This window comes from Triticum aestivum, chromosome 6A, assembly GCF_018294505.1.
Source record: "Triticum aestivum cultivar Chinese Spring chromosome 6A, IWGSC CS RefSeq v2.1, whole genome shotgun sequence".
Classification (NCBI taxonomy): Eukaryota; Viridiplantae; Streptophyta; class Magnoliopsida; order Poales; family Poaceae; genus Triticum; species Triticum aestivum.
The window spans coordinates 500,811,201-500,883,289 of record NC_057809.1 but is presented as its reverse complement, the minus strand read 5'-3'; the positions used below and the strand labels follow the sequence as shown (position 1 = coordinate 500,883,289).

Below are 72,089 nucleotides of genomic sequence, written 5' to 3'. Positions count from 1 at the left end.
AGTCCCTAGGATATGATTTATTACTTCTCCGCTAAATACTTCCCTGCTCATAAAAAACAAGCTGCTTTAAGAGAAATATATAATTTTGTGCAAATTGAAGAAGAGAGTCTCCCACAAGCTTGGGGAGGCTTCTCCAATTACTTAATGCTTTTCCTGATCATCCTCTTAAGAAAAATGAAATACTTGATATCTTTTATAATGGACTAACCGATGCTTTCAGAGACCACCTGGATAGTTGTGCTGATTGTGTTTTCAAGGAAAGAACACCAGATTAAGCTGAAATTTTATTGAATAATATGTTGACCAATGAAAATAATTGGAAACTTCCTGAGCCAACCCCTAAGCCAACTCCGAAGAAAAGGGGTGTTCTATTTCTCGGTCCTGAAGATATGCAAGAGACAAAGAAATCTATGAAAGAAAAAGGCATTAAAGCTGAAGATGTTAAGAATTTACCTCCTATTGAAGAGATACATGGTCTTAATTTACCGCCTGTTGAAGAAGTACATGGTCTTGATAACCCGACATAGGTAGTAAAAGGGCTGTTATTGATTGCACCAAAGGTAATGTCACTTTTCATGTTAATGGTAATGAGCATACGGTACACTTTCCGAGGAAACAACCTCAAGTCCACAGTATCAGTTCTATTGGAAAAATTCCAACTATTACTATTAGAGGTTTTGAATTTCCTCTTCCTACTGTCAAGAAGAAATATGATATCCTTATTGTTGGGGACATGCATATCCCCGTTGAGGTAACCTAGTGTTATTCAAAAATTCTCTGGTTCCATGTTATTCGGAATGAGTTTGTTAACAAGACCTGATCAACCTTATTAGTGGATTCCTTTTGATGAGCATGAGATGGATGAATTTAGAAAACACAACTCTCTGTATCCTCTTTTTACTTTCTGTTATTTATATTAAATAAAGCAAAAATAGTAATTTATGTCTGTTTTTTGAATTATCCATGCAATAAAGAATACCCAAAAAATAAAAGTTCTCCAAATGCCCTAAAATTTAAATATGTTTTTTCTGGAATATTTGAGAATATCTGGCACTGAGAACACATCAGGGGGAGCAAGCACCTGGCCATGAGGGTCCAGGGCGCGCCCTACCACCTGGGCGCGCCCCCTGCCTCGTGGGCCCATGGTGACTCCCCTCCACTTAATCCAGCTACCACACACTCCTTCCTCCCACAAACATCACTAGTCAGCTCAAACCCGAGCCCAAGCTCATCTTGCTGCCATTTTCGATCTCCTTGCTCAAAGCTCCATTCACAAAACTGCTTTGGGGGATTGTTCTTTGGTATGTGACTCCTCCAATGGTCCAATTAGTTTTTTTCTAGTGCTTTATTCATTGCATATTTTTGCTGCTTAGGTGACCCTGTTCTTGAGCTTGCATGTCAAATTTATGTGGTCAAAAGTAGTTTTAATGCATGATATATCCTCTAGGCACTTGTAGGAGTAGTTGCTATCAATTTTGTTGAGTTTGGTTCACTTTTATTTTGAAGTTACTAAAAATTTCAGAAATTTTCAAAAAAAGATGAAGAGATTTTTGAGGGGCTCATCGAGCCGAAGCTCGAAGGATAAACAAAGTGAAGAGAACAAGAAGCCCAAGTATAATCTCCCTCGCACCATGGAGGTCCGGCCATGTGAATGGCCTTGTGATGATTTCTTGAGAGCAGCCGGGATTTATGATGATTTCTATGAATTGGCTGAGAATGCAGGCCTCACCGCCTTCCTCCACGACCAACGCGAACATTATCTCTTACTCACCAATATCTTTGTGCAAAACTTCCATTTCCATGCTAGAAGCTCACCACCTACGGTGGAATTTTATTTATATGATGAGCATAAGGAGATGTCACTTTGTGATTTTTGTCGGGTTTGTTTGATCCCTTTTGAGGGCAGCGTAGAGGAACCACATCGTGACGATGTGGAAGGGTTTATTGATACAATTGCTGTAGGAGAAACGAGGAAAGTTTTCGATGCAAGAATTACTAGCATACATTTTCCTATTTTACGTTACTTTGCAATATTTGCTAGTAGATGCTTAATTGGTCGCAGAAACTGTGGCAACCTTAGTGCCCCTGATATTGTTATTTTGTGCCATGCCTTGTTCCGTGATGACACATTTAGTATGTGCGCTATTGTTGCAAAGCGGTTAAATCTTAACTGTACTAAGGGCCCCGTCCTTGGAGGCATCTTCGCCTCGCGCCTCGCTGCACACTTTAACATACATATTAGGCATTATGAGAAAGAAGAAAAATTGTTGCCTCCTGTTTATCTAGATTATAAGAGTATGGTAGAACATGATTTTATTGTTAAGAATAGGGAAAAGATGCTTAAGTACAAATTAATATTTGGTAAAAATCATCCTTAGACTATTACCTTGCATGCTCCTTCCTTGTTTGATTTATCTGCAGGCAAGTACCTTGTTCTGTTGGAGGCCATTCACGCCTACCGGAACCCTACATCAGCTACAGAGCCAGAGCCGGAACCACAATCTAATCCTCCACGATAGTCTGATTACCAGTGGGATCCGGAGGTGATTGCCAACCAGTGGCAATCCGAGGCTTCTTCTTAGTACGACCCCAACTATTACTTTGGATATCTGTCAGGCCAGCTGTGGCCATAGACCAACTTAGGCCAAAAGCCTAAGCTTGGGGGAGTACGTATTTCTCACCGACATTACATTCATGGTCACACACCCATTGCTAGTTATCGGTGCTCATACTTTTTCACTGTATCATCCATGCTAGTTTATTTTCATTTTTGTGCTTTCTTCTTGTGTGTTTAATAAACCTTAAGAAAAATAAAAAAAATTAGTTGTAGCTTTTGATTAGTTTACTTTCCATGCTTGTAGTAGTAACTAAAAAGAAAACCCAAAAAGATTTCCCGTTCTTCTTTTGCTTGTTGGGAGCTTTTCCGTGTAAATAGTTTTATTTCTTTTCTTGTTCTCTGGGGGGTCGGGAGGAGAAGACCATAATTAAAATGTTAAAGTGGCTCTTATATGCATTATCGTTGATCTGACAAAGAGCCCACATTACCTTGTCTTCTCTCTTGAATTGAATGCTTGCAAATTCCAGCTTAGTCCAATGCACGTGCACTATTATTATTATCCACACTATTCAGTCGTGCAAGTGAAACGCAATTATGATGGTATATGATGGACTCATTGAGATGAGAGAAGCTGGTATGAACTCGACCTCTCTTGTTTTTGTAAATATGATTAGTTCATCGTTCCTGATTCAGCCTATTATGAATAAACATGTTTGCAATGACAATTAGAGATTATAGTTGCTTATGCCATGCTTAATTAGCTAGGAGATTATAATGGTTTACCTTGCGTGCCAACATGCTATTAAAATGGTTGTGATGTGGTATGATAGGGTGGTATCCTCTTTTGAACGATTCGAGTGGCTTGACTTGGCACATGTTCACGCATGTAGTCGAAACAAAATCAACATAGCCTCTATGATATTTATGTTCATGGTGCATTATATCCTACTCATGCTTGCATTCGGTGTTGATTAATTTTAATGCATGTTCATGACTGTTGTCGCTCTCTAGCTGGTCGCTTCCCAATCTTTTGCTAGCCTTCACCTGTACTAAGCGGGAATACTGCTTGTGCATCCAATTCCATAAACCCCAAAGTTGTTCCATATGAGTCCACCATACCTACCTATATACGGTATCTACCTGCCGTTCCAAGTAAATTTGCATGTGCCAAACTCTAAACCTTCAAATAAACATTCTGTTTTGTACGCTCGAATAGCTCATGTATCAACTAGGGTTGTCTGTATCTTCCATATTAGGCGGGTTATTCTCAAGAGGAGTGGGCTCCGCTCATCACTCACAAGAAAATGGCTGGTCACCGGGATGCCCAGTCCCATGCTTTATGCAAATCAAATCAAAATAATTGCAAACAAAACTCCCCCGGGACTGTTGTTAGTTGGAGGCACTCGTTCGATCAAGCATGGATTGATGCTTGTTGGTGGAGGGGGAGTATAAACTTTACCATTTTGTTTGGGAACCGCCTATAATGTGTGTAGCATGGAAGATATCGCCATCTCTCGGTTGTTATGTTGACAATGAAAGTATACCGCTCAAAATATTATTCATATCTATTTCAAAATCGACCTCTGGCACCTCTACAAATCCCTGCTTCCCTCTATGAAGGGCCTATCCATTTACTTTTATGTTGAGTCATCATCCTCTTATTAAAAAGCACCAGTTGGAGAGCACCGCTGTCATTTGCATCCATTATTGTTAGTTTACATTGAGTATGACTTGACTGGATCTCTTTTACCATGAATTACAATGTCTAGTCAGTCCTTGATCTTTAAAGGTGCTCTGCATTTATGTTTTGCGGTCTCAAAAAGGGCTAGCGAGATACCATCCCGTTAAATCATATCATGATTGTTTTGAGAAAGTGTTGTCATCCGAGATTTATAATTATTGCTCGCTAGTTGATTATGCCATTGATATGAGTAAACATGAGACCTAAATGTTATTGTGAATATGGTTAGTTCATAATCTTTGTTGAAAACTTGAATGATGGCTTTAAATATTTACAACAACAAGAGAAAACAGAGTTTGTAAAAGTTTTTCTTTATCACTTTCAGTTTATCAACTGAATTGCTTGAGGACAAGCAAAGGTTTGAGCTTGGGGGAGTTGATACGTCTCCGTCGTATCTACTTCTCCAAACACTTTTGCCCTTGTTTTGGACTCTAACTTGCATGATTTGAATGGAACTAACCCAGACTGAGGTTGTTTTCAGCAGAATTGCCATGGTGTTATTTTTGTGCGGAAATAAAAGTTCTCGGAATGACCTGAAAATCAACAGAGAATTATTTTGGAATATATAAAAAATACTGGAAGGAAGATCCACGTCAGGGGGGCCTCCACCTGTCCACGAGGGTGGGGGCGTGCCCTACCCCCTGGGCCCCCTGACGCTCCACCGACCTCAACCCTGACTCCATATATTTGTGTTCGGGGAGAAAAAATCAGAGATAATGATTCATCGCGTTTTACGATACGGAGCCGCCGTCAAGCCCTAAACTCTCTCGGGAGGGATGATCTAGAGGTCGTTCGGGGCTCCAGAGAGGGGAATCCGTCGCCATCATCATCATCATCAACCTTCCTCCATCACCAATTTCATGATGCTCACCGCCGTGCGTGAGTAATACCATCATAGGCTTACTGGACGGTGATGGGTTGGATGAGACTTATCATGTAATCGAGTTAGTTTTGTTAGGGTTTGATCCCTAGTATCCACTATGTTCTGAGATTGATGTTGCTATGACTTTGCTATGCTTAATGCTTGTCACTAGGGCCCGAGTGCCATGATTTCAGATCTGAACCTATTATGTTTGCATCAATATATGAGAGTTCTTGATCCTATCTTGCAAGTCAATAGTCACCTACTATGTGTTATGATCCGGCAACCACTCCCGATGATGACCGTAGTTTGAGGAGTTCATGTATTCACAGTGTGTTAATGCTTTGGTCTGGTACACTATTAAAAGGAGGCCTTGATATCCCTTAGTTTCCGCTAGGACCCCGCTGCCATTGGAGGGTAGGACAAAAGATGTCATGCAAGTTCTTTCCATAAGCACGTATGACTATATTCGGAATACATGCCTACATTACATTGATGAACTGGAGCTAGTTTTGTGTCACCCTAGGTTTTGACTGTTACATGATTGATCGCATCCGGCATAATTTTCTATCACCGATCCATTGCCTACGAGCTTTCCATATATTGTTCTTCGCTTATTTACTTTTCCATTGCTATTGTTATCATCAGTATAAAACACCAAAAATATTACTTTTGCTACCATTACCTTTTACCACCGTTACCACTACTATCATATTACTTTGCTACTAAACACTTTGCTGCAGATACTAAGTTTCCAGGTGTGGTTGAATTGACAACTCAGCTGCTAATACTTGAGAATATTCTTTGGCTCCCCTTGTGTCGAATCAATAAATTTGGGTTGAATACTCTACCCTCGAAAACTGTTGCGATCCCCTATACTTGTGGGTTATCAGTCCTGTAGTAGCAGCGACAATGCCCCACCTATGGCCTGGCTCATGCCTAAACAACAACCTGCACGATCAACTATACTGCAAGGGTGTCGGGGCAATGACAATGTCATGAGGTGGCATGGCATCTGAAGGAAATATGCCCTAGAGGCAATAATAAAGTTATTATTATTTCCTCATATCATGATAAATGTTTATTATTCATGCTAGAATTGTATTAACCGGAAACATAATACATGTGTGAATACATAGACAAACATAGTGTCACTAGTATGCCTCTACTTGACTAGCTCGTTGATCAAAGATGGTTGAGTTTCCTAGCCATAGACGTGAGTTGTCATTTGATCAACGGGATCACATCATTAGGAGAATGATGTGATTGACTTGACCCATTCCGTTAGCTTAGCACTTGATTGTTTAGTTTACTGCTATTGCTTTCTTCATGACTTATACATGTTCCTATGACTATGAGATTATGCAACTCCCGAATACCGGAGGAACACTTTGTGTGCTACCAAACGTCACAACGTAACTAGGTGATTATAAAGGTGCTCTATAGGTGTCTCCGATAGTGTTTGTGGAGTTGGCATAGATCAAGAATAGGATTTGTCACTCCGATTATCGGAGAGGTGTCTCCGGGCCCTCTCGGTAATGCACATCACTATAAGCCTTGCAAGCAATGTGACTAATGAGTTAGTTGCAGGATGATGCATCACAGAACGAGTAAAGAGACTTCCCGGTAACGAGATTGAGCTAGGTATTGAGATACCGATGATCAAATCTCGAGCAAGTAACATATCGATGACAAAGGGAACAACGTATGTTGTTATGCAGTTTGGCCGATAAAGATCTTCGTAGAATATGTAGGAACCAATATGAGCATCTAGGTTCCGCTATTGGTTATTGACTGGAGACATGTCTCGGTTATGTCTACATAGTTCTCGAACCCGTAGGGTCCGCATGCTTAAAGTTCTGTGACGATCAATATTATGAGTTTATATGTTTCGATGTACAGAAGGTAGTTCGGAGTCCCGGATATGATCACGGACATGACGAGGAGTCTCAAAATGGTCGAGACATAAAGATTGATATATTGGAAGCCTACATTTGGACATCGGAAGAGTTCCAGGTGAAATCAGGATTTTACCGGAGTGCGAGAGGGGTTACCGGAACCCCCCGGGGGTTAATGGGCCTTGTTGGGCCCTAGTTGAGAGAGAGAGGGGCTGGCCAGGGTAGGCCGCGCGCGCCCCTCCCCTCTGGTCCGAATTGGACTAGGAAGGGGGGGGGGCGGCGCACCCCTTTCCTTTCCCCTCCTAGTAGGAGTAGGAAAGAGGGGAGTCCTGCTCCTACTAGGAGGAGGACTCCTCCTCCTGGCACGCCCTACAGGGCCGGCCGGCCTCCCCCCTTTGCTCCTTTATATACGGGGGCAGGGGGCACCCTAGAACACACAAGTTGATCATTGATCTCTCCCAGCCGTGTGCGGTGCCCCCCTCCATCATAATCCACCTCGCTCATACCGTAGCGGTGCTTCGGCGAAGCCCTCCGACAGTAGCTTCATCAACATCGTCACCACGCCGTCGTGCTGACGAAACTCTTCCTCGAGCTCTACTGGATCGTGAGTTCGCGGGACGTCACCGAGCTGAACATGTGCTGAACGCGGAGGTGTCGTACGTTCAGTACTGAGGATCAGTCGATCGTGAAGACGTACGACTACATCAAACACGTTGTCATAACGCTTCCGCTTAACGGTCTACGAGGGTACATGGACGACACTCTCCCCTCTCGCTGCTATGCATCACCATGATCTTGCGTGTGTGTAGGATTTTTTTTGAAATTACTACGTTCCCCAACAGTGGCATCTGAGCCAGGTTTATGCATAGATGTTATATGCACGAGTAGAACACAAGTGAGTTGTGGGCGATACAAGTCATACTGCTTACCAGCATGTCATACTTTGGTTCGGTAGTATTGTTGGATGAAGCGGCCCGGACCGACATTACGCGTACGCTTACAGAGACTGGTTCTACCGACGTGCTTTGCACACAGGTGGCTGGCGGGTGTCAGGTGACTGCCCGGTACTTGCGAAAGTTAAAACATCACTAACTTGACGAACTATCATTGTGGTTTTGATGCGTAGGTAAGAACGGTTCTTGCTCAGCCCATAGCAGCCACGTAAAACTTGCAACAATAAAGTAGAGGACGTCTAACTTGTTTTGCAGGGCATGTTGTGATGTGATATGGTCAAGGCATGATGCTATATTTATTGTATGAGATGATCGTGTTTTGTGAAGGAGTTATCGGCAACTGGCAGGAGCCATATGGTTGTCGCTTTATTGTATGCAATGCAATCGCCCTGTAATTGCTTTACTTTATCACTAAGCGGTAGCGATAGTAGTAGAAGCAATAGTTGGCGAGACGACAGCTATGCTACGATGGAGATCAAGGTGTCGCGCCGGTGACGATGGTGATCATAATGGTGCTTTGAAGATGGAGATCAAAGGCACAAAAGGGATGATGACCATATCATATCACTTATATTGATTGCATGTGATGTTTATCCTTTATGCATCTTATTCTGCTTTGTTTGACGGTAGCATTATACGATGATCTCTCACTAAATTTCAAGGTAAAAGTGTTCTCCCTGAGTATGCTCTGCTGCCAAAGTTCATCGTGCCGAGACACCACGTGATGATCGGGTGTGATAAGCTCAATGTTCATCTACAACATGTGTAAGACAGTTTTACACACGCAGAATACTCGGGTTAAACTGGACGAGCCTAGCATATGCAGATATGGCCTCAGAACACTGAGACCAAAAGGTCGAGCGTGAATCATATAGTAGATATGATCAACATAGGGATGTTCACCATTGAAAACTACTCCATCTCACGTGATGATCAGTTATGGTTTAGTTGATATGGATCACGTGATCACTTAGATGATTAGAGGGATATCTATCTAAGTGGGAGTTCTTAAGTAATATGATTAATTGAACTTAAATTATCATGAACTTAGTACCTAATAGTATTTTGCTTATCTATGTTGTTGTAGATAGATGGCATGTGCTGTTGTTCCATTGAATTTTAATGCGTTCCTTGACAAAGCAAAGTTGAAAGATGATGGTAGCAATTACACGGACTGGGTCTGTAACTTGAGGATTATCCTCATTGCTGCACAGAAGAATTACGTCTTGGAAGCACTGCTAGGTGCTAGTCCTGCTGCAGATGCTGTTGATGATGTTAAGAACGTCTGGCAGAGTAAAGCTGATGACTACTCGATAGTTCAGTGTGCCATGCTTTACGGCTTAGAACCGGGACTTCAACGACGTGTTGAACGTCGTGGAGCATATGATATGTTCCAGGAGTTGAAGTTAATATTTCAAGAAAATGCCCGGATTGATAGATATGAAGTCTCCAATAAGTTCTACAGCTGCAAGATGGAGAAGAATAATTTTCTCAGTGAACATATACTCAGAATGTCTGGGTATCATAACCACTTGACTCAACTGGGAGTTAATCTTCCTGTTGATAGTGTCATTGACAGAGTTCTTCAATCACTGCCACCAAGCTACAAGAGCTTCGTGATGAACTATAATATGCAAGGGATGAATAAGACAATTCCCGAGCTCTTCTCAATGCTAAAGGCAGCAGAGGTAGAAATCAAGAAGGAGCATCAAGTGTTGATGGTCAACAAGACCACCAGTTTCAAGAAAAAGGGTAAAGGGAAGAAGAAGGGGAACTTCAAAAAAGAATGGCAAACAAGTTGTTTGTCAGGAGAAGAAACCCAAGTCCGGACCTAAGCTTGAGACTGAGGGCTTCTACTACAAATAGACTGGTCACTGGAAGTGGAACTGCCCTAAGTATTTGGCGGATAAGAAGGATGGCAAGGTGAACAAAGGTATATGTGATATACATGTTATTGATGTGTACCTTACTAGAGCTCGCAATAGCACCTGGGTATTTGATACTGGTTCTGTTGCTAATATTGGCAACTCGAAACATGGACTATGGATTAAGCGAAGACTAGCTAAGGATGAGGTGACGATGCACGTGGGAAATGGTTCCAAAGTTGATGTGATCGCCGTCGGCACGCTACCTCTACATCTACCCATGGGATTAATTTTAGACCAGAATAATTGTTATTTGGTGCCAGCGTTAAGCATGAACATTATATCTGGATCTTGTTTGATGCGAGACAGTTATTCATTTAAATCTGAGAATAATGGTTGTTCTATTTATATGAGTAATATCTTTTATGGTCATGCACCCTTGAAGAGTGGTCTATTTGTGATGAATCTCGATAGTAATGATACATATATTCATAATGTTGAAGCCAAAAGATACAGAGTTGATAATGATAGTGCAACTTATTTGTGGCACTGCCGTTTGGGTCATATTGGTGTAAAGTGCATGAAGAAACTTCATACTGATGGACTTCTGGAATCACTTGATTATGAATCACTTGGTACTTGCGAACCATGCCTCATGGGCAAGATGACTAAAACGCCGTTCTCTGGAACAATGGAGCGAGCAACGGATTTGTTGGAAATCATACATACTGATGTATGTGGTCTGATGAATATTGAGGCTCGCGGCAGGTATCGTTATTTTCTCACATTCACAGATGATTTGAGCAGATATGGGTATATCTACTTAATGAAACATAAGTCTGAAACATTTGAAAAGTTCAAAGAATTTCAGAGTGAAGTGGAAAATCATCGTAACAAGAAAATAAAGTTTCTATGATCTGATCGTGGAGGAGAATATTTGAGTTACGAGTTTGGTCTACATTTGAAACAATGCGGAATAGTTTTGCAACTCACGCCACCCGGAACACCACAACGTAATGGTGTCCCCAAACGTCGCAATCGTACTCTACTAGATATGGTGCGATCTATGATGTCTCTTAATGATTTACCACTATCGTTTTGGGGTTATACTTTAGAGACGGCTGCAATCACGTTAAATAGGGCACCATCTAAATTCGTTGAGACGACGCCTTATGAACTGTGGTTTGGCAAGAAATCAAAGTTGTCATTTCTTAAAGTTTGGGGTTGCGATGCTTATGTGAAAAAACTTCAACCTGATAAGCTCGAACTCAAATCGGAGAAATGTGTCTTCATAGGTACCCAAAGGAGACTGTTGGGTACACCTTCCATGACATATCCGAAGGCAAGACATTCGTTGCTAAGAATGGATCCTTTCTAGAGAAGGAGTTTCTCTCAAAAGAAGTGAGTGGGAGGAAAGTAGAACTTGATGAGGGAATTGTACCTACTCCCTTATTGGAAAGTAGTTCATCACAGAAACCGGTTCCTGTGACACCTACACCAATTAGTGAGGAAGCTAATGATAATGATCATGAAACTTCAGATCAAGTTACTACCGAACCTCGTAGGTCAACCAGAGTAAGATCCGCACCAGAGTGGTACGGTAAGCCTGTTCTGGAAGTCATGTTACTTGACCATGATGAACCTACGAACTATGAAGAAGCGATGGTGAGCCCAGATTCCGCAAAATGGCTTGAGGCCATGAAATCTGAGATGGGATCCATGTATGAGAACAAAGTATGGACTTTGGTTGACTTTCCCGATGATTGGCAAGCCATCGAGAATAAATGGATCTTCAAGAAGAATACTGACGCTGACGATAATGTTACTGTCTACAAAGCTCGACTTGTTGCAAAAGGTTTTCGACAAGTTCAAGGAGTTGACTACGATGAGACTTTCTCACCCGTAGCGATGCTTAAGTCTGTCCGAATCATGTTAGCAATTGCCGCATTTTATGATTATGAAATTTGGAAATGGATGTCAAAACTGCATTCCTGAATGGATTTCTGGAAGAAGAGTTGTATATGATGCAACCAGAAGGTTTTGTCGATCCAAAGGGAGCTAACAAAGTGTGCAAGCTCCATTGATCCATTTATGGACTAGTGCAAGCCTCTCGGAGTTGGAATAAACGTTTTGATAGTGTGATCAAAGCATATGGTTTTATACAGACTTTTGGAGAAGCCTGTATTTACAAGAAAGTGAGTGGGAGCTCTGTAGCATTTCTAATATTATATGTGGATGACATATTGCTGATTGGAAATGACATAGAATTTCTGGATAGCATAAAAGGATACTTGAATAAGAGTTTTTCAATGAAATACCTCGGAGAAGCTGCTTATATATTGGGCATCAAGATCTATAGAGATAGATCAAGACGCTTAATTGGACTTTCACAAAGCACATACCCTGATAAAGTTTTGAAGAAGTTCAAAATGGATCAAGCAAAGAAAGGGTTCTTGCCTGTGTTACAAGGTGTGACGTTGAGTAAGACTCAATGCTCGACCACTGCAGAAGATAGAGAGAAAATGAAAAGTGTTCCCTATGCTTCAGCCATAGGCTCTATCATGTATGCAATGCTGTGTACCAGACCTGATGTGTGCCTTGCTATTAGTTTAGCAGGGAGGTACCAAAGTAATCCAGGAGTGGATCACTGGACAACGGTCAAGAACATCCTGAAATACCTGAAAAGGATTAAGGATATGTTTCTCGTTTATGAGGTGACAAAGAGCTCGTCGTAAATGGTTACGTCGATGCAAGCTTTGACACTAATCCGGACGATTCTAAATCGCAAACCGGATACGTGTTTATATTGAACGGTGGAGCTGTAAGTTGGAGCAGTTCTGAACAAAGTGTCGTGGCGGGATCTACATGTGAAGCGGAGTGCATAGCTGCTTCAGAAGCAACAAATGAAGGAGTCTGGATGAAGGAGTTCATATCCGATCTAGGTGTCATACCTAGTACATCAGGATCAATGAAAATCTTTTGTGACAATACTGGTGCAATTGCTTTGGCAAAGGAATCCAGATTTCACAAGAGAACCAAGCACATCAAGAGACGCTTCAATTCCATCCGGAATCAAGTCTAGGTGGGAGACATAGAGATTTTCAAGATACATACGGATCTGAATGTTGCAGATCCATTGACTGAGCCTCTTCCACGAGCAAAACATGATCATCACCAAGACTCCATGGGTGTTAGAATCATTACTGTGTAATCTAGATTATTGAGTCTAGTGCAAGTGGGAGACTTAAGGAAATATGCCCTAGAGGCAATAATAAAGTTATTATTTATTTCCTCATATCATGATAAATGTTTATTATTCATGCTAGAATTGTATTAACCGAAAACATAATACATGTGTGAATACATAGACAAACATAGTGTCACTAGTATGCCTCTACTTGACTAGCTCGTTGATCAAAGATGGTTGAGTTTCCTAGCCATAGACATGAGTTGTCATTTGATCAACGGGGTCACCTCATTAGGAGAATGATGTGATTGACTTGACCCATTTCGTTAGCTTAGCACTTGATCGTTTAGTTTACTGCTATTGCTTTCTTCATGACTTATACATGTTACTATGACTATGAGATTATGCAACTCCCGAATACCGGAGGAACACTTTGTGTGCTACCAAACATCACAACGTAATTGGGTGATTATAAAGGTGCTCTACAGGTGTCTCCGATGGTGTTCGTGGAGTTGGCATAGATCAAGAATAGGATTTGTCACTCCGATTGTCAAAGAGGTATATCTGGGCCCTCTCGGTAATGCACATCACTATAATCCTTGCAAGCAATGTGACTAATGAGTTAGTTGCGGGATGATGCATTACAGAACGAGTAAAGAGACTTGCCGGTAATGAGATTGAGCTAGGTATTGAGATACTGACGATCAAATCTCGAGCAAGTAACATACCGATGACAAAGGGAACAACGTATGTTGTTATGCAGTTTGACCGATAAAGATCTTAGTAGAATATGTAGGAACCAATATGAGCATCTAGGTTCCACTATTGGTTATTGACCGGAGACATGTCTCGGACATGTCTACATAGTTCTCGAACCCGTAGGGTCCGCACGCTTAAAGTTCTGTGACGATCAGTATTATGAGTTTATATGTTTTGATGTACCGAAGGTAGTTCGGACTCCCGGATATGATCACGGACATGACGAGGAGTCTCGAAATGGTCGAGACATAAAGTTTGATATATTGAAAGCCTACATTTGAACATCAGAAGAGTTCCGGGTGAAACCAGGATTTTACCAGAGTGCCGGAGGGGTTAACGAAACCCCCTGGGGGTTAATGGGCCTTGTTGGGCCCTAGTGGAGAGAGAGGGGGCCGGCCATGGCAGGCCGTGCACCCCCTCCCCCTCTGGTCCGAATTGGACTAGGAAGGGGGGCTTTCCTTCTCCTTCTCCCCCTTCCTTTCCCCCTCCTAGTAGGAGTAGGAAAGAGGGGAGTCCTACTCCTACTAGGAGGAGGACTCCTCCTCCCGGCGCGCCCTATAGGGCCGGTCAGCCTCCCCCTTTGCTCCTTTATATACGGGGGCAGGGGGCACCCTAGAACACACAAGTTGATTGTTGATCTCTCCCAGCCGTGTGCGGTGCCCCCCTCCACCATAACCCACCCCGGTCATACCATAGCGGTGCTTAGGCGAAGGCCTGCGACGGTAGCTTCATCAACATCGTCACCATGCCGTCATGCTGACGAAACTCTCCCTCGAGCCCTACTGGATCGTTGTAACGCCCTCGATGCGGCTATATCTCCTACGTGTCGAAGCACGACTTAGAGGCATAACCACATTGAAAGCAATGGCGCAAGTAAGGTAATCTTCACAACAACCCATGTAAATAGATAATAGGGAAAAAGGTACATAGTTGGCTTACACTCGCCACATCACACAAATACCTGAATAACATTGCAACCATCCAATACACTCATGGTCCGACTATGGTACCAAAATAAAAGATCAACCCCAACATGCGACACGGACCCGATCGCCCTTACTGGGCACCACTACTGATCATGAGGGAAAGACACATAGTAACGGCGCGAGTCTTCGTCGAACTCCCACTTGAGCTCAAGAGCATCATCTGGAACGGAATCATCGGTCCCTACATCTGGTTTAGGAAGTAAACTGTGAGCCACGGGGACTCAGCAACCTCGCAGCCTCGCGGTCAAGACTATTTAAGCTTATAGGTAAGGCCAGGTAATATGTGGAGCTGCAGCAAGCGACTAGCATATATGGTGGCTAACCTGTTCGCAAAAGAGAGCGAGAAGAGAAGGCAAAGCACGAACGAAGTGTTGGGAAACGTAGTAATTTCAAAAATTTCCTACGCACACGCAAGATCATGGTGATGCATAGCAACGAGAGGGGAGAGTGTTGTCTACGTACCCACACAGACCGACTGCCGAAGCGATCACACAACGTAGAGGAAGTAGTCGTACGTCTTCCCGATCCGACCGATCCAAGCACCGTTACTCCGGCACCTCCGAGTTCTTAGCACACGTACAGCTCGATGACGATCCCCGGGCTCCGATCCAGCAAAGCGTCGGGGAAGAGTTCCGTCAGCACAACGGCGTGGTGACGATCTTGATGTTCTACCGACGCAGGGCTTCGCCTAAGCACTACACAATATGATCGAGGTGGAATATGGTGGCAAGGGGCACCGCACACGGCTAAGGAACGATCACCAAGGATCAACTTGTGTGTCTAGAGGTGCCCCCTGCCCCCGTATATAAAGGATCCAAGGGGGAGGGCTGGCCGGCCAAGGAGGAGGGCGCAGGAGAGTCCTACTCCCTCTAGGAGTAGGATGCCCCCCCCCAATCCTAGTTGGAATAGGATTCCTCGGGGGGGGGGAGAGAGAGGGGGGCCGGCCACCTCTCCTAGTCCTAATAGGACTAGGGGAGGGGGGAGGCGCGCAGCCCACCTTGGGCTGCCCCTTTCACCTTTCCACTAAAGCCCACTAAGGCCCATATAGCTCCCGGGGGGTTCCGGTAACCTCCCGGTACTCCGGTAAAATCCCGATTTCACCCGGAACACTTCCGATATCCAAATATAGGCTTCCAATATATCAATCTTTATGTCTCGACCATTTCGAGACTCCTCGTCATGTCCGTGATCACATCCGGGACTCCGAACTAACTTCGGTACATCAAAATGCATAAACTCATAATAACTGTCATCGTAACGTTAAGCGTGCGGACCCTACGGTTCGAGAACAATGTAGACATGACCGAGACACGTCTCCGGTCAATAACCAATAGCGGGACCTGGATGCCCATATTGGCTCCTACATATTCTACGAAGATCTTTATCGGTCAGACCGCATAACAACATACGTTGTTCCCTTTGTCATCGGTATGTTACTTGCCCGAGATTCGATCGTCGGTATCCAATACCTAGTTCAATCTCGTTACCGGCAAGTCTCTTTACTCGTTCCGTAATACATCATCTCACAACTAACATATTAGTTGTAATGCTTGCAAAGCTTATGTGATGTGCATTACCGAGAGGGCCCAGAGATACCTCTCCGACAATCGGAGTGACAAATCCTAATCTCGAAATACGCCAACCCAACATCTACCTTTGGAGACACCTGTAGTACTCCTTTATAATCACCCAGTTACGTTGTGACGTTTGGTAGCACCCAAAGTGTTCCTCCGGCAAACGGGAGTTGCATAATCTCATAGTCATAGGAACATGTATAAGTCATGAAGAAAAGCAATAGCAACATACTAAATGATCGGGTGCTAAGCTGATGGAATGGGTCATGTCAATCAGATCATTCAACTAATGATGTGATCCTGTTAATCAAATAACAACTCTTTGTCTATGGTTAGAAAACATAACCATCTTTGATTAACGAGCTAGTCAAGTAGAGGCATACTAGTGACACTCTGTTTGTCTATGTATTCACACATGTATTATGTTTCCGGTTAATACAATTCTAGCATGAATAATAAACATTTATCATGATATAAGGAAATAAATAATAACTTTATTATTGCCTCTAGGGCATATTTCCTTCAGTCTCCCACTTGCACTAGAGTCAATAATCTAGTTCACATCGCTATGTGATTAACACCAATAGTTCACATCTTTATGTGATTGGTTCACATCTCCATGTGACTAACACCCAAAGGGTTTACTAGATTCAATAATCTAGTTCACATCGCTATGTGATTAACACCCAAAGAGTGATCATGTTTTGCTTGTGAGAGAAATTTAGTCAACGGGCCTGCCAAATTCAGATCCGTATGTATTTTGCAAAATTCTATGTCTACAATGCTCTGCACGGAGCTACTCTAGCTAATTGCTCCCACTTTCAATATGTATCCAGATTGAGACTTAGAATCATCTGGATCAGTGTCAAAAACTTGCATCGACGTAACCCTTTACGACGAACCTTTTTGTCACGTCCATAATCGAGAAACATATCCTTATTTCACTAAGGATAATTCTGACCGCTGTCCAGTGATCTACTCCTAGATCACTATTGTACTCCCTTGCCAAATCAGTGCAGGGTATACAATAGATCTGGTATACAGCATGACATACTTTATAGAACCTATGGCCAAGGCATAGGGAATGACTTTCATTCTCTTTCTATCTTCTGCCGTGGTCGGGCTTTGAGTCTTACTCAACTTCACACCTTGTAATACAGGCAAGAACTCTTTCTTTGACTGCTCCATTTTGAACTACTTCAAAATCTTGTCAAGGTATGTACTCATTGAAAAAACTTATCAAGCGTCTTGATCTATCTCTATAGATCTTGGAGCTCAATATGTAAGCAGCTTCACCGAAGTCTTTCTTTGAAAAACTCCTTTCAAACACTCCTTTATGCTTTACAGAATAATTCTACATTATTTCCGATCAACAATATGTCATTCACATATACTTATCAGAAATGTTGTAGTGCTCCCACTCACTTTCTTGTAAATACAGGCTTCACCGCAAGTCTGTATAAAACTATATGCTTTGATCAACTCATCAAAGCGTATATTCCAACTCCGAGATGCTTGCACCAGTCCACAGATGGATCGCTGGAGCTTGCACATTTTGTTAGCACCTTTCGGATTGACAAAACCTTCTGTTGCATCATATACAACTCTTCTTTAATAAATCCATTAAGGAATGCAGTTTTGTTTATCCATTTGCCAGATTTCATAAAATGCGGCAATTACTAACATGATTCGGACAGACTCAAGCATAGATACGAGTGAGAAGCTCTCATCGTAGTCAACACCTTGAACTTGTCGAAAACCTTTTGCGACAATTCTAGCTTTGTAGATAGTAACACTACTATCAGCGTCCGTCTTCCTCTTGAAGATCCATTTATTCTCAATTGCTTGCCGATCATCGGGCAAGTCAACCAAAGTCCAAACTTTGTTCTCATACATGGATCATATCTCAGATTTCATGGCCTCAAACCATTTCGCGGAATCTGGGCTCATCATCGCTTCCTCATAGTTCGTAGGTTCGTCATGGTCAAGTAACATGACCTCCAGAACAGGATTACCGTACCACTCTGGTGCGGATCTCACTCTGGTTTACCTACAAGATTCGGTAGTAATTTGATCTGAAGTTACATGATCATCATCATTAGCTTCCTCACTAATTGGTGTAGTAGTCACAAGAACAGATTTTTGTGATGAACTACTTTCCAATAAGGTAGAAGGTACAATTACCTTATCAAGTTTTCTACTTTCCTCTCACTCACTTCTTTCGAGAGAAACTCCTTCTCTAGAAAGGATCCATTATAAGCAACGAATGTCTTGCCTTAGGATCTGTGATAGAAGGTGTACCCAACAGTCTCCTTTGGGTATCCTATGAAGACATATTTCTCCGATTTGGGTTTGAGCTTATCAGGATGAATTTTTTTTCTCATAAGCATCGCAACCCCAAACTTCAAGAAACGACAACTTTGGTTTCTTGCCAAACCATAGTTCATAAGGCATCGTCTCGACGGATATAGATGGTGCCCCTTTTTTAACGTGAATGCAGCTGTCTCTAATGCATGACCCCAAAAACGATAGTGGTAAATCGGTAAGAAACATCATAGATTGCACTATATCCAATAAAGTACGGTTATGACGTTCGGACACACCATTATGCTGTGGTGTTCTAGGTGGCGTGAGTAGTGAAACTATTTCACATTGTTTTAACTGAAGACCAAACTCGTAACTCAAATACTCTTTTCCACGATCAGATCGTAGAAACTTTATTTTCTTGTTACGATGATTTTCCACTTCACTCTGAAATTATATGAACTTTTCAAATGTATCAGACTTCTATTTCATTAAGTAGATGTACCCATATCTGCTCAAATCATCTGTGAAGGTCAGAAAATAATGATACCCGCTGCAAGCCTTAAATATTCATCGGACCACATACATCAGTATGTACGATTTCCAACAAATCTGTTGCTTGCTCCATTGTTCCGGAGAACGGCGTTTTAGTCATCTTGCCCAAAAGGCATGGTTCGCAAGCATCAAGTGATTCATAATCAAGTGATTCCGAAAGCCCATCAGTATGGAGTTTCTTCATGCGCTTTATACCAATATGACCTAAACGGCAGTGCCACAAATAAGTTGCACTATCATTATTAACTTTGCATCTTTTGGTTTCAATATTATGAATATGTGTATCACTACGATCGAGATCCAACGAACTTGTTTCATTGGGTGTATGACCATCGAAGGTTTTATTCATGTAAACAGAACAACAATTATTCTCTGACTTTAATGAATAACCGTATTGCAATAAACATGATCAAATCATATTCATGCTCAACGCGAAAACAAAATAACACTTATTTAGGTTCAACACTAATCCCGAAAGTATAGGGGAGTGTGCGATGATGATCATATCAATCTTGGAACTACTTCCAACACACATCGTCACTTCACCCTTAACTAGTCTCTGTTTATTCTGAAACTCCTGTTTCGAGTTACTACTCTTAGCAACTGAACCAGTATCAAATACTGAGGGGTTGCTATAAACACTAGTAAAGCACACATCAATAACATGTATATCAAATATACTTTTGTTCACTTTGCCATCCTTCTTATCCGCCAAATACTTGGGGCAGTTCCGCTTCCAGTGACCAGTCCCTTTGCAGTAGAAGCACTTAGTCTCAGGCTTAGGACCAGACTTGGGCTTCTTCACTTGAGCAGCAACTTGCTTGCCGTTCTTCTTGAAGTTCCCCTTCTTCCCTTTTGCCCTTTTCTTGAAACTAGTGGTCTTGTCAACCATCAACACTTGATGTTCTTTCTTGATTTCTACCTTCGTCAATTTCAGTATCACGAAGAGCTCGGGACTTTACTTTCGTCATCCCTTGCATATTATAGTTCATCACGAAGTTCTACTAACTTGGTGATGGTGACTAGAGAATTCTGTCAATCACTATCTTATCTGGAAGATTAACTCCCACTTGATTCAAGCGATTGTAGTACCCAGACAATCTGAGCACATGCTCACTAGTTGAGCGATTCTCCTCCATCTTTTAGCTATAGAACTTGTTGGAGACTTCATATCTCTCAACTCGGGTATTTGCTTGAAATATTAACTTCAACTCCTGGAACATCTCATATGGTCCATGACGTTCAAAACGTCTTTGAAGTCCCGATTCTAAGCCGTTAAGCATGGTGCACTAAACTATCAAGTAGTCATCATATTGAGCTAGCCAAACGTTCATAACGTCTGCATCTGCTCCTGCAATAGGTCTGTCACCTAGCGGTGCATCAAGGACATAATTCTTCTGTGCAGCAATGAGGATAAACCTCAGATCACGGATCCAATCCGCATCATTGCTACTAACATCTTTCAACACAATTTTCTCTAGGAACATATCAAAATAAACATATGAAAGCAACAACGCCAGTTATTGATCTACAACATAGATATGCTAATACTACCAGGACTAAGTTCATGATAAATTAAAGTTCAATTAATCATATTACTTAAGAACTCCCACTTAGATAGACATCCCTCTAATCCTCTAAGTGATCACGTGATCCAAATCAACTAAACCATATCCGATCATCACGTGAGATGGAGTAGTTTCATTGGTGAACATCATTATGTTGATCATATCTACTATATGATTCACGCTCGACCTTTCGGTCTCCGTGTTCCGAGGCCATATCTGCATATGCTAGGCTCGTCAAGTTTAACCTCAGTATTCTGCGTGTGCAAAACTGGCTTGCACCCGTTGTAGATGGACGTAGAGCTTATCACACCCGATCATCACGTGGTGTCTGGGCACGACGAACTTTGGCAACGGTGCATACTCAGGGAGAACACTTCTTGATAATTTAGTGAGAGATCATCTTATAATGCTACCGTCAATCAAAGCAAGATAAGATGCATAAAAGGATAAACATCACATGCAATCAATATAAGTGATATGATATGGCCATCATCATCTTGTGCTTGTGATCTCCATCTCCGAAGCACCGTCATGATCACCATCGTCACCGGCGCGACACCTTGATCTCCATCGTAGCATCGTTGTCGTCTCGCCAATCTTATGCTTCCACGACTATCACTACCGTTTAGTAATAAAGTAAAGCATTACATCGCGATTGCATTGCATACAATAAAGCGACAACCATATGGCTCCTGCCAGTTGCCGATAACTCGGTTACAAAACATGATCATCTCATACAATAAAATTCAGCATCATGCCTTGACCATATCATATCATAACATGCCCTGCAAAAACAAGTTAGACGCCCTCTACTTTGTTGTTGCAAGTTTTACGTGGATGCCACGGGCTTAAGCAAGAACCAATCTCACCTACGCATCAAAACCACAACGATAGTTTGTCAAATAGACTCCGTTTTAACCTTCTCAAGGACCGGGCGTAGCCACACTCGGTTCAACCAAAGTTGGAGAGACAGTCGCCCGCAAGCCATCTATGTGCAAAGCACGTCGAGGGAACCGGTCTCGCGTAAGCGTATGCGTAATGTTGGTCCGGGTCGTCTCGTCCAACAGTACCACTGAACCAAAGTATGACATGGTGGTAGGCAGTATGACTTATATCGCCCACAACTCACTTGTGTTCTACTCGTGCATATAACATCAAACCATAAAACCTAGGCTCGGATGCCACTGTTGTGGAACGTAGTAATTTCAAAATTTTCCTGCACACACGCAAGATCATGGTGATGCATAGCAATGAGAGGGGAGAGTGTTGTCTACGTACCCACACATACCAACTGCGGAAGCGATCACACAACGTAGAGGAAGTAGTCGTACGTCTTCCCGATCTGACCGATCCAAGCACCGTTACTCCGGCACCTCCGAGTTCTTAGCACACGTACAACTCGATGACGATCCCCGAGCTCCGATCCAGCAAAGCGTCAGGGAAGAGTTCCGTCAGCACAACGGCGTGGTGACGATCTTGATGTTCTACCGACGCAGGGCTTCGCCTAAGCACTACAACGATATGATCGAGGTGGAATATGGTGGCAGGGGGCACCGCACACGGCTAAGGAACGATCACCAAGGATCAACTTGTGTGTCTAGAGGTGCCCCCTGCCCCCGTATATAAAGGATCCAAGGGGGAGGGCTGGCCGGCCAAGGAGGAGGGCGCAGGAGAGTCCTACTCCCTCTAGGAGTAGGATGCCCCCCCCCAATCCTAGTTGGAATAGGATTCCTCGGGGGGGGAGAGAGAGGGGGGCCGGCCACCTCTCCTAGTCCTAATAGGACTAGGGGAGGGGGGAGGCGCGCAGCCCACCTTGGGCTGCCCCCTTCACCTTTCCACTAAAGCCCACTAAGGCCCATATAGCTCCCGGGGGGTTCCGGTAACCTCCCGGTACTCCGGTAAAATCCCGATTTCACCCGGAACACTTCCGATATCCAAATATAGGCTTCCAATATATCAATATTTATGTCTCGACCATTTCGAGACTCCTCGTCATGTCCGTGATCACATCCGGGACTCCGAACAACCTTCGGTACATCAAAATGCATAAACTCATAATAACTGTCATCGTAACGTTAAGCGTGCGGACCCTACGGTTCGAGAACAATGTAGACATGACCGAGACACGTCTCCGGTCAATAACCAATAGCGGGACCTGGATGCCCATATTGGCTCCTACACATTCTACGAAGATCTTTATCGGTCAGACCGCATAACAACATACGTTGTTCCCTTTGTCATCGGTATGTTACTTGCCCGAGATTCGATCGTCGGTATCCAATACCTAGTTCAATCTCGTTACCGGCAAGTCTCTTTACTCGTTCCGTAATACATCATCTCGCAACTAACTCATTAGTTGCAATGCTTGCAAGGCTTATGTGATGTGCATTACCGAGAGGGCCCAGAGATACCTCTCCGACAATCGGAGTGACAAATCCTAATCTCGAAATACGCCAACCCAACATCTACCTTTGGAGACACCTGTAGTACTCCTTTATAATCACCCAGTTACGTTGTGACGTTTGGTAGCACCCAAAGTGTTCCTCCGGCAAACGGGAGTTGCATAATCTCATAGTCATAGGAACATGTATAAGTCATGAAGAAAGCAATAGCAACATACTAAACGATCGGGTGCTAAGCTAATGGAATGGGTCATGTCAATCAGATCATTCAACTAATGATGTGATCCCGTTAATCAAATAACAACTCTTTGTCTATGGTTAGAAAACATAACCATCTTTGATTAACGAGCTAGTCAAGTAGAGGCATACTAGTGACACTCTGCTTGTCTATGTATTCACACATGTATTATGTTTCCGGTTAATACAATTCTAGCATGAATAATAAACATTTATCATGATATAAGGAAATAAATAATAACTTTATTATTGCCTCTAGGGCATATTTCCTTCAGTCTCCCACTTGCACTAGAGTCAATAATCTAGTTCACATCGCTATGTGATTAACACCAATAGTTCACATCTTTATGTGATTGGTTCACATCTCCATGTGACTAACACCCAAAGGGTTTACTAGATTCAATAATCTAGTTCATATCGCTATGTGATTAACACCCAAAGAGTGATCATGTTTTGCTTGTGAGAGAAATTTAGTCAACGGGCCTGTCAAATTCAGATCCGTATGTATTTTGCAAAATTCTATGTCTACAATGCTCTGCACGGAGCTACTCTAGCTAATTGCTCCCACTTTCAATATGTATCCAGATTGAGACTTAGAATCATCTGGATCAGTGTCAAAAACTTGCATCGACGTAACCCTTTACGACGAACCTTTTTGTCACGTCCATAATCGAGAAACATATCCTTATTTCACTAAGGATAATTCTGACTGATGTCTAGTAATCTACTCCTAGATCACTATTGTACTCCCTTGCCAAATCAGTGCAGGGTATACAATAGATGTGGTATACAGCATGACATACTTTATAGAACCTATGGCCAAGGCATAGGGAATGACTTTCATTCTCTTTCTATCTTCTGCCGTGGTCGGGCTTTGAGTCTTACTCAACTTCACACCTTGTAATACAGGCAAGAACTCTTTCTTTGACTGCTCCATTTTGAACTACTTCAAAATCTTGTCAAGGTATGTACTCATTGAAAAAACTTATCAAGCGTCTTGATCTATCTCTATAGATCTTGGAGCTCAATATGTAAGCAGCTTTACCGAAGTCTTTCTTTGAAAAACTCCTTTCAAACACTCCTTTATGCTTTACAGAATAATTCTACATTATTTCCGATCAACAATATGTCATTCACATATACTTATCAAAAATGTTGTAGTGCTCCCACTCACTTTCTTGTAAATATAGGCTTCACCGCAAGTCTGTATAAAACTATATGCTTTGATCAACTCATCAAAGCGTATATTCCAACTCCGAGATGCTTGCACCAGTCCATAGATGGATCGCTGGAGCTTGCACATTTTGTTAGCACCTTTCGGATTGACAAAACCTTCTGTTGCATCATATACAACTCTTCTTTAATAAATCCGTTAAGGAATGCAATTTTGTTTATCCATTTGCCAGATTTCATAAAATGCGGCAATTACTAACATGATTCGGACAGACTCAAGCATAGATACGAGTGAGAAGCTCTCATCGTAGTCAACACCTTGAACTTGTCGAAAACCTTTTGCGACAATTCTAGCTTTGTAGATAGTAACACTACTATCAGCGTCCGTCTTCCTCTTGAAGATCCATTTATTCTCAATTGCTTGCCGATCATCGGGCAAGTCAACCAAAGTCCAAACTTTGTTCTCATACATGGATCATATCTCAGATTTCATGGCCTCAAACCATTTCGCGGAATCTGGGCTCATCATCGCTTCCTCATAGTTCATAGGTTCATCATGGTCAAGTAACATGACCTCCAGAACAGGATTACCGTACCACTCTAGTGCGGATCTCACTCTGGTTTACCTACGAGATTCGGTAGTAACTTGATCTGAAGTTACATGATCATCATCATTAGCTTCCTCACTAATTGGTGTAGTAGTCACAAGAACAGATTTTTGTGATGAACTACTTTCCAATAAGGTAGAAGGTACAATTACCTTATCAAGTTTTCTACTTTCCTCCCACTCACTTCTTTCGAGAGAAACTCCTTCTCTAGAAAGGATCCATTATAAGCAACGAATGTCTTGCCTTAGGATCTGTGATAGAAGGTGTACCCAACAGTCTCCTTTGGGTATCCTATGAAGACATATTTCTCCGATTTGGGTTTGAGCTTATCAGGATGAAACTTTTGCTCATAAGCATCGCAACCCCAAACTTCAAGAAACGACAACTTTGGTTTCTTGCCAAACCATAGTTCATAAGGCGTCGTCTCGACGGATATAGATGGTGCCCCTTTTTTAACGTGAATGCAGCTGTCTCTAATGCATGACCCCAAAAACGATAGTGGTAAATCGGTAAGAAACATCATAGATTGCACTATATCCAATAAAGTACGGTTATGACGTTCGGACACACCATTACGCTGTGGTGTTCTAGGTGGCATGAGTAGTGAAACTATTTCACATTGTTTTAACTGAAGACCAAACTCGTAACTCAAATACTCTTTTCCACGATCAGATCGTAGAAACTTTATTTTCTTGTTACGATGATTTTCCACTTCACTCTGAAATTATATGAACTTTTCAAATGTATCAGACTTTTATTTCATTAATTAGATGTACCCATATCTGCTCAAATCATCTGTGAAGGTCAGAAAATAATGATACCCGCTGCAAGCCTTAAATATTCATCGGACCACATACATCAGTATGTATGATTTCCAACAAATCTGTTGCTTGCTCCATTGTTCCGGAGAACGGCGTTTTAGTCATCTTGCCCAAAAGGCATGGTTCGCAAGCATCAAGTGATTCATAATCAAGTGATTCTGAAAGCCCATCAGCATGGAGTTTCTTCATGCGCTTTATACCAATATGACCTAAACGGCAGTGCCACAAATAAGGTGCACTATCATTATTAACTTTGCATCTTTTGGTTTCAATATTATGAATATGTGTATCACTACGATCGAGATCCAACGAACTTGTTTTATTGGGTGTATGACCATCGAAGGTTTTATTCATGTAAACAGAACAACAATTATTCTCTGACTTTAATGAATAACCGTATTGCAATAAACATGATCAAATCATATTCATGCTCAACGCAAAAACCAAATAACACTTATTTAGGTTCAACACTAATCCCGAAAGTATAGGGGAGTGTGTGATGATGATCATATCAATCTTGGAACTACTTCCAACACACATCGTCACTTCACCCTTAACTAGTCTCTGTTTATTCTGCAACTCCTGTTTCGAGTTACTACTCTTAGCAACTGAACCAGTATCAAATACTGAGGGGTTGCTATAAACACTAGTAAAGCACACATCAATAACATGTATATCAAATATACTTTTGTTCACTTTGCCATCCTTCTTATCCGCCAAATACTTGGGGCAGTTCCGCTTCCAGTGACCAGTCCCTTTGCAGTAGAAGCACTTAGTCTCAGGCTTAGGACCAGACTTGGGCTTCTTCACTTGAGCAGCAACTTGCTTGCCATTTTTTTTGAAGTTCCCCTTCTTCCCTTTTTCCTTTTTCTTGAAACTAGTGGTCTTGTCAACCATCAACACTTGATGTTCTTTCTTGATTTCTACCTTCGTCAATTTCAGTATCGCGAAGAGCTCGGGACTTTACTTTCGTCATCCCTTGCATATTATAGTCCATCACGAAGTTCTACTAACTTGGTGATGGTGACTAGAGAATTCTGTCAATCACTATCTTATCTGGAAGATTAACTCCCACTTGATTCAAGTGATTGTAGTACCCAGACAATCTGAGCACATGCTCACTAGTTGAGCGATTCCCCTCCATCTTTTAGCTATAGAACTTGTTGGAGACTTCATATCTCTCAACTCGGGTATTTGCTTGAAATATTAACTTCAACTCCTGGAACATCTCATATGGTCCATGACGTTCAAAACGTCTTTGAAGTCCCGATTCTAAGCCGTTAAGCATGGTGCACTAAACTATCAAGTAGTCATCATATTGAGCTAGCCAAACGTTCATAACGTCTGCATCTGCTCCTGCAATAGGTCTGTCACCTAGCGGTGCATCAAGGACATAATTCTTCTGTGCAGCAATGAGGATAAACCTCAGATCACGGATCCAATCCGCATCATTGCTACTAACATCTTTCAACACAATTTTCTCTAGGAACATATCAAAATAAACATATGAAAGCAACAACGCGAGCTGTTGATCTACAACATAGATATGCTAATACTACCAGGACTAAGTTCATGATAAATTAAAGTTCAATTAATCATATTACTTAAGAACTCCCACTTAGATAGACATCCCTCTAATCCTCTAAGTGATCACGTGATCCAAATCAACTAAACCATGTCCGATCATCACGTGAGATGGAGTAGTTTCATTGGGGAACATCAATATGTTGATCATATCTACTATATGATTCACGCTCGACCTTTCGGTCTCCGTGTTCCGAGGCCATATCTGCATATGCTAGGCTCGTCAAGTTTAACCTGAGTATTCTGCGTGTGCAAAACTGGCTTGCACCCGTTGTAGATGGACGTAGAGCTTATCACACCCGATCATCACGTGGTGTCTGGGCACGACGAACTTTGGCAACGGTGCATACTCAGGGAGAACACTTCTTGATAATTTAGTGAGAGATCATCTTATAATGCTACCGTCAATCAAAGCAAGATAAGATGCATAAAAGGATAAGAGGCATACTAGTGACACTCTGTTTGTCTATGTATTCACACATGTATTATGTTTCCGGTTAATACAATTCTAGCATGAATAATAAACATTTATCATGATATAAGGAAATAAATAATAACTTTATTATTGCCTCTAGGGCATATTTCCTTCACAAAGAACTAAAGAACAACCTACGACAAACATTACTCCAACACCGTGTTCACTTCCCGGTCTCCGCCGAGAAGAGACCATCACGGTTACACACGCAGTTGATTCATTTTGATTAAGTTAAGGTTCATGTTATCTACAACCAGACATTAACAAATTCCCATCTGCCCATAACCGCGGGCACGGCTTTCGAAAGTTCAAATCCCTGTAGGGGAGTCCCAACTTAGCCCATCACAAGATCTCACGGTCAACGAAGGATATTCCTTCTCCCGGGACATTCCGATCAGACTCGGCATCCCGGTTCTACAAGACATCCTCGACAAGGGTAAAACTAAACCAGCAACACCACCTAGATGTGCCGACAAATCCTGATAGGAGCTGCACATATCTCGTTCTCAGGGCACACCAGATGAGCAAGACGTCGGGTAGGCCAGCCCAGAGTTGCCCCTGGTAGCCCCGGACATCTCGGTTGGACCAACACTTAGAGAAGCACTGGCCCGAGGGGGGGGGGTAAAATAAAGATGACCCTTGAGTCCGCGAAACCCAAGGGAAAAAGGCTAGGTGGCAAATGGTAAAACCAAAGTTGGGCATTGCTGGAAAAGTTTTATTCAAGGCGAACTGTCAAGGGGTTCCCATTATAACCCAACCGCGTAAGGAACGCAAAATCCGGGAACATAACACCGATATGACGGAAACTAGGGCGGCAAGAGTGGAACAAAACACTAGGCAAAAGGCCGAGTCTTCCATCCTTTACCAAGTATATAGATGCATTAAGATAATAAGATAATATGGTGATATCCCAACAATAAACAAATGTTCCAACAAGGAACGATCTCCAATCTTCACCTGCAACTAGCAACGCTATAAGAGGGGCTGAGCAAAGCGGTAACATAGTCAAACAACGGTTTGCTAGGAGATGATGGGTTAGAGGTTTGACATGGAAATTTGGGAGGCATGATAAGCAAGTGGTAGGCATCGTAGCATAGGCATAGCAAAAAAGCGAGCATCTAGCAAGCAAAGATAGAAGTGATTTCGAGGGTATGATCATCTTGCCTGCAAAGTTGTCAGAGTTGACTTGATCCTCGTAAGCAAACTCAACGGGCTCCTCGTTAGCGAACTCGTCTCCCGGCTCTACCCAAACAAGACAAACAAGCAAAAGGAACACAATCAACCACGTGCAATGCTCCAACAACATGATGCAAACATGGTATGCTATGCGGGATGCGATATGTGATGCATATGCGAGATTTGACAAGAAATGATTGAACCTGGCCTCAACTTGTAAATCCAAGAGTGCCACTGGAAAGGTGAGGTGATTTCGGTTGAAATCGATATAAAGATCACCGGAATCGGAGGCACGGTTTGAAAATGGCAAGCAAAACAAATATGGCACCGGTCTGCGATAAACAGCAAGTAGCCATCTAAATGCATCAAGATAATGGTTCTACAGCACTCAAAAATGGTAACAAAATGCATGGCAAGGATCCACTCATGATGCTTGACAAAAGATGAACACTGAGCTACGGCCAATTCATCCATTAACAGGTTCAAACAAGCATGGCAAAAATGCAAATGATAAACAGGTTTCAGACTTAGTGAAATTAACACAAGTCTGGAATTTAATATCAGGTAGCACACTTTGGAGCAAGAAAACTATATGCTACAGGAACTTAACATGGCAAAGAAAAGCATGACATGAAGCTACTCAAAGCACTTAACAAAAGTCCCTTAGTGACCTTGGGCCAAAATGGATCAAAAAATACAATTGCAAGCATGCGAACATGGAAAAAACATAATCAGATTACAGACTTAGTGAAAAACTGGAGCATGCAAATCTGTTAACGAGTAGGCATGTTCACGACCTCGATGCACTCACTACGGAGCAAGGCATGACAAACTAAGCATACACCCATCAAGAATACATATTATAAAAGCTAGACATGGCAAGAACAGCAACATAGCATGCACGGATCAACAACAACATCCTCGGCAAAATCGCTAACAAGTAAACAATATTCCAGGATTCACGAAATAGCAAAAGTAGAGCTCGATTTACACAAGCTAGGGTGCTCCATAATTGCAAACAAGGACATGGATGGATAGAGCATCACAATATTAACAAATCATCCTTACTGATCATCCTCAAAAGAGGCACGGATCACTAGGAAACAACATGAACATATGGCATATTGATAAGATCAGATCAAAGACTTAATAAATTCTAAGTCCCTGAAATCAGCATTAACGAATGCACCACTTTGCAAGCTTGTGCTAGTCACCACACATATCACAAAAATACATGGAAAGCACCTCTGTAAAGATGGCATGGCATATAACAAAACTCATGTAGAACTCAGGAGCATATCATGCACACATTAATCATGGCAAAAATGACAAATAGCTATCTGATGCAGCAGATCTGACAATTATCTCAAATAGCTCTCTTCCAACAGCATTTCGGGCATCAAGATGAGCTCAAATGAAAATGATGCAATGAGATGAAATGATGTACTCTCAGAGACGAACATTTTGATATGCTACATGCTCAAAACGGAGCTACGGATGCGGAGTTACGGCATGATGAAGTTGCAACAAAAAATTAGAGTTTTGGGGAAAGTCAACCTTTCGGGATCCAGATCCAGATCCGGATCACTGTAGCTGCACGGTCGCCGAGGTTCGCCGGAGTGTCGCCGGACTTGGCGCGGAGCTCGCCGGAGGAAGAAAGCCGAGGGTAGGAGAGGCCGGGGCGGCGCCGGCATGGCGCAGGAGCTCCGGCGGCGAGGTTAGCATGGCGGGGCGGCGAGGAGGCAAGGTCCAGCGAGGGCGGCGCTCGCCGGCGCGGTGGCGGAGCGGGTCGCCGCCGGAGCCGAAGGCGGCGGAGGGAGAGCACCCGGGCTGCGCGGGCGTGGAACGGCGGCGGCGGACGACGGGCTCGCGGGGGCCCGATTTGGGCCTCCCGGGCCGGAGCGGCGGCGGCGGGGTACGGTGCCACGTGGCGGCTCGCTAGTGGTTGCGGGGCGGCGGCACGAGACGTCCGGCGCGGTCCGGACGTGTCCGGCGCGCGGATGGAGCGGGGCTAGGGTTTGGGATTGGATTGGATCCGGGATTTTCGGGGGAGATGTCTATTTATACATGGGAGGAGCTAGGAGAGTCCAAATGAGGTGCGGTTTTCGGCCACGCGATCGTGATCGAACGACCGAGACAATGGAGAGGGTTTAGGTGGGTTTTGGGCCAAATTGGAAGGGTGTTAGACTGCAACGCACACGAGGCCTTCTCGGTCCCTCGGTTAACCGTTGGAGTATCAAACGAAGTCCAAATGGCATGAAACTTGACAGAAGGTCTACCGGTAGTAAACCAAGGCCGCATGACAAGTCTCGGTCCAATCCGGAAATGTTTAACCCCCACACACGAAAAGAGGTAGAAAGGACCACTAGAGGAGATAGGAGCGCCGGAATGCAAAACGGACAACGGGGAAAATGCTCGGATGCATGAGACGAACACGTATGAAAATGCAATGCACATGATGACATGATATGAGATGCATGACAAAGGCAACAACACACGAAGGCAAAACCCGAACCCGAGGAAATAAAATAACTTAGCGCCGAAAACGGCAAGAGTTGAGATACATATAAGGTAAATTACATCCGGGGTGTTACAATCGTGAGTTCGCGGGACGTCACCGAGCTGAACGTGTGCTGAACGCGGAGGTGTCGTATGTTCGGCACTGAGGATCGGTCGATCGTGAATACGTACGACTACATCAACTGCGTTGTCATAACACTTCCGCTTAACGATCTATGAGGGTACGTGGACGAGACTCTCCCCTCTCACTGCTATGCATCACCATAATATTGCGTGTGCGTAGGATTTTTTTTGAAATTAGTACATTCCTCAACAGCGTCTTCCATCCCGATTGGCTCGGGGTCTCCCCGGCGACTGAGCCAAGGGAGAGGGTTGTCGTCCTCCATGCATACTGCCAGTCTCGGGACCTGAGATGAACTTACATAGATTTGGGACCCAAAACTGCAGTTTTGAAATTATAGGACTAGACTAACACACCTCCAATATTTTTGCGGCCCAAAGCTACAGTTTTAAAGTTATACGACTGAATTGACACACCTCGAAATAGGTTTTCACCCCGTTTTACAAATAAGCACAACTCAAGAAGTACACGGCCAAACATACAAGGTGGTGAGGTAACCCTCTTACAAAGCCGATGCTGAGAAATCCGGCACACATAGAACGCACACAACTATGGTACCAACAAAGAGCATCGGACGGACTAAACACCCTCATGCTATGACCTAGCATGCCTAAGTTCCACGGCAACACCCTCAAAAGGGAGAACGGCGCTAAGCGTCACCGCTTCCGAGTCCACACGAGACAAGGGTCTTCATCCGGAGCCCTGACACAGAAAGAAGAACCACACCGACGTCTTCAAGAAAAGTGCAACACCCATGGGTGTCGTCGGCTCGGTGCCGGAGCACGAAGCTTTCGCTTGGCAACTCACCCGTGCCACTAGGAGGAACGCGACGATGTCAGACCTCCAGATCTGGATCAGGACGCCCCCGCCCCCCGAGAGAGGGCATGTCCGAGCTACTCGACGCAACACCTCATATTGCCCACACAATCCGGGAGGAGAGCTACCACCACCACAATGATGCCCGCCGAAGAGCAACCATGCAGAGTGCCATCCGAGGTCGCTGCCCCGGCATCCTTGTCACGAGATACCGCCGGTTGCACACATCACACCGCACCCAACCATGGTAGGAAGAGCGACGTCAATCCGCCAGCCCGGCATCAGTCCCTGAGTCTGGGTAGGCGCCTCCACAGTAGGACACACCCACACCTGCGTCCCCAGCCAATACCCGGTGGACTGGGGGACACGACTCTGAAACTGTCAACGACCACCGCTGAGCCAGCCCCGAGCCCAAGGCCAAGCGAGCTCACACGATGCCATGTCCGTGGATACTGACGGCAATCTGCACACGGACAACGATATCACGACCACCACCCTCGAGCACCGTACCCGCGAAGGGAACACAAGCACCATTCGCGAGCATATCCCAGACCAAGCCTGACCACTCCTACTCGAAGCACCAACTCCGGTCCGCCCCGGGGCCCAATTTGGCCCGCCCGAGCGCGAACCCTAGATCTACGCCGACCCCATAGCGCGTGTGGCTGGTACCAACGGCACCCGCCCAGCCCCGCGCTCGTAGGCATATCTCCAGGAACAGGAGGCCGCCACCACCACTCCACGCTACCCACTGAACCCCGGCCGCCGCACCGCCGAAGCTAGCAAAGGCATGCACTGCCGCCTATCTCGGCCAGGGCCATGGACCAGCCCGAGGTAGCATCGGGCACTCCTGCTGCCAGCACCCTCTGCTGCCAGGAGGCGGAGAAGCCACCGGCCAAAGCCGCCACGGCCTGCGCAGTCTGCCGGCCGAGAACGACCGCCGCGGCCGAGACGCGCACCCCCGCCACCGCAGCCCTTCACGTCGCCGCCACGCCCGCGTCGGAGAATGCCGGTGCGCCCCCGCGCCACGTTGCCCCGAGCCCAGGCTCGAGGAGGTCGGCCCACACCACCCAACGCGCGAGGGAGAAGACGAGCCCTGCCGCCGCTGCCGGTCGGGCTTGGCCCGGCCGCGCCCTTTGGCTGCGGCGAGGGCGGAGGAGGGAGGAGGAGGGGCTCTGGCGGCGGAGGTCAGGAGGCCCTCCCCGACGCCCCGCGGGTGGCGGCAGGGGAGGGGATAGGGTTCGCGGGGGATGGGATTACAAAGTGCCAAACTGACACGCCTTTAATAGTTTTATAGGACTTATAATGTATTTTACTCATAAAATTTGGGACTGTCTATTTGACATTTGACTGTTTTTTAATTTGAAAACAGTCAAATTTCCCGACCAATCAATAGACTACACCTGTATGAGTAGAAAAATCACCAAAGAGCAAAAAGAATGTCTAAACAGACCGGGTAAACATCTGACCCGATTCTTCCTGGACAACGAACCTTCCTTCTGATCAGGGACCACATAGCACATGCCAACAAGTTGGGTGCAAACGTCTGCAGTCCCATAATTACACTGAAAATAGACAAAATTACACTGACAAAATTGGACTTAATTATACTGAAAATAGACAAAATTATTGTGCAAACTGAGTGCAAAAACAGGCTAAAAATACACTGACAAAACCATTCAAAATCCTATAACAAATCACACTGGAATTATTGAATACACTACACTGTAATGTTGGGATAAATTAAATTGTAAGTACATTCAAATTACACTATAAAACCACTAAAATACACTGGAATTGATGGGTAAATTACACTTAAAAGTCTGTAATGCTGGGATGAACTACACCGTAATTACAATCAAAATGGCACTGTAAAATGCACTCGAAATCACACTAGAAAAAAGGTAAATTACACTGTAAATTTGGGACAAATTATACTGTAAGACTAGGACAAATTATACTGCAATAGTGAGATAAAATGTAGATTATACTGTAAGACTAGGACAAATTACACATCAATACTAAGATAAAATGTAATGGAATTAATGGGTAAATTACACTTAAAAGTATGTAATGCTGGGATGAACTATACTGTAAATACAATCAAATAACAGTGTAAAATTCACTCAAATCACACTGGAAAAGTTAATTACACTGTAAATCTGGTACAAACTACACTGCAATATTGAGATAAAATTACACTGTAAGTCTGGGTAAATTACACTTAAAAGTCTGTAACGCTGGAATAAACCACACTAAAATTACAATAAAAAAACACTCTAAAACTCAGGTTAGTTACACTATAAAACTGAGAGAAATTATACTGTAAGACTAGGACAATTTACACTACAATACTGATATTACACTGTAAGTTGGGACAAATTACACTATAAGTCTGACATAAATTATAGTGTAAATAAAACACTGAGAATCCAATCAAAACGACTGACAACACTTGACAACATTGAAAAGGCTGAGACAAGATTACACTGAAATTAAACTCAAAATTCATGCCTGATAGACGTAAACAAACATTGTACAAGGGGAACTAAACACCAATAGCTCGCAACAACAAATCAGGAGTCGAATTCATGGACTACAAAAAGCTTGACATGAGCAGGTAGTATCATGACATGAGCAGGAGAACACGCAGAAGCATCAGGTAGCATCAGGGACATCAGCAGGAAAGAGCTAGGCATCTACATGAACCTCACCTACAAGACCATGAGCAGAACATCTATAGAAATCCCGCATGCTACATCTACAGAATCTAGCACCTACAGGTACATCTACAGAAATCCGCCATGCTACATCTACAGAGACAAAGGGAAAACAACCGCTACATCTACAAACTACAACAGGAGCGTGTGGGGGACGACCACAACAACCACAGAGGACCTAGCAATCACACCTACCAACGGCTGCACCAGATGGCGAGAGGGCGACATGAACTGACGTAGATCTGGAACAAACACAAGCAACAAACACAAGCAAAAGAACCAACTGCGACACCGGGGAGCGAGGAGAAAGGGAAGATAAATCAAGCTCGTGTGGTGGAAGATCTTGAAATCGCCATGAAAAAATAAAACTAGATCAGAAAAATACTTACACTATTCACATAGAAATTGTAAAGTGCTTTATCAAACTCTGCATCATCAGCAGAGAAATCCTGAAAAAAAGAAAAATTCAGACAATAAGCACAACACTTAAGAAAATGAAAAATAGAAAAAACATAATGAAAATGAAAAGAAGACAAAGATAACTACCAAATACATAACATTCTCATCAGCGAAATCATTAGGCACGAAAGGATCTTTTGAAGAATCAAGACTCTCAACAGAAGAAACTTGCGGAACATCCTTGGCTGAGACTTTCCGTAGTCTGCCCATTGAGATACTAGCTGAAAAACAAGAGAGAAAATGGGCTCAGAGAGACTCTAAGTGCAAAACTGTGTAAATTTACAGTAATAATCTAAGAGAAATTTACACTGTAAGAGAATAAACTACACAGTAATTGTGAATAAAATTACACTGTAAAAAGGCTACAGGTTGCAGTGTAGAACGTCATCGATTCAGTGTAAAGTACATAAATTATGGGTATAATTACACTGTAAAAAAAGCATCAGGTTGCCCTTTTTACACTATAACTACATTGTACAATTACCCATAATTACAATGTAACTATTAAAATACAAAGTACAAAGTAATTACACCGTACAATTACCCATAATTACACTGTAATTATGGGTACATAAATTACACTGTAACTATAAAAATACAAAGTACAAAGTAATTACGGGTAAAATTACACTGTAAAAGGGCAACGGGTTATTGTGTAAAACGCCATCGGATTAATTATGGGTACAATTACACTGTAAAAGGGCATAGGATTGCAGTGTAAAAACAGTGCAACTTACACGGTAATTATGCATACAAATTATACCAGAAAATGGGCATTCCAAATTGCAGTGAAATTACAGTACAAACTACACAGTAATTATGGGTAAAATAACGCTGTAAAATAATCATCAGGTTACAGTGCAACTACAGAGTAACTATGCGGTAGTTAACGGTAAAGTTACACACCGTGATAACGCATCAGAGTACACTATAACACAGAGACAATCTATGCAGTAATTATACGCATCGGATTACATTGAAAAATCAAGACAAAATACACAGGAAAATAAACTGTAATTAAGAGAAAATTACACTCCAACATGCATACATGGGATTACAGTGTAATTAAGAGAAAATTACATGAACAAATACAATGTAAGTATACACGGGATTACAATGTAGAAAATACATTACAATATACACAGGAGATAAGATGAACAAAACACCTTGGCACCTTCAGAAAAAAAAAGGATGGGAATGTGACCAAAAGGATAGAAAGTGACAAAATTAAGGGAAAACAGGCATAACTAAAGAACAAGTTAGCCACACAGAAAATTAGGAGGGCAAGTTTCACAGTACTTTACTGCAAGACACAAAATGGGAAATAGGGCAAAAATAGGGGGTACAAATATAACTACAGCACAACTACATAGGGCGCATAAGATAGCAGTGAAGCTCTACATTACAAGTTGCACTGAACATATAGCGCAACTAACAGAGTTAAAAATTGAACATCGGAACTCACGCACATACCTCTGCAAGACCTTGGTCTAACACCCATGAAATTCAAGAGGGTACACAAAACCTTGGTCTAACAAGCTGCAGAGAAGTCCATTAACCATCAGAATGAACAACATCGTGGGACAAAACGTAAACAAACATGAAGAAATTCAGGGACTATAACCACACCTCCACCTTCAGAGACAAGTTACCGGATCCACAACTAGGAACTAAAGCCTACTAAGCTACCTCCACATCGACAGCAGCAGAACTTATTCTCTACACCTACGTACAAATCAACAACGAGAACACAATCGGCCCGGAATTTGGTCTGCGCCCCACAACAATAACAGAAGACTACACAAGGCGCACTGCAGGCTCCTCCCAAAACTCACACGAACAACCATGGCACCATGGCGGACTAGAACACCACGACATCGACATGCACATCCCGCGGACCACAAAAATCACATGCCGCGGATCCATGAAGCCAAAAAAATCACCAGATCTGGAACTACACGGCCACAAAAAAGCATGGGCAAAGCGCGAGAGACAAGGAAAAGGAACCAGAGCAGCCCGCGGACGAGGAGAAGAAGAGGGAGAAATCAGTATCCTACGGTGGATGAGCTCGAAATCACCATGAACGCAAGCAATCGCCTCCCCCTCTTCCTCTGCTCGACGTCTCTCTCTCTCTGCCTTATCCAAATGCGAAGGGATGAGAAAGGGGAACGACCAGACAGGTAGACACCCCGCTCCCAAATTCAAAAAAGACAAAAAACCAACAGTGCCCGGCCGGGACGGGGCGGGCCCAGGAAAATGGGCGGAAGAAGAAAACCGCGCCCGATAACAAAAACCAACGCAAAAACAGCAGACCGAGCGTGAATCTCAGAGCAAAGATCGAACAGACAGAGATTTGATTGACAACGAATTGAAAAACAGTCGACTATAAAATAGCAAATCCGTAAAATTTCTTATGTGAGAAATCGTTTATAAGTTTTTTATATAGGAACTAATCCTACAAATCAGACAACCCACATATGATTTATTTATTTTGGTTAGGATTCTAATCCTCTAAAATTACCAGGGAAATTCTTTACGACAAGTGGTTGACTGTTCAAAAACTTTTGCACATCATAACCAAGGGCAGATAACCAAACGCCACCTAAAAAATGTCAAAACTGGCGGGCCTAAAGTCTGACAGTTCATGCCATGAAACCAAACCTGCCCCGATATCATAACGGTGTGGCGTGCGCGTCTCGCGCAGTGCGGCACGCAACCAAGCAGCCCGCATGCATGAGATCGTAGAGCCTCTCGAGAAGACAACAATGTCGCTCCCACTACACCACGGACGTCAATAGGAGGCACTTTAAAATGCCTCAAAAGGCCCATATAATGCCAGCCTAGAGAATAGAAGGCATTTTTAAAATATGCTAGAGATGGTCACGAAGGGAAATGTCTTTGAAGGCACTTTTCCAGAACGCCTCAAAAGGCCTGCACAGGGGCATTTTTAAAATGCCAGCAACCTCAATGTGAGGCATTTTTCCAGAATGCCTCAAAAGAAACACAGAGGCATTTTTCAAAACGCCAGCAAACTCAATTTGAGGCATCTTTAGGAATGCCTCCAAAGACTATTTGTAGCATTTCTCATACTGCCTCTAATTTTATTGTCTGGCATAAGTCATACTGCCTTCAAAACATTTTTGTGGTATTTCTTAAGATCGCCTCTAAAACCTTTTTGTGGCGTCTTTCGACTTGCCTTCAAAATGTTTCTGAGGCACATAAGAACGCCACAAACTTTACAGACATGTAAGATTATAATTAAAAACACTGTTGCAGCAAGCTCACTAATTTGCAACCACTGTACAAACACATATATACAACAGTAGAACAAGATTGAGAGGCTTGCATTGGCTAGAAGTATCATTGTGCAAGCGAATAACGTAAAGCATCAGAACATCTTCACAAATTCGAAAACGACATTAAAGTATCAATCACCAACACAGGACCAACAATGTAACACACAGGTAGACTACCTACTGTTGCGACAACAATGTAACACACAGGTAAACTGCCTACTGTTGAAACAATGTTGTAAAGAGTGTTCCAACTTGATGCAATCAATTCGAAGTACACAAACCAATCAGCCGTGTGTCACCATCAACTTCGACTTTCGGATGACATCTACAAGAGCAAAGACTGTTCTTAGCACTGTAACAGGGTTAAGGAGGCAGGCATGTAAAATAATGTAAATAATAAAACTTAAACATATTTTTGTTTGTGCCATTAAACTTAATCTATCATTCAAACATCAACAGCATGCACGAGTAGGTAAAAAAACATCACTGTAAAATGTAAAATAGGTAAATGATAAAGATCATTAAGGGGTGATAGGTATTGCTTTAAATCTGGACCATTGGTCATTGCCTCCTTAGACTGAATCACTGAATAGATGATCAAGTTGGTACTAGCAAAAAAAGGATAAACTGAAACCTATGCCTGTTATTCCATCTGATCCAGCTTGCGCGTGAACCATATGACAAGAGTTGTCATTTCGGAGAAGCACCGCTGGCCATTAGAATGTCCAGATTCCACATGACACTAAGACACCGAGCAATATTTTTAAGAACTGAAACATGGAGCCATCAATTCAAGGTGCAACAACTGTACAAACTTTACACAGGTGCACTACCTACTGTTGTTGAATACTGTACAGCAATGAAACATATCTTCACAAATTCAGAAATGACCAAAACCTCTGCCTATTATCACAACTTAAATGAGCATCTTTGATCACCAATACACATGTACACCTGTTGTCAAAACCTATTGTCACAACAACTCCAGATTATTGTCAAGGATTGCAGAGAAGAGGATATTAGATGAGCTGATTACTATGTTCAGGTTAGGAAATTATATATCCACAGAAAACAGAGTTTGGAGTTAAGTAGCACCAGTACATATTATTTCATGTTAGTGCAACTCACCTATGACCTTGTTGTCTCACATATCTTCTATCTCTTCAACGTATTCCTCACAGCACATTCTGAGGTAATGCAACGAGCCTGATGCTTGGTCACCTGACTTCCTGTAGTTTAAGAGCTTACCATAGTGAAGCGTTTTAATTTATCCCTGTTTGAAGCTTCTGTTTTTGCTTGATAACATTGATGCATTCCATTTGTGGTGGATTAACTTCTCTGACTCTATAATTCAGCCCATTCAATCTCCGTTCATGGTCAGACACATGGGACTGATTAAATGCATCAGATCTTGATCTCAAAGTCATCATTTTTTCCTGGCGTGTACAATTCAAAACTCGGTTAGAAAAAACAAGATCAAAACTAAGATAAAAACACCAATGATGACTACTATCCATTCGACATTTAGTTCAAAAACAATCAATAGCTCTCACCTGATCCATATCAAAGAAGTCTCTTGCAGGTGGACATCATCATGCCCATCAATTCTAGCGTCCATATCAAAGAAGTCTCTTGCAGGTGGATGAACCACAACGTACCAATCCTTCTCTATAGAATCTTGTACATAATAGACTTGGGTAGCTTGAGTTGCGAGGATAAATGGCTCATCAAATATGTTGCTACCGCTGCTTAGCAAATGGTTAAAATTCACCTCAGTTATTCCATAATAAATATTTGAAAGTGAGCAGAAGCAAAGAGAAATTCCTAGAAACAATATCAATTGACTACTAGCAAAAATTCCACAGGTTAAGAATCTATATAGTACTAATATACAAGACTTAATCAGTTCAGTGCTACTCCAATGGTAACTAAACTGCATAGAACTCTGTAGATAATCAGTTCAGTGTTGTCATGTTATTAGTTTACTGATTTAAGAAAAGATCATGTATGTCAGGGATGTTCTATATAGAAGACCTCAAGTGTAGCAAGAAAACAGGTTAACTGAAACCTGATGCAGCAAGAATAGAAGTATATCTACATAGCTTACTAGATAACATGTAGGGATGTTCCATATAGAAATGGCAAATGCGCCTGCAGTTTGATTATCAGTATATCTACATAGCTTACTCCTTGTGTGCACTTTTCTAACATGAACAGAAGGCCACCATGCACGCAAGGCCACAACGAACAAAGCTCAAATTTCAACAGGACAAGTTGACACACTCCATGTATAATTACAAAAAGAACATCCAACACAGTACAAGTTGATTCTAGATGTCATAGCATAATGATTCTTCCTACAGGACTTCTAGCACAAACAAAAACTGGAAGAAAAAGAAGTACAAAATTTAAGAGACATTACCTCGAACACCTTCTGTGCACCAGGGCGTCGGATCAACTGCAACCAGCAATATTCGTGTCTGGCGTGGGGAGGATCGCCGCTGATTCGTTCATTTCCTGGACCACCTTGCCCCTCCTCCTCTCCGAGCCTCGATCTCCCCTCTCCTTCACCGCGCCCACTGCAATCCCACCCCGAGATTGGGGATGAGAGAAGAAGAGGCACAGCGTGGAGATGGCGGTGCAGGTCGTCGCGGACGCGGCTGCCGCGACGGCTGCGGAGGATCCGGTGTGGAGCACCGGTGGCGGAGGAGGCTCCGGCGGCGACGACGAGGCGCCCACGGAGGAGCAACGGCGATGGTGAGCAGCGACGCGCCGGCCGCGATGTTATGTGTTTTTTATTTTCACACACTTTGAAAGGCAGCAGGTGGGAGGGTTGTTTCCTTAAAAAAGTGAACATCTATAGGTAATGTAGACAAAGCATTCGAGGCATTTTACGCCAAAACGCCGGCTAAACTCCGCGGCACTTTTGAGAACGCCTTGCTTTCCCCCTGTTTTGCAGGCAATTTTCCAAATTGCCCTTGAAGGCTGTGAGCTTCGGAGGCATTTTTAGAAAGTGCCTTCAATGGCATGATTTTGAGGCGTTTAGCAAAAACGCTGGCAAAAAAATGCCTCCTAATGCCATACGTGTTGTAGTGTCCGGTGCATTATTAGCTAGCTCCCCGGGCCGATAAAATATCGGGGCCCGATCCTGAGCTCCAGGACGGTCTGATGTGCACCGGTGAATCCCCACCTCGCCGATCGCTCGCGAACAAAGCACGCGGCATCAAGATGTGTACAGCCCCCTTCGTCGCGTCGTCGTTACGTTAGGTGATCCAGATATGTAGTACTAGCGCACTAGCGCACGCAGATATTGTCGAGCGTCGCCGTCGCCGCGGCTGCCGTCTCACCGGCTTCTGCCTACCCCTTCCTTAGTTCCTTATCCCCACCTTTACCTCCGCAGGCCAAGATAAATGGTTTTGGACTTTGGACTCCAGATTCACGTGCTCCCGCAAAATTACCACAGCCAGTTAATCTCACCCGGATTCAGGATATTATGTGCCCCGATCTGAGTTCCGGGGCGCTTAAAATGGTAGGGTCGTGAGTGATTGAGTGGAAGCAATGGCAATCCACGAGCGACCCGTCCATTTGATCTTCCGCTGGTCCGTGACCGTGAGGGAGACGACGACGCCGATGTTGCCCCCGGGCCCCGGCCATGCCACCCTCGCCACTCCCTTCAGATGCGATCAAACTGGCTACAGTTGCCTATCGACCTCAAAGCCTCTTTTCTTTTCTTTTTGCGGTCCAATTTAAGGCGCTTAAAATGGCTCTGTATCGATCATTGCCGGTCGACTGCATTATTTCTGGACTGGAGGAGCACGCACGCTCTGATCGTTCAAGACATGATACTCATTTGTTGCATCGGACCGACGAAATCAGTTGCGTCTGGCTTCAATCTCTGTGATGATACTGATTGGTTGCATCAGACATGCGCGGATCGCTCATCGGAAACTCGTGCCGCATGTTGGTGCTGAACTGCCTGCCGATGCGTGCACGCGTTCGTCTGCGAACAAACATCCGGCCAAGAACTTCAGGGAGACCCTGACATGACACTGCTTGCGTCGCTTCTGTTCCGTTCTCTTGAATGAAGAGTGAAGTGCTAAGCTGGTATAGATTGCTTGCAAGCTGTATCAACACTACCACCTCCATGGATCATCGCTCAGGTATTGCTGAGATGCATGCAGCCTGCCCTGGGGCCTGGGCAGTAGCTTGAGCAGATGAGCTTGACATTCCGAGGAAGGTGGAAATAGAAAGGAGGATGGCGACGGGGACGGGGGAGCAGGCAGTACACCGTGGATGGACGTGTGAGTGGTGGCAGGGGCCGAGGATTAATGGCTGACATGGACTGCGGGTCCCGTCAGTCCGCATCAAGCACTGGAAATTTTGTAAGCATTTATCCTGTCTCGCCCAATCATGTTCTGGATAACTGCATTGCTCAATTTCACACAAGTGTGTGGCTGGATGCTCTACATGGATCCAACCAACCAATAGGTACTAAACCTATAGTAACTAGATAGCCGCACCATGCATGCAAATTGCAATTTGGCAGGATTTCATTCTCATTACTGTGCACGGAGTATTGTACAACCCACAGCCAAATGGTAAGTAGTGAAACTTGTGTTGATCATATCTAATCTAAGAGCATCTCCAATAGAAGATGCAAATTTTCAGTCAGAAATAGATTCTCCCAGACCTCTCCTCGCCGCCGCCAACCCTAGCCGCGCCCAGCCCTCCTCCACCCCCACCTCTCCTCGCCGCCGCCAGAGGCGGTCTCCGGGCAAGTCCGGGGCGCCGCCAAGGAAGGTGGCGGCGGGGCCAGCTGCTGCTCTGCTTCCGCGGAGGGCTTCGGATCTGGGGCGGCGGCCCCTCTGGTGAGGCACCACCGGCTTAGCGGCGGACGGTGGTGCGGGCGTTTGGTTCCGGCGTTCTTGGCCACGCGGGAGGCGGAATCTCGGAGGACGAGGGCGACGGTGCCAGATTTGGCGCCCCTTCCCCCTGTACGGCGTGTTCTTCCCCATCCGGCCTGCCCGTGTTCCATGGGACGCCGGCGCTGGTGGTGCTTGTGGTGGAGAATCCAGTCCGAGCGAAAGCCATGGCCGACCATGGTCGGCTGCGTCGACGGCGACACCTGAGGGCGCCGTGTCCCTTCTTGGAGGCGTCTGACAGGTCTGATCCCCCCACTCCCCCTTCCCCTAGTTCTCCCGGGCGAAAGCCCCAACTTTGTTGGGCGGCGGCGGCGCCATCGGCGTCGTATCCTTCTTGAAGGCGCCGTTTAGGGAGCTTGGTGGTCGGTGGGCGCTGTTGGGGTGCGGGTGGTGGCGGCGGTGGTACCCTCCTCGTCCTAGCTCTTGCTTTCCATCGCCATTGTATCTTTCCGCTCTGCAAGGCGGTGGCGCTGTCTGGCGTCATGGTGGCGTTGACAGTTGACCTGGCAAGGTCTTTGCGCCGGTGCCTGCTCTGGAGATGGTTATGTGGATGACGACGGCGGTAGCCTCGGTGAGTGCGCCGGACCGGTGTGTGACCCATTCCCGGTATGTGGCTGGGATGGGGCATCCGGCTTTAGATGTTAAGTTTTGGTGCAATGTCTGTTTGGTATTAGGCTCGGACATTCGGCACCCCTGCATCAAGGGGGTAGGAGTAGCGACAGGTGTCGCCAGGATGGTGGTTCCAGGCTTATACTGATGTAATGCTTTGTAAGGTCTCTGAGAATAATTAATAAAATGGCTCCATGCATCGATCGGATGCAGAGGCCGGGGGTGATCCTCCTTTTGTAAAAAAAATTACATCTCCAAAAAATGCATTTTACATCTAAAAAAAGAGACAACTTTAGATGATGTACTCTAAAATTTGGAGTATATTGAAGATCTTAAAGTGTAACTCCAATAGATGGTGCAAATGGAGATGTAAAACTAGCCGGCATGAGCGCCGCCGGCCGAGCGTTGAGAGACGGCAGGAGCACCGGCGGCTGAGCGACGAGAGCCAGGAAGTCGAATGCGGCGGTTGGTGCTCGAATGGTCGGCGGCGCAGTTGTGAATCGAGCGGCAAATTGGTCGCAAAGGGACAGCGGGGCGACGATCATGCGACGCGAGAAGGTCGAGTTTGGCAGCGGATAAGCTGCAGCAGCATGGCGATGGGTGTACGGCTCGAATCCGGTGGTGGTGCGGCGGCGATTCAACGGCGGAGAAGTGGCCAATTCTGTCGATTTGGAGGCGGGGGCAGTGGAGTGGTCGGATCTGGCAGTGGGGCGGCAGCCGCGATGGCGACCGACTGGGGTGGGGCAAAACCGGGGCGGTGACATGGAGGCGAAGGTGGGATTGGGGATGGTGGTCGCGCCAGCGAAGGCCCTGGCGGGGTGGGCGGTTGCGGCGGAGGATGCAGCAGGGTCGTCGAAGTCGGCCATGGCCCGACGATGGTCGACAGGCGGCAGGCAAGTGACTGGCGAGCAGGCGGAAGGAAAATGAAAGCGGTTGGGTAGTTGGCACGTGGACGTCAGTTTTACATCTCCTGTACTTCCTCCGTCCTTAAAAGAGTGTACTTCCAACTTTGTTGGAAAGTCAAAAGTTTTTATGTTTAACCACATTTATACAATAATACACTAACATTTTTGTCTTCAAATTAGTAGCATTAGATTCATGATAAAATATATTTTCATCATATACCTATTTGGTTTCACAAATATTGATATATTTTTACACAAACTCGGTTAAACTTTGACATAATTTGACCCTCCAACAAAGTTGAAAGTACACTCTTTGAAGAACGGAGGGAGTAGATGAAGATGCAAATTTGCATCGCGAAATGTTGTATTTTACATCTCCGGAAGGTTGAGGTGTAATTTTTTTTATATCTACATCATCTGTTGGAGAGTGGTTTTGGGGACTCAGAAGTGAAAAAAATAGTTATTTTTATACATCTACCTATAACCAAAGCATGTAATTTATAGCAGGACTGGACAGTTGCCTAGCACTTCAAACGAAATTGTGTGAACGCACCCTTTCCAAGCTAGCGACTTGAAAACCTTCGCACTTCTTTTTCATACATGGTCCAGACACCAGTTCTAGGATTCTATCTTATCTTCCTAGATCACATCAACAATAAGTAGCCTATGGAGTTGTCCATTTGGTGAAAGCATAAAATGTTGGGAGTGTAGACCGTTCGATGGCTACTCACAAATTCACCATCTCAGTCCTCCCAATGACCCTCCAAAGATTTACATTTCGGGCCAAAAGAAGTATGACATCAAAAATCCAAAGTTTTGGCACAATTTGATGAATCTTGAGATATATTCGAGCAAATAAAACAAAAAAACACAAGAATTCCTGTAATTCCGGCGAACCCAATCACCTAATGGTATCTAAAACTTGATGAAACACAAAAAAAAACATGTAAATTTTTCTAACAACTCTAGTTCATTTTTCTTGCCATTGTTGACCAACTCATGGGCAAAAAAAAAAACTCAAACAAATTTTAGGAAAACTTGTGCACAAACCAAACACCCTAGCGCAACACTTCATCCTCCCACATTGTGCGGTCGCTGTGATCCAACGGTTCACGTAATCGTTGAAGTTTTCACCAAATAAACATTTCCACCAGGTAAGTTTGCCTTTTACCGAGGCTATATATAGCCATAGCATAGCATACAAGCAGCAAAAGGCAGCAGCGTGCGAACTGGTGTGAGCGTTTGCTGCTACTCAACAAAGAAATTGCTACCCATCCACTAGCAATCCAAAGAGCCATTGATCTGCAGATTGCAGAAAATGGAGGGAGCACTTGTCACCTCCAACTTCAGCATGTCTGATCTCTACCCCGCCAAAGCAAATGCTGCTCATGCTCCGAGATCGAGGAGGCTCTCCTACATCTCCCCTGCTGCCTCTTCTGCTGCTGCTCCGAACCCCAGCTACAGACGGAGGAAGGGCACGTCGCCCCCGCCGCCGTCGACTGCCGCCACCGCCACCGTCCTCACCTCGCCGCCCAAGCCGGTCGAGCAGCAAGAGACGGAAGAGCACCTGGTCGACACGTCGACAAACAATGCAACTGGTACACGAGTGGCTACCGCGAGAACGAGCAGGGCAACCGATGCGCCTCGGTCGTCCAGGCCTCGCCGCCGGCCTACTGCTTCGCTACAGGCGGCGTTCTGCAACGCGCTGGAGGAGGCGATCAACACGTTCGTCGACCCGCCGGTGCTGCGGCCGTCGGTGGACCCGCGGCACGTGCTGTCCGCCAACTTCGCGCCCGTGGACGAGCTGCCGCCCACGCCCTGCCCCGTGGTGCGCGGCGTCATCCCGCGCTGCCTCGCCGGCGGCGCCTACATCCGCAACGGGCCCAACCCGCAGCATCTCCCGCGCGGGCCGCACCACCTCTTCGACGGCGACGGCATGCTGCACTCTCTGCTCCTCCCGACGGCGCCCGACTCCGACCCCGTCCTCTGCTCCCGCTACGTGCAGACGTACAAGTACATCGTGGAGCGCAACGCGGGCGAGCCGGTCTTGCCCAACGTCTTCTCCGGCTTCCACGGCCTGGCCGGGATGGCGCGCGGCGCCGTCACGGCGGCCAGGGTGCTGACAGGCCAGATGAACCCGATGGAGGGCGTGGGGCTCGCCAACACCAGCCTCGCCGTCTTCGGCGGCCGCCTCTACGCGCTCGGCGAATCGGACCTCCCGTACGCCGTGCGCGTCGACCCGGCCACCGGTGAGGTGACCACGCTCGGTAGGTGCGACTTCGGTGGCCGCCTCAGCATGGGCATGACCGCGCACCCCAAGAAGGACCCCATCACCGGCGAGCTCTTCGCGTTCCGCTACGGCCCCATGCCGCCGTTCGTCACCTACTTCCGGTTCGACCCGGCAGGGAACAAGGGCGCCGACGTGCCCATCTTCTCCGTCAAGCAGCCGTCTTTCCTGCACGACTTCGCCGTGACGGAGCATTATGCGATATTCCCGGAGATACAGATCGTGATGAACCCCATGGGCATGGTGGTGGGCGGCGGCTCGCCCGTCGGGGCGGACCCCGGCATGGTGCCTCGCCTCGGCGTGATCCCCAAGTACGCCGCGGACGAGTCGGAGATGCGGTGGTTCGAGGTGCCGGGGTTCAACATGATGCACTCGGTGAACGCGTGGGAGGAGGCCGGCGGCGAGGAGATCGTGATGGTGGCGCCCAACATCCTGTCCATCGAGCACACGCTGGAGCGCATGGAGCTGATCCACGCCTCCGTGGAGCTGGTGCGCATCAACCTCCGCACCGGCAACGTCACCCGCACGCCGCTCGCGGCGGCGAACCTCGACTTCGGCGTGATCAACCCGGGCTGCCTTGGCCGCCGCAACCGCTACGGCTACTTCGGCGTGGGCGACCCCATGCCCAAGATCGGCGGGGTGGCCAAGCTCGACTTCGACCGCGCCGGCCACGGCGACTGCACCGTGGCGCGCCGGGACTTCGGGCCGGGGTGCTTCGCCGGGGAGCCGTTTTTCGTCCCCGACGACGTCGAGGGGAACGGCGACGAGGACGACGGCTACGTGGTGTGCTACGTGCACGACGAGGGCACCGGCGACAACCGGTTCGTGGTGATGGACGCGCAGTCGCCCGAGCTGGACATCGTCGCCGAGGTGCAGCTTCCCTCCCGCGTCCCCTACGGCTTCCACGGCCTGTTCGTCACGAAGGCCGAGCTCCGGTCACAGCATCAATGATCATCAGATTCAGGCACACCACTGCCAGATGTTTCCGCGCCATGGATTGATCGCGCGATGTATAATAGTAGACCAACAGAGTGGTGCATGGGTAGGTCATGTATAGGATCCCATGACATACACATAGGTGAAATTGGTATCTCATGTGTAGCATTTACATTTTTACAAGAAAGAACTATCGGTGAAAAACATACCTGCAGTACAAAAAAACAGCCTGGAAAATACTTGCAACGCACATCCAGCCTGCAGAATTGCTAACTCATTGAGTAGTAGTACGAAACAAGGTATGAACTACGAGAACTTCACAGATAAGAGAGTTTCATTTCTCTCAAAGTTTTACACACATGACATCAATGGCTACAGAGTTCATACATATGTATGTATGTAGGGATTTCACGGGATATACATACTACTGGATTTCACGAAGTCGGTGGAGCTACCTTGCATTTGGTTATAGAATAATCAATTCAGCATCCTCAGTGTGTTGTTAGCCTAGAAAAACAGCATGAACATGGCTTCTCTTTTGTCTAAATTAACCTAACAGCTCCTATGGAAGGTATGAGAGTATGATTTTCTGCAGAGGACACAGATGCCAACATCGTTAACAATCTTCAGTGCAATCTTCTCTGCAGCACTTCTCTTCCTAACATCTAATGCATTCTGTATTTTTCCTCATCAAAGCAGATGCCTAGCAGAAGTTGCGTAGACCAACTTCTCAAGATTCATGTGGCACATTCCAAAGCCTAGAAAGGGATATAAAGGGCCTGGGGCTGAGGTTACCGCCCTTTATGACTTGAGAAGCACCGTCGCATGGCTCCAATGCGCATTTTACATAAGGTACTCCAGTGGCAGTCAAGTTTTCTCTACGTCGCGCCCAGGTGACAATGTATAAACCAGAGATGATTAGAAACCCTCCAATAATACTGCAAGTAAACAGAGCAGATTATACCTCAGATCAAAGGAGATGATAAACATTTATTGCTATGAAGAAAAAAAACTGAACTTTAATAATCAATGTTAGAAACTTGGACTATCGACCTTTCAGATTATCACTTTATCAGATGGTCAAATAGAACAAGACATCAATGTGCATATCCTACATTACTACATACACATATTAACAAGTAGAAGAGGTCTGGAAAAGTATTTTTCACTTAAAAGAAAGGATAAATAGAAAATGTTAACTCTAAAGAATAGAACATATGATAAACATACTCTTACCTTCCGAAATAAATTGGACTGCCCAGAAAGAGCACTGACAAGAGAGCAGAGAGCACTGGCTGGAGAGGCATATATAGTGCCACCATAGCTGGGCCCAGAATTTTGTTGGACCATGTCAATAAACCAGTATTAAGAGCAGATGAAACAACTCCCTGAAATAGGGGGGAAATAGGAGAATTTCAGTATAGAATATTTATGGTGGCATGCGTCAACTATTTCTTCTATAGCCTACACAAACTAGCGTATTTTGCAAGTTTGCAACAATTATCTTCGCCACAGTACTACATACATGTAGAAATTCAATTCATGGTCCCACGCATGGGAAAAATAAAACTAACACAAAGCTTACAGCATATACAACAGCCGCAAACTCAGATGCAGTCAAAGTCCAATCTTCTTTACTGGTTGTTGAAAAAACTCCGGAAATAAGCATTAAAAGAGCTCCAAAAAAGTATGAGTAAGCTGTCAATGACAAACTGCAAGGGTACTTCACCAAAATTGGAGCCTGAAATAACAACACATGAACATAGTAGTATAAAATAACAAGAAAACTTTCTGCAATACAAATCAGAGCACATAGATCTTGTAGCATAAGTTTCAACCTTGAATAGCAAGATACCAAAGTAAGTCTAATACATAAACATATTTTCAACAATGTTAAAAGGGTGATTTCCTTCTATTAGTATAGTGATATTGGTTCTTAAAATGAAGTATGATTTCCTCGGCCCATGACAAATCTTCTTGTGACAATTCACCAAAAAACATACCATGTTCAATATTAAGCAAAGGCCAGTTGGCCACACAGCATAAATATGGGCCTTTTCTAGGAAGAGCAAAGCCGGCCTAAATTTTAGTATCCTTCTCACTTCAAGAATGGCAAGAAGGCAGAGAAACTGTTAGGAATTGGGACTGAAATATTCATCAAAACAGAGTGTACTAAATAGAGTTGCTGTGATCTGAAGTTGCCCTATAAGATTTACTGATCTAACTTACAGAGGCTTTCAGCCTTTCAGTACTTGTGCCATGCATATGCTTGATAGAAAACTAAAGCTCGAGGTGTTCCGAGTTGACAAACATCAAATGCAAACGGAATAGAGTGCGACAATAGCCTGAAAATCATTAATACCTGCAAAGCAAGATAAGTTGCCATACAGAGGCAGTTCCCTATTAAACATAGCACTCCGATATGCCACTTTTCCAGCCCATATGCAATGAACCAAGATGATCCTGGCTCAGGTTGCAACATCTCGGTGATGACGACATTGCTCTGAACATCAAGATCTAACTCGCTGCTACCAAACACAGCTGCCCCCCTGTACAACACCATGAGAACAGCACCAAGCACACAGACGATGGTGCCACCAACCTTGGCACGGCCCTCGTGTGTGACGAAGCTCGCCGTTTCAGTGCTGAAAATGGTAAAATGCTTAAACCGACAAACAAAGAGAGATGCGAGTCTCTGAACATTTTTCAAGATTGAGCGAGACTGACCCCATGACGAGGGCCAAGATGAAAGTGAAGACGGGAATTGACGGCTGAATGGCGGCGGCGTATGTCGGATTGGTGTAGCCGAGGCCGAACAAGAACAGCAGCTGGTTGCCAAAGATGCTACAGGACAAACAACCAGACGCATCAGAGCACGACATTTGCAAGTACATAAGCAGCATTGCTTCAAGCGGTCGGCGTGTCTGACACCGAGCGACCGCGTGGCCAGGCTTACCCCGTGAGCCCGAGGAAGAAGAAGGAGGTAAGGAGGCGACGCGTGACGGGCGGCGGACGAGCCTGCGCGGGCGAGCCGCGGTGGCGGAAGAAGGCGATGGGAGCAAGCACGCAGATCGCGAGGAGGTCGCGGTAGACGCAGAAGACGACGCGGTTGACGCCGACGTTGAGCGCCTGCTTCGCGATGACGTGGTACCCCGCGTTGATGAACTGCGACCCCACCATCGCCGCGTGCGCCCGCCTCGCTTCCCCATCCCGCGCCGCCGCCGCCATCGCCGCCGATCCGATCCCCCGGTCGTCGTCCCACGGTCTGAGTAGCGAATACTCCTCTTTGAACCTTTTCCCCACTGTTTTTTTTAGGACTTTTCCCCACTGTTTTTTAGGTGATTTCCCCATTAGTTGGCCAGTGTACACTCGCAGTCCATGTGCTGGGCTCTTTGTTTTTTTTTGAGAATCATGTGCTGGGCTCTTCGCCTCTTCCTAATTTGGAAATACTTCTAACGGGCCGTCTTGTTCGTATAGCAACAACCCAGTGGATCGGCCCACTTAATTCACCCTCTTTTTTTTTGCTGTAGACGACCCCTTGTTAGGTTTTCCACGTCGACATTAGAAAAACTGGGGCGTTCAAGTATCTAAAAGATAGGCTCTGGAGTAAGGTAAAAGGATGGATTGAGAAAGCAATCCATGCCGCAAGAAAATAAATTTTGATTAAGTCAGTGGCGCAAGCAGCCCCGATTTTTTTATATCATGTTTCAAGCTCCTCAGGGAGGGTGTGTGAACATTTAAATAGGCTTATTTGACAATTCTTTTGGGGAAGTAAAGAGGGTAAGCGAAAGCCTCATTGGATCTCGTGGCAAACGATGACACAACCAAAAAAGGATGGAGGACTTGATTTGAGAGATCTTGAGCTTTTCGACCTAGCATTACAAGCGTGACAGGCTTGTTTGTTGATTATTGTTGGGAACGAGAGGGGGCGCGTCAGGGTCAGGTACTGCAGAGCACCCACAATGGAGCGATATAAATCCGCATCGGATGCAGGAGAACCCTCCAGAGCAGAGACCTTGGCCTTGGTGTCGACAGGCGTGGGAGAGGACTTGCAGCTAAGCATGCCGGCGCGATCAAGAAGCTCATGGGTGTAGCGCTGCTGGTGCAAGAAGAACCCATCTGGCCGTCGAACCACCTCAATGCCAAGGAAGTAGTGCAGGGACCCCAAGTCCTTCAGGGCAAACTCATCACGAAGACGAGCAGTAAGCCGCTGGAAGAGCGCGGCAGTGGATGCCGTCAGGATGATGTCGTCGATGTACAGCAGCAAGTAGGCCGTGTCAGCTCCATGATGGTACACGAAGAGGGACGCATCAGAGCGAGTCGATGTAAATCCGCGCTTCTGCAGGAAGGCAGCAATGCACTGGTACCAGGTCCGAGGCGCCTGCTTCAACCCGTAAAGGGAACGGGAGAGCAAGCACACATGGTCTGGATGCGCAGCGTCAACGAAGCCGGTGGGCTGCTCACATAACACCTGCTCAGCGAGATGGTTGTGCAAGAAGGCGTTGGAAACGTCCAACTGATGCACAGGTCAAGATCGGGAGACGGCTAGCTGAAGCACGGTGCGGATCGTACCCAGTTTAACAACCGGGGCAAAGGTGTCGGTGAAGTCCACGCCCGCACGTTGCCGAAAGCCCCAAACCACCCAGCGAGCTTTATAGCGCTCAAGAGTGCCATCCGGATGAGTCTTGTGCCGAAAGACCCACTTGCCCGTGATGATGTTGGCACGAGGCGGCCGAGGGACAAGCTGCCAAGTATGGTTCCGCTAGAGCGCGTCGAACTCTTCCTGCATCATAGTGAGCCAATGAGGATCCCAAAGGGCGGCCCGAGCTGACGATGGGAGAGGGGACGACTCAGAGACGGAAGCAGCGAGAAGGTACTCATCGCTGGTGTACCGCGTGCTTAGACGAAAAGTGCCAGCCCGAGAGCGAGTCATCGGGTGGGGCAACAAGTCCGGGGTGGCGGCGGGCGATGACGAAGAAGAGCCCGCCACCTCCGAGGCCGCGGGCGAAGCCGCGGGCGAGGCCGCGGGGGACGCCGGGGAGGGCGCAGGGGACGCGGGAGGCCTCACAGCCGCCGGGGAGGCCAATGGCGGCGCGGTCATCGGGGAGGCCGACGACGTGGTCAGGGCCGGGGACGCCAAGGGCGTCGTGGGTGCCGGGAGGGGTGCAGCCCCTAAGGCAGCCAACCGGGGAGAAACTCGACCCGTGGCGTGGGGGGCACCCTCAAAGCCAGGAGGCGGCCCAAGAGAAGCACGCGAACGGCCATCACCGGGAGCGGGCAAGGCCGCAACATTCGAAGGTACATGCTGAATCAGAAAAACCATCTCATCAAAGTAAACATGTCGGGAAGTGGTCACCCGATGTGAGATAGGATCATAGCAGCAGTAACCTTTGGTGTTGGGGGGATAGCCGAGAAAGATGCAGGCCACGAACCGAGGTGCAAGCTTATGAGGAGTAGTGGAAGCGATGCTAGGGTAGCATAGACAACCGAAGATGCGAAGCTCAGCATAGGAGGGTGGCATGCCGAACAAAAGGTGATGAGGTGGAAAATTCCCGCGAGTGCGACAGGGACGAATGTTGATGAGTAGTGATGCGGTGGCTAGCGCGTCAGGCCAAAAACGTGGTAGCACGTTGGCATGAAAGATGAGGGTGTGGACGCAGTCATTAAGAGTGCGAAGCACGCGCTTAGTGTGGCCATTTTGTTGCGAAGTGTACGGGCAAGTGAGACGAAAAATCATGCCGTGTGTGGCGAGAAGGTTGCGGATCGCAAGGTTATCAAACTCCTTCCCGTTGTTTGTTTGCAACGCATGAATGGGACGTCCAAACTGCATGGAGACATAGGAGTAGAACGCGGTGAGAGTGGCAACAGAATCCAACTTTCGCCGCAACGGGAAGGTCCACACATAGTGTGAAAAATCATCAAGTATGACAAGATAATAAAGATAGGCAATGTTACTTGCAATAGGAGAGGTCCAAACATCACTATGAATTAACTCAAACGGGTATAAAGCAACATGCGAGGAAGTGCTAAAAGGAAGACGAACATGTTTGCCGAGACGACAAGCATGACAAGTGTGAGTGTCGATCTTATTGCACATGAAGGAAAAACTCCAAAGAATATGACGAAAGGTGGCGGTGTTGGGATGACCGAGACGAGCATGCCAAAGTTCCACTCTGGCGGAAAGCGCCATGGGTGTAGCAATGGAGGAGGTGGATGAGTGGACCGGGTAGAGCTCGTCGGGGCTGTCACATCGGTGGAGCACCATCCGGGTACGGGCATCCTTAACAGAAAAGCCAAACATATCAAATTCAACGGTGACAGGATTTTCACCTGTAAGAGAACGGACGAAAACAAGGTTTTTAATTATGTCAGGAGAGACAAGTACGTTAGAAAGATATAATGGCATGTAGTTAGAAGGAAAAGAAGCATGACCAACATGAGTAATAGGCATGGAAGAACCGTCGCCCACGGTAATGCGAGCAACGGTATGAACGGGGTGAGCGGTAAGAAGGTTACCGGGGTTGGCGGCCATGTGAGCCGTGGCTCCAGTGTCCATATACCAGTCGCTACCGCCAATGTATTGCTGCAGCGTGGGGGCAGTGTGGAGGGTCGCTAGAAGTGCGGGGTCCCAAGGCGCCGATGGGAGGGCCGGGGCCGACTGCGGCGGCTGTGGCGGCGGCGGCGTGAACCCACCGGCCAAGGGCAACCCATAGGCCGCAAAGGGGTCGTAGAGCAGCGCGGGAGGGTACTGTTGAGGGGCCGCATAAAGCGCCTGATGAGAGGTCGGGCGGGCGCCGAAGAAGCCGGGGACAGGGGCGTGCGGTACAGGCATGGAGTACGTGTTGGGGAATGTAGCATAAATTCAAAATTTTCCTACGTGTCACCAAGATCTATCTATGGAGTCATCTAGCAACGAGGGAGGAGTGGATCTACATACCCTTGTAGATCGCGCGCGGAAGCGTTCAAGAGAACGGGGTTGATGGAGTCGTACTCGTCGTGATTCAAATCACCGATGATCCTAGCGCCGAACGGACGGCACCTCCGCGTTCAACACACGTACGAAGCAGCGACGTCTCCTCCTTCTTGATCCAACAAGGGGGGAGGAGAGGTTGATGGAGATCCAGCAGCACGACGGCGTGGTGGTGGAAGCAGCGGGATTCCAACAGGGCTTCGCCAAGCGCTGCGGGAGGAGGGAGATGTGTCATGGGAGGGAGAGGGAGGCGCCAGGGCTCAGGGTTGGTGCTGCCCTCCCTTCCCCCACTATATATAGGGCCAAGGGAGAGGGGGAGGGCGCAGCCTTGCCCCTTCCTCCAAGGAAGGGTGCGGCCAAGGGGGGGAGGAGTCCATCCTCCCCAAGGCACCTCGGAGGTGCCTTCCCCCTTTAGGACTCTCCCCTCCTCTTGTCCCTTTGGCGCATGGGCCTCTTGGGGCTGGTGCCCTTGGCCCATGTAGGCCAAGGCGCACCCCCTACAGCCCATGTGGCCCCCCGGGGCAGGTGGCCCCACCCGGTGGACCCCCGGGACCCTTCCGGTGGTCCCGGTACAATACCGGTGACCCCGAAACTTGTCCCGATAGCCAAAATAGCACTTCCTATATATAATTCTTTACCTTCGGACCATTCCGGAACTCCTCGTGACGTCCGGGATCTCATCCGGGACTCCGAACAACTTTCGGGTTACCGCATACTAATATCTCTATAACCCTAGCGTCACCGAACCTTAAGTGTGTAGACCCTACGGGTTCGGGAGACATGCATACATGACCGAGATGACTCACCGGTCAATAACCAACAGCGGGATCTGGATACCCATGTTGGCTCCCACATGTTCCACGATGATCTCATCGGATGAACCACGATGTCAAGGACTTAATCAATCCCGTATACAATTCCCTTTGTCTAGCGGTACAATACTTGCCCGAGATTCGATCGTCGATATCCCGATACCTTGTTCAATCTCGTTACCGGCAAGTCTCTTTACTCGTTCCGTAACACATCATCCCGTGATCAACTCCTTGATCACATTGTGCACATTATGATGATGTCCTACCGAGTGGGCCCAGAGACACCTCTCCGTCACACGGAGTGACAAATCCCAGTCTCGATTCGTGCCAACCCAACAGACACTTTCGGAGATACCCGTAGTGTACCTTTATAGCCACCCAGTTACGTTGTGACGTTTGGCACACCCAAAGCACTCCTACGGTATCCGGGAGTTGCACAATCTCATGGTCTAAGGAAATGATACTTGACATTAGAAAAGCTTTAGCATACGAACTACACGATCTAGTGCTATGCTTAGGATTGGGTCTTGTCCATCACATCATTCTCCTAATGATGTGATCCCGTTATCAATGACATCCAATGTCCATGGTCAGGAAACCGTAACCATCTATTGATCAACGAGCCAGTTAACTAGAGGCTTACTAGGGACATGGTGTTGTCTATGTATCCACACATGTATCTGAGTTTCCTATCAATACAATTCTAGCATGGATAATAAACGATTATCATGAACGAGGGCATATTTCCAACAGTCTCCCACTTGCACTAGAGTCAATAATCCAGTTCACATCGATATGTGATTAACACTCAAGGTCACATCCCCATGTGACTAACACCCAAAGAGTTTACTAGAGTCAATAATCTAGTTCACATTACCATGTGATTAACACTCGATGAGTTCTGGGTTTGATCATGTTATGCTTGTGAGAGATGTTATAATCAACGGGTCTGAATCTTTCAGATCCGTGCGTACTTCGCAAATCTCTATGTCATCTTGTAGATGCAGCTACTATGCTATATTTGGAGCCATTTCAAATAACTGTTCTACTTGGAGCTATTCTAAATTGTTGCTCCATTATACGTATCCGGTATCTCTAATAAGAGCTATCCGGATAGGTGTTAAGCTTGCATCGGCGTAACCCTTTACGACGAACTCTTTTACCACCTCCATAATCGAGAAAATTCCTTAGTCCACTAGTTACTAAGGATAACTTTGACCGCTGTCTGTGATCCATTCTTGGATCACTCTTGTACCCCTTGACTAACTCATGGCAAGGCACACTTCAGGTGCGGTACACAGCATAGCATACTGTAGAGAGCCTATGATAAAAGCATAGGGGACGACCTTCGTCCTTCCTCTTTCTTCTGCCGTGGTCGAGCTTTAAGTCTTAACTTCATACCTTACAACTCAGGCAAGAACTCCTTCTTTGACTGATCCATCTTGAACACCTTCAAGATCATGTCAAGGTATGTGCTCATTTGAAAGTACCATTAAGCGTTTTGATCTATCCTTATAGATCTTGATGCTCAATGTTCAAGTAGCTTGATCCAGGCTTTCCATTGAAAAACACTTTCCAAATAACCCTATATGCTTTCCAGAAATTCTACGTCATTTCTGATCCATAATATGTCAACAACATATACTCATCAGAAATTCTATAGTGCTCCCACTCACCTTTTTGGAAATACAAGTTTCTCATAAACTTTGTATAAACCCAAAATCTTTGATCATCATCAAAACATACATTCCAACTCTGAGATGCTTACTCCAGTCCCTAGAAGGATTGCTGGAGCTTTGCATACTTATTAGCATCTTTCAGGATTGATAAAACCTTTCCTCAAAAACGTCGAGGAAACAATGTTTTGACATCCTATCTGCAAGATTTCATAAATAATGCAGTAATCGCTAATATAATTCCAACAGACTCTTAGCATCGCTACGAGTGAGAAAGTCTCATCGTAGTCAACTCCTTGAACTTGTCGGAAAACATCTTAACGACAAGTCGAGCTTTCTTAATGGTGATACTTACCATCATTGTCCGTCTTCCTTTTAAAATCCATATGTTCGTAACAGCCTTACGACCATCAAGTTGTTCTGCCAAAGTCTACACTTTGTTTTCATACATGGATCCTCTCTCGGATTTTATGGCCTCGAGCCATTTATCGGAATCCGGGCCCACCATCGCTTCTCCATAGCTCGTAGGTTCATTGTTGTCTAGCAACATGACTTCCAAGACAGGATTACGTACCACTTTGAAGTAGTATGCATCCTTGTCATCCCATGAGGTTTGGTAGTGACTTGATCTAAAGTTTCATGATCACTATCATAAACTTCCACTTCAATTGGTGTAGGTGCCACAGGAACAACTTCCTGTGCCCTGCCACACACTAGTTGAAGAGACGGTTCAATAACCTCATCAAGTCTCCACCATCCTCCCACTCAATTCTTACGAGAGAAACTTTTCCTCGAGAAAGGACCCGATTCCAGAAACAATCCCTTATTGCTTTCGAATCTGAGACAGGAGGTATACCCAACTGTTTTTGGGTGTCCTATGAAGATGCATTTATCCGCTTTGGGTTTGAGCTTATCAGCCTGAAACCTTTTCACATAAGCGTCGCAGCCCCAAACTTTTAAGAAATGACAGCTTAGGTTTCTCTAAACCATAGTTCATACGGTGTCATCTCATCGGAATTACGTGGTGCCCTATTTAAAGTGAATGTGGTTGTCTCTAATGCCTAACCCATAAACTATCGTGGTAATTCGATAAGAGACATCATGGTATGCATCATATCCAATAGGGTGTAGTTATGATGTTCGGACACACCATCACACTATGGTGTTCCAGGCTGTATTAGTTGTGAAACAATTTCCACAATGTCTTAATTTTGTGCCAAACTCGTAATTCAGATATTCATCTCTATGATCATATCATAGATCTTTTATCCTCTTGTCACGACGATCTTTCAACTTCACCCTGAAATTACTTGAACCTTTCAATAATTCAGACTCGTGATTTATCAAGTAAATATACTCAACATCTACTCAAATCATCTGTGAAGTAAGAACATAACGATATCCACTACATGCCTCAGCACTCATTGGATTGCACACATCAAAATGTATTACTTCCAACAAGTTGCTTTCTAGTTCCATTTTACTGAAAACGAGGCTTTCAGTCATCTTGCCCATGTGGTATGACTTGCATGTCTCAAGTGATTCAAAATCAAGTGAGTCCAAACGGTCCATTTGCATGGAGTTTCTTCATGCATATACACCAATAGACATGGTTCGCATGTCTCAAACCTTTCAAAAATGAGTGAGTCCAAAGATCCATCAACATGGAGCTTCTTCATGCGTTTTATACCGATATGACTTACGTGGCAGTGCCACAAGTAGGTGGTACTATCATTACTATCTTTTGGCATGAACATGTGTATCACTACAATCGAGATTCAATAAACCATTCATTTTAGGTGTAAGACCATTGAAGGTATTATTCAAATAAACAGAGTAACCATTATTCTCCTTAAATGAATAGCCGTATTGCGATAGACATAATCCAATCATGTCTATGCTCAACGCAAACACCAAATAACAATTATTTAGGTTTTAATACCAATCTCGATGGTAGAGGGAGCGTGCGATGCTTGATCATATCAACCTTGGAAACACTTCCAACACATATCGTCATCTCACCTTTAGCTAGTCTCCGTTTATTCCGTAGCTTTTATTTCGAGTTACTAACACTTAGCAACTGAACCGGTATCTAATACCCTAGTGCTACTAGGAGTACTAGTAAAGTACACATTAACACAATGTATATCCAATATACTTCTATCGACCTTGCCAGCCTTCTCATCTACCAAGTATCTAGGGTAATTCTGCTCCAGTGGCTGTTCCCCTTATTACAGAAGCACTTAGTCTCGGGTTTGGGTTCAACCTTGGGTTTCTTCACTAGAGCAGCAACTGAATTGCCGTTTCATGAAGTATCCCTTCTTGCCCTTGCCCTTCTTGAAACTAGTGGTTTCACTAACCATCAACAATTGATGCTCCTTCTTGATTTCTACTTTCGTGGTGTCAAACATCGCGAATATCTCAAGGATCATCATATATGTCCCCGATATATTATAGTTCATCATGAAGCTCAAGCAGCTTGGTGGTAATGACTTTGGAGAACCATCACTATTTCATCTGGAAGATCAACTCCCACTCGATTCAAGCGATTGTTGTACTCAGACAATCTGAGCACAAGTTCAACAATTGAGATTTTCTCCCTTAGTTTGCAGGCTAAGAAAATCGTCGGAGGTCTTATACCTCTTGACGTGGGCACGAGCCTAAAATCCCAATTTCAGCCCTCGAAACATCTCATATGTTTCGCGACGTTTCAAAACGTCTTTGGTGCCTCAACTCTAAACCGTTTTAACCGAACTATCACGTAGTTATCAAATGTGTATGTCAGATGTTCGCAACATCCACAGACAACATTTGAGGTTCAGCACACTGAGCGGTGCATTAAGGACATAAGCCTTCTATGAAGCAATGAGGACAATCCTCAGTTTACGGACCTAGTCCGCATAATAGCTACTATCAACTTTCAACTAAATTTTCTCTAGGAACATATCTAAACCGTAGAACTGAAGCGCGAGCTACGACATAATTTGCGAAGACCTTCTGACTATGTTCAAGATAATTAAGTTCATCTTATGAACTCCCACTCAGATAGACATCCTTCTAGTCATCTAAGTGATTACATGATCCGAGTCAACTAGGCCGTGTCCGATCATCACGTGAGACGGACTAGTCAACATCGGTGAACATCTTCATGTTGATCGTATCTACCATACGACTCATGCTCGACCTTTCGGTCTCTTGTGTTCCGAGGCCATGTCTGTACACATGCTAGGCTCGTCAAGTCAACCTAAGTGTTTCGCGTGTGTAAATCTGTCTTACACCCGTTGTATGTGAACGTTAGAATCTATCACACCCGATCGTCACGTGGTGCTTCGAAACAACGAATTGTCGCAACGGTGCACAGTTAGGGGGAACACCTTCTTGAAATTTTAGTGAGGGATCATCTTATTTACTACCGTCGTTCTAAGTAAACAAGATGCATAAACATGATAAACATCACATGCAATCAAATAGTGACATGATATGGCCATCATCACTTTGCTCCTTTTGATCTCCATCTTCGGGGCTCCATGATCATCATCGTCACCGGCATGACACCATGATCTCCATCATCATGATCTCCATCATCGTGTCTTCATGAAGTTGTCTCGTCAACTATTACTTCTACTACTACAGCTAACGGTTACCAATAAAGTAAAGTAATTACATGACGTTTATGTTGACACGCAGGTCATAAATAAATTAAGACAACTCCTATGGCTCCTGCCGGTTGTCATACTCATCAACATGCAAGTCGTGATTCCTATTACAAGAACATGATCATCTCATACATCACATATATCATTCATCACATCCTTTGGCCATATCACATCACATAGCATACCCTGCAAAAACAAGTTAGACGTCCTCTAATTGTTGTTTGCATGTTTTACGTGGCTGCTATGGGTTTCTAGCAAGAGCGTTTCTTACCTACGCAAAAAACCACAACGTGATATGCCAATTGCTATTTACCCTTCATAAGGACCCTTTTCATCGAATCCGATCCGACTAAAGTGGGAGAGACAGACACCCGCTAGCCACCTTATGCAACTAGTGCATGTCAGTCGGTGGAACCAGTCTCACATAAGAGTACGTGTAAGGTCGGTCTGGGCCGCTTCATCCCATGATGCCGCCGAATCAAGATAAGACTAGTAACGGCAAGCATATTGAACAAAATCAACGCCCACAACTACTTTGTGTTCTACTCGTGCATAGAAACTACGCATAAACCTAGCTCATGATGCCACTGTTGGGGAACGTAGCATAAATTCAAAATTTTCCTACGTGTCACCAAGATCTATCTATGGAGTCATCTAGCAACGAGGGAGGAGTGGATCTACATACCCTTGTAGATCGCGCGTGGAAGCGTTCAAGAAAACGGGGTTGATGGAGTCGTACTCGTCGTGATTCAAATCACCGACGATCCTAGCGCCGAACGGACGGCACCTCCGCGTTCAACACACGTACGGAGCAGCGACGTCTCCTCATTCTTGATCCAGCAAGGGGGCAGGAGAGGTTGATGGATATCCAGCAGCACGACGGCGTGGTGGTGGAAGCAACGGGATTCCTACAGGGCTTCGCCAAGCGCTGCGGGAGGAGGGAGATGTGTCATGGGAGGGAGAGGGAGGCGCCAGGGCTCAGGGTTGGTGCTGCCCTCCCTTCCCCCACTATATATAGGGCCAAGGGAGAGGGGGAGGGCGCAGCCTTGCCCCTTCCTCCAAGGAAGGGTGCGGCCAAGGGGGGGAGGAGTCCATCCTCCCCAAGGCACCTCGGAGGTGCCTTCCCCCTTTAGGACTCTCCCCTCCTCTTGTCCCTTTGGCGCATGGGCCTCTTGGGGCTGGTGCCCTTGGCCCATGTAGGCCAAGGCGCACCCCCTACAGCCCATGTGGCCCCCCGGGGCAGGTGGCCCCACCCGGTGGACCCCCGGGACCCTTCCGGTGGTCCCGGTACAATACCGGTGACCCCGAAACTTGTCCCGATAGCCAAATAGCACTTCCTATATATAATTCTTTACCTTCGGACCATTCCGGAACTCCTCGTGACGTCCGGGATCTCATCCGGGACTCCGAACAACTTTCGGGTTACCGCATACTAATATCTCTATAACCCTAGCGTCACCGAACCTTAAGTGTGTAGACCCTACGGGTTCGGGAGACATGCATACATGACCGAGATGACTCACCGGTCAATAACCAACAGCGGGATCTGGATACCCATGTTGGCTCCCACATGTTCCACGATGATCTCATCGGATGAACCACGATGTCAAGGACTTAATCAATCCCGTATACAATTCCCTTTGTCTAGCGGTACAATACTTGCCCGAGATTCGATCGTCGATATCCCGATACCTTGTTCAATCTCGTTACCGGCAAGTCTCTTTACTCGTTCCGTAACACATCATCCCGTGATCAACTCCTTGATCACATTGTGCACATTATGATGATGTCCTACCGAGTGGGCCCAGAGACACCTCTCCGTCACACGGAGTGACAAATCCCAGTCTCGATTCGTGCCAACCCAACAGACACTTTCGGAGATACCCGTAGTGTACCTTTATAGCCACCCAGTTACGTTGTGACGTTTGGCACACCCAAAGCACTCCTACGGTATCCGGGAGTTGCACAATCTCATGGTCTAAGGAAATGATACTTGACATTAGAAAAGCTTTAGCATACGAACTACACGATCTAGTGCTATGCTTAGGATTGGGTCTTGTCCATCACATCATTCTCCTAATGATGTGATCCCGTTATCAATGACATCCAATGTCCATGGTCAGGAAACCGTAACCATCTATTGATCAACGAGCCAGTTAACTAGAGGCTTACTAGGGACATGGTGTTGTCTATGTATCCACACATGTATCTGAGTTTCCTATCAATACAATTCTAGCATGGATAATAAACGATTATCATGAACAAGGAAATATAATAATAACTAATTTATTATTGCCTCTAGGGCATATTTCCAACAGTACGTGTGAAGGATCCCCGTCCAGGGGTTCTGTCCGGCCTGCCAGGGCACCGGCGGGAGCTGCTGCTGGTGGTGCCGCGGAGGCCCGCCGTGTGCAGTCGGCTGCCACTGCTGTTTGAGGCCACCGCGGTGCTGCGGCTACTCGGCAGGGGGTGGCGGGGGGGGGGGGGGGGGGGCTACGGCGGCTGGGGGGTATGGAACCCGGGCGGCGGCGGCACCGGAAAGGGGCCTAGGATGGGCCACGGCGGTGGGCGGCGCACCGCCGAGGGTACCGGCGGTGAGGGCCGTGTGGGTGGCCCATGTGCGCGACATTCACATCCTCCTCTCCTCCAGCTTTAGGTACGCGATGATCTTGGGGAACGTCGGGTTGGTGATGAGAGGGATGTTGGAGGCGGCGTTCCCAAAGTCATCATTCAGGCCGACAATGAGGGTGCTAAGAAGAAGCTCGTCGGAGACCTTCTCACCAAGGTCACGGAGCTCGTCAACAAGCTTCTTGAGGCACATGCAATAATCGTCAACAGACGAGTCGAGCTGCTGGCACCCAAAAAACTTGTTGTGCAAGAAAACCTTGCGTTGGAGCGCGTTGTCGGTGAATAGGCCGTTGAACTTGGTCCAAACGGCGTGAGCATCATCGTCGGCGGAGACCACCGTGTGGAAGAGGTCCTTCGATATGGTGGTGTAGAACCAACGGATGAGGGTGGCGTCGATGGACGTCCACTCCTCATCGTCCTCCATGAAGCGGGAATCCACGGAGCCATCGATGTGATTCGGGAGGTTGTACGCACTGAACACAAGGGAGAAATACGTCTTCCAGGCATAGTAGGTGGAGGAGAGATGATCGAGAACGACGGAAACCCGAGCGAGGATGTTGAGATCACGGATGACGACGGGGTCGGGACCGTCGAACGGGTTGGTGCGGCGGCTGCGGGTGGTGCCGGTGGAACCGGGGGAGGCCATGAGTCCGAGAGGGGACGGGGTTGCGACGGCGCACGGGGAAGCGGTGCGGCAAAGGGGTGGCGGTGCGGCTTGGGGCGGCCCGGCGGGATGTGGGCAGAAGCATGGGCAGCGACGGCACACGTGGGCGGCAGCGGCGGCGGGTGGTGGTGGCGGCGGCGGGTTGCGGCGGCGAGTTGATCGCGGCGGTGGCAAGGGTTAGGGTTAGGATCGTAGGTATGATACCATGTTGGAAACGAGATTTTTGGCAATGCTTCACGATGTATTGATCGGTGCATAACACACGTATATATGGAGTACAAAGTGGGCCACAACCTCAACTATACAATGACTAGGAGGTGGGCCATGCTATACAATATACATGCATAAACCATATGTTCAACAATTATGCCTGATTCTCTTTGTGCAAAGTTATTCAAGGCAATTTATTTTTCGGAGGTAAGCTTTATGGATGATGATGTGGGCTCTCATCCCTCACAGGTATGGCGGTCGTTGATTGAAGGGAGGGACGTGCTAGCTCAAGGGTTGATCCGGAGGATAGGAGACGGAAGTTCTACGCATACATGAGCACATAATTGGATTCCCAGAGATACATCAATGAAACCGATTGCTTGCTTGGGGCCGAACCCACCAGTTTTAGCGTCAAAGCTGATCGACACTACAAACGTAGTGTGGCGATCCGATCTTCTATAGCAATATTTTTTGCCAATGGTATAAAGCTATCAAGAATATACCGATGTGCACCATGCCTATGACAGTTTTTTGGGCTTGGCGGTTTGAAAAGAAAGGTTCTTTCTCAGTGAGACTGCTAACATAAACAAAGAAGAGAGGAGAGGATCTTCTTGGAGGGAGGACATCAGTATCAGATGGGTCGCAGGAGGAGAAGGGTTGGACTACACTCTAGAATACAAAGATCCCTTCAAAAATCAGAACTTTTCTATGGAGACTTGCTAGGCAGTCCTTGCGGAGATGTTAGAAAGCATGGGCTATTACCAGGAAAGATGCCAATTGTGCGTAAGTGTCGACTCCTGGAAACACTATTTAATGGAGTACTCGATGGCCCGTTGTGTATGGGCACTGTTTGATGAGTAGATAGTGGAAGTGATGGCTGATATTGTTGGGGAACATAGCATGCAATTTCAAAAATTTCCTATGCTCACGCAAGATCTATCTAGGAGATGCATAGCAACGAGAGGGGAAGAGTGTGTCCATGTACCCTCATAGACCGAAAGCGGAAGCGTTAGGTTAACGCGGTTGATGTAGTCGAACGTCTTCACGATCCAACCGGTCTAGTACCGTAGCATGCAATTTCAAAAATTTCCTACGCTCACGCAAGATCTATCTAGGAGATGCATAGCAACAAGAGGGGAAGAGTGTGTCCATGTACCCTCGTAGACCGAAAGCGGAAGCGTTAGGTTAACGCGGTTGATGTAGTCGAACGTCTTCACGATCCAACCTGTCTAGTACCGAACGTACGACACCTCCGAGTTCAGCACACGTTTAGCTCAATGACGTCCCTCAAACTCTTGATCCAGCAGAGGGTCAAGGAAGATTTTCGTCAGCACGACGGCGTGGTGACAGTGATGGCGATGTGATCCACGCAGGGCTTCGCCCAAGCACTACGACGCTATGACCGGAGGAGTAAACTACGGAGGGGGCACCACACACGGCTAAGAGACCAATTGATGTGTTATGGGGTGCCCCCGCCCCCGTATATAAAGGAGGGGAGGAGGAGGCCGGCCACCAAGGGGGCGCGCCAAGGAGAGGGGAGTCCTACTAGGACTCCTAGTCCTAGTAGGATTCGCCCCCCTCTTATTCCTTCTCGTGGAGGGGGAAAAGGGGAAAGGAGAGGGAGGAGGAGAAGGAAAGGGGGGCGCCGCCCCCTCCCCTAGTCCATTCGTACTCCCATGGGGGCCACGCGGCCACCCCTTGTGAGCTGCCTCCTCTCTCCCCTAAGGCCCATAGTGGCCCATTACTTTCCCCAGGGGGGTTCCAGTAACCTCCTGGTACTTCAAAAAATACCCGAAACAATTCGGAACCGTTCTGATGTCCGAATACTATCGTCCAATATATCAATATTTACCTCTCGGCCATTTTGAGACTCCTCGTCATGTCCGTGATCTCATCAGGGACTCCGAACAATCTTCGGTCACCAAAACACATAACTCATAATACAAATCGTCACCGAACGTTAAGTGTGCGTACCCTACGGGTTCGAGAACTATGTAGACATGATCGAGACATATCTCCGGTCAATAACCAACAGCGGAGCCTGGATGCTCATATTCGTTCCTACATATTCCACGAAGATCTTTATCGGTCAAACCGTAATGACAACATACGTTATTCCCTTTGTCATCGGTATGTTACTTGCCCGAGATTCGATCGTCGGTATCCTCATACCTAGTTCAATCTCATTACCGGCAAGTCTCTTTATTCGTTCCGTAATGCATCATCCCGTAACTAACTCATTAGTCACATTGCTTGCAAGGCTTATCGTGATGTGCATTATCGAGAGGGCCCAGAGATACCTCTCCAATACACGGAGTGACAAATCCTAATCTTGATCTATGCCAACCCAACAAACACCTTCAGACACACCTGTAGAGCATCTTTATAATCACCCAGTTACGTTGTGACGTTTGATAGCACACAAGGTGTTCCTCCGGTATTCGTGAGTTGCATAATCTCATAGTCAGAGGAATATGTATAAGTCATGAAGAAAGCAATAGCAATAAAACTTAACGATCATTATGCTAAGCTAACAGATGGGTCTTGTCCATTACGTCATTCTCCTAATGATGTGATCCCGTTCATCAAATGACAACACATGTCTATGGTTAGGAAACTTAACCATCTTTGATTAACGAGCTAGTCTAGTAGAGGCTTACTAGGGACACGTCGTTTTGTCTATGTATCCACACATGTATCAAGTTTTCGGTTAGTATAGTTATAACATGAATAACAAAAATTTATCATGATATAAGGAAATATAAAATAACAACTTTATTATTGCCTCTAGCGCATATTTCCTTTAGTCTCCCACCTGCACTAGAGTCAATAATCTAGTTCACATCGCCATGTGATTCAACACCAATAGTTCACATCTTTATGTGATTAATATCCATAGTTCACATCGCCATGTGACCAACACCCAAAGGGTTTACTAGAGTCAATAATATAGTTCACATTGTTATGTGATTAACACCCGAAGAGTACTAAGGTGTGATCATGTTTTGCTTGTGAGAGAAGTTTAGTCAACGTGTCTGCCACATTCAGATCCGTATGTATTTTGCAAATTTTCTATGTCTACAATGCTCTGCACGGAGCTACTCTAGCTAATTGCTCCCACTTTCAATATGTATCCAGATCGAGACTCAGAGTCATCTGGATTAGTGTCAAAGCTTGCAACGACGTAACTCTTTACGATGAACTCTATATCACCTCCATAACCGAGAAATATTTCCTTTGTCCTCTTAGGTAACTAAGGATTACTTTGACCATTGTCCAGTGATCCACTCCTGGATAACTATTGTACCCCCTTGCCAAACTCATGGTACGGTACACAATAGGTTTGGTACACAGCATAGCATAATTTATAGAGCCTATGGTTGAGGCATAGGGAATGACTTTCATTCTCTCTATATATTCTGCTGTGGTCGGGTTTTGAGTCTTACTCAACTTCACACCTTGTAACATAGGTAAGAACCCTTTCTTTGACTGATCTATTTTGAACTCCTTCAAAATCTTGTGAAGGTATGTGCTTTGTGAAAGTCCTATCAAGCGTCTTGATCTATCTCTATAGATCTAGATGCTCAATATATAAGCAGCTCCACCGAGGTCTTTTATTGAAAAAAAATCTTATTCAAGTATCCTTTTATGCTATCCAGAAATTCTATATCATTCCCGATCCACAATATGTCATCCACATATAATATCAGAAATGCTACAGAGCTCCCACTCACTTTCTTGTAAATACAGGCTTCTCTGAAAGTCTGTATAAAATCATATGCTTTGATCACCTCATCAAAGAGTATATTCCAACTCCGAGATGCTCGCACCAGTCCATAAATGGATCGCTGGTGCTTGCACACTTTGTTAGCACCTTTTGGATCGACAAAACCTTCTGGTTGCATCATATACAACTCTTCTTTAAGATATCCATTAAAGAATGTAGTTTTGACATCCATTTGCCCAATTTCATAAAATGTGGCAATTGCTAACATGATTCTAATAGAATTATGCATCACTACGAGTGAGAAAATTTCATCGTAGTCAACACCTTGAACTTGTCAAAAAACCTTTTTGCAACAAGTCAAGCTTCGTAGATAGTAACCCTACCACCAGCGTCCGTCTTCCTCTTGAAGATCCATTTATTCTCAATGGCTTGCCGATCATCGGGCAAGTCCACCAATGTCCATACTTTATTCTCATACATGGATCATATCTCAGATTTCATGGCCTCAAGCCATTTATCAGAATCTGGGTGCTACCTCTTGAGCACTTGCGTTGGTTTTCCCTTGAAGAGGAAAGGGTGATGCAGCAGAGTAGCGTAAGTATTTCCTCAGTTTTTGAGAACCAAGGTATCAATCTAGTAGGAGGCTACGCGTGAGTCCCTCGCACCTACACAAAACAAATAAATCCTCGCAACCAACGCGATAAGGGGTTGCCAATCCCTACATGGTCACTTACGAGAGTGAGATCTGGTAGATATGACAAGATAATATTTTTGGTATTTTTATGATAAAGATGCAAAGGAAAATAAAAGGAAAGTATTGGAAGATTAATATGATGAAGATAGACCCGGGGGCCATAGGTTTCACTAGTGGCTTCTCTCAAGAGCATAATTATTTTACGGTGGGTGAACAAATTACTGTTGAGCAATTGACAGAATTGTGCATAGTTATGAGAATATCTAGGTATGATCATGTATATAGGCATCACGTCCAAGACAAGTAGACCGACTCATGCCTGCATCTACTACTATTACTCCACACATCGACCGCTATCCAGCATGCATCTAGAGTATTAAGTTCATAAGAACAGAGTAACGCCTTAAGCAAGATGACATGATGTAGAAGGATAAACTCATGCAATATGATGAAAACCCCATCTTGTTATCCTCGATGGCAACAATACAATATGTGCCTTGCTGCCCCTACTATCACTGGGAAAGGACACCACAAGATTGAACCCAAAGCTAAGCACTTCTCCCATTGCAAGAAAGATCAATCTAGTAGGCCAAACCGAACTAATAATTCGAAGAGACTTGCAAAGATAACCAATCATACATAAAAGAATTCAGAGAAGATTCAAATATTGTTCATAGATAAACTTGATCATAAACCCAGAATTCATCAGTCTCAACAAACACACCGCAAAAGAAGATTACATCGAATAGATCTCCACAAGAGAGGGGGAGAACTTTGTATTGAGATCCAAAAAGAGAGAAGAAGCCATCTAGCTAATAACTATGGACCCGAAGGTCTGAGGTAAACTACTCACACTTCATCGGAGAGGCTATGGTGTTGATGTAGAAGCCCTCCATGATCGATGCCCCCTCCGGCGGAGCTCCGGAACAGGCCCCAAGATGGGATCTCGTGGATACAGAAAGTTACGGCAGTGGAATTAGGGTTTTGGCTCCGTATCTGATCGTTTGGGGGTACGTAGGTATATATAGGAGGAAGAAGTACGTCGGTGGAGCAACAGGGGGCCCACGAGGGTGGAGGGTGCGCCTGGGGGGGGGGGGGTAGGCGTGCCCCCTACCTCGTGGCCTCCCTGTTGGTTGCTTGACGTAGGGTCCAAGTCTCCTGGATCTTGTTCGTTCCAAAAATCACGTTCCCGAAGGTTTCATTCCGTTTGGACTCCGTTTGATATTCCTTTTCTTCGAAACCCTAAAATAGGCAAAAACAACAATTCTGGGCTGGGCCTCCGGTTAGTAGGTTAGTCCCAAAAATAATATAAAAGTGGATAATAAAGCCCAATAATGTCCAAAACAGAAGATAATATAGCATGGAGCAATCAAAAATTATAGATACGTTGGAGACGTATCAAGCATCCCCAAGCTTAATTCCTGCTCGTCCTCAAGTAGGTAAATGATAAAAACAGAATTTTTGATGTGGAATGCTACTTGGCATAATTTCAATGTAATTATTCTTAATTGTGGTATGAATATTCAGATCCGAAAGATTCAAGACAAAAGTTTAATATTGACATAAAAATAATAATACTTCAAGCATACTAACTAAGCAATTATGTCTCTTCAAAATAACATGGCCAAAGAAAGTTATCCCTACAAAATCATATAGTCTGGCTATGCTCTATCTTCACCACACAAAGTATTTAAATCATGCACAACCCCGATGACAAGCCAAGCAATTGTTTCATACTTTTGGTGTTCTCAAACTTTTTCAATCTTCACGCAATACATGAGCGTGAGCCATGGACATAGCACTTTAGGTGGAATAGAATGGTGGTTGTGGAGGAGACAAAAAGGGAGAAGATAGTCTTACATCAAATAGGTGTATCAACGGGCTATGGAGATGCCCATCAATAGATATCAATGTGAGTGAGTAGGGATTGCCATGCAACGGATGCACTAGAGCTATAAGTATATGAAATCTCAAAAAGAAACTAAGTGGGTGTGCATCCAACTCGCTTGCTCATGAAGACCTAGGGCATTTTGAGGAATCCCATCATTGGAATATGCAAGCCAAGTTCTATAATGAATAATTCCCACTAGTATATGAAAGTGATAACATAGGAGACTCTCTATTATGGAGATCATGGTGCTACTTTGAAGCACAAGTGTGGTAAAAGGATAGTAGCATT

The 72,089-nt window shown here is 45.5% G+C and overlaps 2 protein-coding genes and 1 long non-coding RNA gene across 4 annotated transcripts; 1 reads left to right on the top strand and 2 right to left on the bottom strand.

Moving 5' to 3' along the window:
- Positions 1 to 34,847: 34,847 nt before the first annotated feature.
- On the bottom strand, positions 34,848 to 42,320 carry LOC123128119 (uncharacterized). Of its 2 annotated transcripts, none has more exons than XR_006462935.1 (7): positions 41,637 to 42,320; positions 40,768 to 40,959; positions 40,343 to 40,650; positions 37,392 to 39,539; positions 36,006 to 36,139; positions 35,849 to 35,908; positions 34,848 to 35,453 (listed from the first exon to the last, which is right to left on the bottom strand). It is a non-coding gene; the product is annotated as an uncharacterized lncRNA (long non-coding RNA). The 2 variants fall into 2 exon arrangements; XR_006462936.1 differs by having other exon boundaries at positions 37,976 to 39,539; positions 41,637 to 42,317.
- A 4,528-nt stretch (positions 42,321 to 46,848) lies between these two features.
- LOC123128116 (9-cis-epoxycarotenoid dioxygenase NCED1, chloroplastic) lies at positions 46,849 to 49,079 on the top strand. Its single transcript, XM_044548046.1, has one exon. It carries the CDS (start codon positions 46,969 to 46,971, stop codon positions 48,886 to 48,888), a length of 1,920 nt encoding a protein of 639 aa, XP_044403981.1. The 5' UTR covers positions 46,849 to 46,968; the 3' UTR covers positions 48,889 to 49,079.
- Positions 49,080 to 49,175: 96 nt separating this feature from the next.
- Positions 49,176 to 52,199, bottom strand: LOC123128117 (WAT1-related protein At5g45370). The gene is made up of 6 exons (XM_044548047.1): positions 51,830 to 52,199; positions 51,601 to 51,717; positions 51,236 to 51,518; positions 50,459 to 50,614; positions 50,110 to 50,261; positions 49,176 to 49,811 (listed from the first exon to the last, which is right to left on the bottom strand). The coding sequence occupies exons 1-6, from the start codon at positions 52,099 to 52,101 to the stop codon at positions 49,604 to 49,606; spliced, it is 1,188 nt and encodes a 395-aa protein (XP_044403982.1). The 5' UTR covers positions 52,102 to 52,199; the 3' UTR covers positions 49,176 to 49,603.
- Positions 52,200 to 72,089: the final 19,890 nt, after the last annotated feature.

Excerpts from the sequence above, each read along its gene's own strand:
- LOC123128116 (XM_044548046.1), top strand. The coding sequence starts at position 46,969 with ATGGAGGGAGCACTTGTCACCTCCAACTTCAGCATGTCTGATCTCTAC.
- LOC123128117 (XM_044548047.1), bottom strand. The coding sequence starts at position 52,101 with ATGGCGGCGGCGGCGCGGGATGGGGAAGCGAGGCGGGCGCACGCGGCG. Across the intron at positions 51,519-51,600 it reads ATCTTGGCCCTCGTCATGGG|CACTGAAACGGCGAGCTTCG; the intron begins GTCAGTCTCGCT and ends TACCATTTTCAG. Across the intron at positions 49,812-50,109 it reads AGTCCAATTTATTTCGGAAG|TATTATTGGAGGGTTTCTAA; the intron begins GTAAGAGTATGT and ends GTTTACTTGCAG.